Raw genomic sequence first — 71868 nt, forward strand, 5'->3', positions numbered from 1 at the left:
CTTTAACAAGACATATTTTAGAGCAAGATCTGTCTGACTGGTTTTCTCCACATACGTCTGTGCATTCATTGGTTACTTGTTGCTGAGGCTCATTTGTATTTTGCTCCCCGCCGTCCTCTGGAAGGGCGTCCGATTGAGGCACATCCGTTTTTACAGTCCATGGTGGCGGTCCAGGATGCATGGACGTGTGGTGTCTCTCACTTTTACATTCAGTACATTGAACTTTTGTCTTACAGTCCTTTGCCATGTGTGACGACGAAGAACAGCATTTGAAGCAAACATGGTTCTCCTTTAGGAACAGTTTGCGATCCTCAATGGACTTGTCTCGGAATACACGACACTTGTGCAGTGGATGCGGTTTCTTGTGGATAGGGCATAGCTTATCACAGTCATCATTTTTTGTTGGAGGCCGGCCAGTGTCAGTGGCTCCCTTTAGAGACACATTAGTTTTGTGCACGGCAACTTCCTTCTGTTTGTTTACCCAAAAGGTTTTCGGTGCTTTAGTAGTTGTGGCAGAGTGGGATATGAAGTTGAAGCTTGGATCACTACCAATGCTAGCCTCCTGTCTGATAAAATCCACAAAACAGGAAAATGGAGGATACGACACTTTCTTTTGACGCTTATAGGCTGCACCCACCGATGCCCACTTTTCCTGTAAACGAAAGGGGAGTTTTTGAACTATTGGATTAACCCCTCTTGCCGTGTCAAGGTAGGAAAGACCAGGTAAGTCGCCTTCATCCTTAGCCGACTGTAGCTCCATCAACAGATCACTTAATTTTGTGAGTTTGGGGTAATCTTTGTTTGTCATCCTTGGAAAAGTGTCAAGCCTTCTAAACAAAGCATCCTCTATGACCTCTGCTGAACCATAGGTCTGCTCAAGTCTACTCCATATCATTTCCAAGCCCGTGCCCGGGTTATTTATGTGTATTGCTCTTAATCGCTCGACATGTTCTGCGGGGTCTTTGCCTAACCACTTAAGCAAAAGATCCATCTCTTTGCAGGGTGAGAGGTTCAAACCTTCAGTGGCAGTGAGGAATGAACGCTTCCAGGCTCTGTAGTTCTCAGGTTTGTCATTGAATTGAAGCAATCCCGTAGCTACAATCTCACGACGAGCAAGGTATCTCACAAAGTCATTCACGTTTTGGCTATCACCACTGCGGTCCACTGATTTAGAATAGTATGGACTTAGGTGTGGCATTTGGTGATGTACAGGTGCGGCATTTTCATTTCCAAACCTGACCTCATTTGGTTTGAGCAGAAATGTATCGATATATGTGCGAGGTTGCTGTGAGGCAAGAGGACGAGCTGGTGGGTCAGTTTTGGTTGAAAGTGGAGCGATTGGTTTGGCATCATGGTTTAAAGCTGTATTTGCAATGTTAATGTTGTGCTCTTCCTCAGCTTGCTCTGGTGTGACATCCAATTGTTTCAGTCCATCCTCCATAACTTTAGCTTGATCATCCACATATTGTTTTGTACGCTCTACTGCTTCTAAAGAAGGTACTGATTTTAACTTTGCACTGAAGCTACGTCTTTCATCTTCTTCTCCACAAGCTGCTTCAAGAACTTGTGCTTCGGCAATAGCTGCAGCTGTCTCCATTTGACAGTGGAGTATTTCCATGGAAGCTTCTAACTTAGCTTTTTCTAACTTTAGATCCATTCCTTTCTCAGTGTATGCAAGGCGTGCTTTTGCCGCTTCTGCTTTTGCTCTGGCCTTTGCCGCAGCAGATCCTCTTGACATACCTGACCGCGTGGAAGTGTGGGTCCGTGTTGCGTGCGATGCTGATTTCTCTTCCATGGTAGAATTTGATGATTAGTCTCATTACTCAGATGGCTGTCCACTTGCTGCGTGGAATGGCGTTGTTTCCGTTTCCCAGCTTGAACTGCGTTATCTTGTCCGCCAGGAAGCCGTGGTTTTACTGTACTGCCCTCGCTATATGTGCTGTATATAACTAGACAGTCAGCTAAACTCCTTCTCGACATCAGGACTCTGAAGACCAATATGTGATGTCCACAGGTTTATTGATGTGGCAAGAAAAGTCAAAACTGTAACAAAAAACATAAAATACAATGAGCTGCTTGCTCACCCCACACAATGTCTCTGTCACAAGTTTTTATCTATTTATAATCATCAAAATCAATCTTAATCAAATAATAATGTACATACAAAGTTATGAAATCAAACAATCTATACACACCCACGATGCTTCCAAGGACATCTGATGTTGCAGATTACACTGGATGATTACACGAAAACAGCTCAGGGCCATGCTTCAATCTACTTCCTGATTTTGAGTCAGGTGACCTCCTCTGCCTAACATTTTCTTAAAGGGGCCACAACTGAAAATACTTAATTCAAAAATAATACAGTCAACAGTGCCCTCATGTGGACAAAACTAAAACAGAACACAAGTACTGGTACTGAAAAATACCAGTACTCAAACAGAAGTAAAAAAGTACTGTGTGCTAAAACTGCTAAAAGAAGTACAGTTACTTCAAAGGTATTGAAGTAACTGTAGTAACTGAGTACTGCCTGTGAAAGCTTTAAAACATAAAGATGGATCTAATGTTTGTATATGATGGATGTTTCCATGTGGATTGTAATGTAATAAAGAGTTCCCACCGCTGGAGCTGAGGAGCTGTGGACCAGAGGTTTCCAAAGTGGGACCCTCAAAACGGCCGCGAGAATCATCCACGACTTCACCTGAAAAAACAACAATAATGAAAATATCACATAAACATGTTCATGGTTCACACGTCTGTGTCAGTGAGGAAATGAAACATCTTTTCTCCAGAGTAAAACCAGAGCAGGATTCTCTCTGTTATGTTTGAGTGACAACCCCATGAACTGCTACCTTAACGTGGTGGGGTTGTTTGAGTGCCCGAATGATCCGAGGAGCTATGTTGTCTGGGGCTTTATGCCCCTGGTAGGGTCTCCCATGGCAAACAGGTCCGAGGTGACGGGTCAGACGAAGAGCAGTTCAGAAGACCCCAATGGACGTACGACATTCAAGGACCGTGACGTCGCCCGGCATGGCGCAGCCGGGGCCCCACCCTGGAGCCAGACCTGGGGTTGGGGCCCGAACGCGAGCGTCTGGTGGCCGGGTCTCTGCCCACGGGGCCCGGCCGGGCCCAGCCCGAAGGGACGACGTGGGCCCGCCCTCCTGTGGACCCACCACCCGCAGAGGGATCCGTAGGGGTCGGGTGCGGAGAGGACTGGGTGGCAGTCAGAGGCAGGTGCCTCGACGACCTGGTCCGCATGCACAGCTTCTGGCGTTCGGGACATGGAACGTCACCTCGCTGGGGGGGAAGGAGCCTGAGCTTGTGCGGGAGGTGGAGAGATACCGACTAGATATAGTCGGGCTCACCTCCACGCACAGTTTGGGTTCCGGATCCCAACTCCTGGAGAGAGGCTGGACTCTCCATTTTTCTGGAGTTGCCCGCGGGGAGAGGCGGCGGGCTGGGGTGGGTTTGCTCATATCCCCCCAGCTCAGCCGCCACGTGTTGGAGTTCACCCCGGTGGACGAGAGGGTCGCGTCCCTACGCCTTCGGGTCGGGGACAGGTCTCTCACCGTTGTTTCGGCCTACGGGCCCAACATCGGTGCAGAGTACCCGGCCTTCTTGGAGTCCCTGGGAGGGGTACTAGATAGTGCTCCGACTGGGGACTCCATTGTTCTGCTGGGGGACTTCAACGCCCACGTGGGTAACGACAGTGAGACCTGGGAGGGGGTGATTGGGAAGAACGGCCTCCCCGATCTGAACCCGAGTGGTGTTCTGTTATTGGACTTCTGTGCTAGTCACAGTTTGTCCATAACGAACACCATGTTCGAGCACAAGGGTGTCCATAAGTGCACGTGGCACCAGGACACCCTAGGCAGGAGGTCGATGATCGACTTTGTAGTTGTGTCGTCTGACCTCCGGCCGCGTGTCTCGGACACTCGGGTGAAGAGAGGGGCTGAGCTGTCAACCGATCACCACCTGGTGGTGAGCTGGATCCGCTGGCAGGGGAGGAAGCCGGTCAGACCTGGCAGGCCCAAGCGTGTTGTGAGGGTCTGCTGGGAACGTCTGGTGGATCCCTCTGTCAGTGGGGTCTTCAACTCCCACCTCCGGAAGAGCTTCTCCCAGATTCCGGGGGAGGCGGGGGACATGGAGTCAGAGTGGACTCTGTTCTCCTCCTCCATTGTCGATGCGGCTGCTCGTAGTTGTGGCCGTAAGGTCTCTGGTGCCTGTCGCGGCGGCAATCCCCGAACCCGGTGGTGGCGCCCGGAAGTAAGGGATGCCGTCAAGCTGAAGAAGGAGTCCTACCTGGCCTTGTTGGCTTGTGGGACTCCTGAGGCAGCTGAGAGGTACCGGCAGGCCAAGCGTGCTGCGGCTCGTGCGGTCGCGGAGGCTAAAACTCGGGTCTGGGAGGAGTTCGGGGAGGCCATGGAGGAAGACTATCGGTCGGCCTCGAAGAGATTCTGGCAAACCATCCGGCGCCTCAGGAGGGGGAAGCAGTGCTTCACCAACACTGTTTACAGTGCGGGTGGGGAGCTGCTGACCTCGACTGGGGATGTCGTCGGGCGGTGGAAGGAGTACTTCGAGGACCTCCTCAATCCCGTCGTCACGTCTTCCAATGAGGAAGCAGAGGCTGGGGACTCGGAGGTGGGCTCACCCATCACCGGGGCTGAAGTCACCAAGGTGGTGAGAAAGCTCCTTGGTGGCAAGGCTCCGGGGGTGGATGAGATTCGCCCTGAGTACCTTAAGTCTCTGGATGTTGTAGGACTGTCTTGGCTGACACGTCTCTGCAACATCGCGTGGCGGTCGGGGACAGTGCCCCTGGATTGGCAGACCGGGGTGGTGGTCCCTCTCTTTAAAAAGGGGGATCGGAGGGTGTGTTCCAATTACAGAGGAATCACCCTCCTTAGCCTCCCCGGTAAGGTCTATTCCGGGGTGCTGGAGAGGAGGATCCGGCCGATGGTTGAACCTCGGATTCAGGAGGAACAATGCGGTTTTCGTCCTGGTCGTGGCACACTGGACCAACTCTATACCCTTCATCGGGTACTCGAGGGTTCGTGGGAGTTCGCCCAACCAGTCCACATGTGTTTTGTGGATCTGGAGAAAGCGTTCGACCGCGTCCCTCGTGGTGCCCTGTGGGGGGTGCTCCGGGAGTATGGGGTCCGGGGCCCTCTGCTAAGGGCTGTCCGTTCCCTGTATGACCGCAGCAGGAGCTTGGTTCGCATTGCCGGCAGTAAGTCAGACCTGTTCCCGGTGCGTGTTGGTCTCCGCCAGGGCTGCCCTTTGTCACCGGTTCTGTTCATTACTTTTATGGACAGAATTTCTAGGCGCAGCCAGGGGCCGGAGGGTGTCCGGTTTGGGAGCCTCAGAGTCTCATCTCTGCTGTTTGCGGACGATGTTGTTCTGATGGCTTCAACGAACCGGGACCTTCAGCACGCTCTGGGGCGGTTTGCAGCCGAGTGTGTAGCGGCCGGGATGAGGATCAGCACCTCCAAATCCGAGGCCATGGTTCTCCACCGGAAAAAGGTGGTTTCCCCTCTTCGGGTCGGTGGGGAGTCCTTGCCTCAAGTGGAGGAGTTCAAGTATCTCGGGGTCTTGTTCACGAGTGAGGGACGGATGGAGCGTGAGATCGATAGACGGATCGGTGCGGCGTCAGCAGTGATGCGGTCGCTGTATCGGTCTGTCGTGGTGAAGAGGGAGCTGAGTCGGAGGGCAAAGCTCTCGATTTACCGATCGATCTACGTTCCCACCCTCACCTATGGTCATGAGATTTGGGTCATGACCGAAAGGACAAGATCGCGAATACAAGCGGCCGAAATGAGTTTCCTTCGCAGGGTGGCTGGGCGCACCCTCCGAGATCGGGTGAGGAGCTCAGTTACCCGGGAGGAGCTCGGAGTAGAGTCGCTGCTCCTTCACGTCGAAAGGAGCCAGCTGAGGTGGCTCGGGCATCTGTTTCGGATGCCTCCTGGTCGCCTCCCGCGGGAGGTGTTCCAGGCATGTCCTAGTGGGACAAGGCCTCGTGGAAGGCCCAGGACACGGTGGTGGGACTATGTCTCCGAGCTGGCCTGGTGTCGCCTCGGGGTCCCCCCAGAACAGCTGGAGGAGGTGTGTGTGGATCGGGAAGTTTGGGCATCTCTGCTGAGACTGCTGCCCCCGCGACCCGGCCCCGGATAAAGCGGAAGAAAATGGATGGATGGATGGATGTTTGAGTGAGCTCTCAGTCCTCCAGGCGTTTTCCTTTGCAGGAAGTTTCCACAGACAGTCATCTGGACTGGGTAGTTGTAGAACTCGTCCTGTGACTCATGTTGTGTTGGACTCACCTTTAGCCGCGCTGGAAAACAGAGACATGTTTTTACAAATGGAAACATTAGAACCTGATTTTGTCTCTTACGTCTGTATTTACCTGATCTGAGGGAGTTCTTCCATCAGCTGCTCCTGCTGCAAACAGAACACAGTCTGTGAAGAGTCATCAAAGTGAGGGTCATTTATGAATAAACTAACCCTGTATTGTTATATGGGGATATTCATCACTATGTCGGGGGGGCAGGTGTGAGACCAGACCAGCAGGGGGATCATTACAAACATTCTCCAAAGAATGTATTTCTCATAGCTTTGTTTTTGAACATTCAACATGAAACTGTAAAGAACATCATGTATGTTTCAGCTCTCCTCAGGAGAGTCACATGATGTGGTGATGTATCTGCTCAGCTGATTTAAACAGTTTGGTAAAGTCTTCCTGCAGAGGGCGCTGTCCACCTGCTTCTGTAAGCAGGAAACTGAAGGTATGAAAGAAACTCACAGCTCTGGTAAAAGAACATATGATCATCGTGATCAGAAGATCTAAGGAGACACTAAACCTAAGCTCTTCACTCTCCTCTGCTTTAAAACTTACATGACTGTGGATCTCAGGTTCATTCAACATAAAGCTGTGTGGGACATACCTTTAGGGGGAGGGGGGGAACTGGGAGAGCCGCCTGAGAAGAGAGATCACATAGAAGGGAATTAAGCTGCGGTCTGTTCCATGTTGATTCATCCCGTGCAGGAACATCCTTCTCTTCAGAGGAAGTGGGTCTGTATTTACAAAAACATCATTTTGAATTTGACACGTTAATATTTTTCTCTCGTCTGGTTTAATTCCATTAGATGCAGATTGTTTGAGGACAGTCTCATAGAGAGTTTGTGACGAGTCCATCAGTTCAAGAGTCCAACATAACCTTATGAGGACGTGGTGTTAGTCTCACTGTGGATTCAGAGGAATAAACCAAACAAAGATGAACGACCATCGTGGATCAAACAGGATGAAGGAGGAGGAGGAAACAGGATCAACAGCTGAAGCACTAAACACTGTTAATCAGAGGAGAGAGACGTTCTGCAGGATGTTCTGAATGATACATGGATATCTGAGAGAAGTTTAAACCAGAGTGTGATGCCTGAGTCAGAGATGATATGAGAACATCATCTCTCACTGACCCTTGTATAGACTGGAGCTGAGGTGAAGAGGGAGCCCTCACCTTTGGTCATCAGACCTGGGTAATAACATGTACAATGGGCTAGAATGAATAAGATAAGCCTTTATTGAGCTCACAATGTAGACATTCATTTCTTTTGCCTGTGTGAGTGGGTGGTGGTGGGAGGAGCCAATGGCACAGGCAGCCTCGCTTCCATCAGTCTGCCCCAAGGCTGGCTGTGGCTACAATAATCGCTCACTACCACAGAGTCTGGAGGAAATGAATCATGATGACAGTGCAGCGCTGTGAGAAACACAGGTTTGTAGAGCCACAAGTGTCAGCTGTTATTATCATTATTATGATGAAGTGATCCTTCATTTTCACACAACTGCACTCGTCTAAGAAGCTGCACATACATTAGTTACATCATTCTACACATGTACCTCCTGTCCAGTAAACACACAAAGGTTTATCTAACATACGTGTGTTGTTTTGGTTCATTGGTCAACCTGTTAAGCCCTAGCCGTTTTTGAGGACAAAAACACCCAAAATGACATCTCAAAGGTAAACCAAGAATGGCTCTTCAGTAATTCACTCCATATGCATGTTCTTGGTGTCTATGGACAGCTATGGACCTGAGGAATGCATTCCCAATGTTAAAATTATTGATTGTGTTACTATGACTGTGTAAATTAGGATTAATCTAGAGTAATTTGTACTTTTTTAACCTCCGCCTGATGTTTTATGATATATAACAATGGGTAACACCATGTTTACACAGATTCTATGCACACAAATGCCTTTGGTTATCTAAAGTAACTTGCTGACTACACCTCTACCAAATTTTATTTGAATTGGATGAATGGAAGGGCCTACACACTAGGTTTGAAATATGATTTTACCAGGCGAACCCTTCATTTGGCACAAAATGGCACATTTTGGCACAATGTGTGCCAAAGGTTTTTTTTTCCACTTTCAAAGTAAACTGGTTGAATATTTCTACTTATGAGCATTATCTGAGTCAATTGCCATCTAATGGTGCTTTTGGAAAGAATCATCAATTACCACCATTGTGCACAGTAGAAATTCATACACATGACATCAAACTAGATTAGTTTGTAACCAAATGAGTATTTTTACTATAAGAACTCTCACAAAATGCCATAAATGTCAAATAACAATAATCATAAACATCAATATTATATAAAACATCCATATAAAAGGTAATAATAACTGTCAAATATGTACAAATATATAAAAGGTTGATTCAAACTTAATAAAATAAAATCTCATATTATTTCACAGCACAGTACAATAATTGGAGAAACTATAGAACAATTGTATGTGCAAATTCAGTTGACAGATATATACAAAAAACATTCAATTGGATTCAAACAGCCATTAAATCAATATTTATGAGAAACTACAGACATAACACAACTCTTTTTACTAGTGATGGGCGAGTAAAGTCTTGTAACACAGCAAAAAAGTGCTGTAGCTAGTCTCTGAGCTGTTTCATTCTGTTTGAACAGTGATCTCTTGTGGACAAACGTTATTACTTCTTTATTTATTTATTTACTAACTTAATTACTTCTCATAAACACGACTGAAGCACCAACACGAGTAATTTTCTTTGTATTGTGGGTCTGTGCTTCACGGACTAATTTTGGCACTATTTGCTGTAGATGGCGCTCCTTTTGTTTCCCTCGCCTGATCAGCTCCACGCCTGCTTTTGTATCTGTTCAAAAGAAGGACCCTTGTGAAGAATAAGAAAATACAAAATGTATTCTGGCTCACAGTCAGAATAAGCCAATGGAAAATGGGGGAAATACAGCACATTTATCTATGACTAATGATTTACATAACTATACGGACAAGAAAACCTCCGTTGTTTAGCGCCTCGCCGCTAAAGACAGCTCAGTGAGACGCTCTGATCAATGACCCGCTTTGAGACACGATACGCAAATCACAGAATGAAGCAGTTTTCGAGACAGTCCCGTGACCAGGTGTTACTGAAAGAGAAGCAATCTGGAAGAGCGATACAAGCTCCAGTTTTTTTGGCCATCACTTTTTACCAAGTAAGTTTGTCAACATTGTCAACAAGGTCTAAAACACATTTGACAGAAAAAATATAAGTGCTCTTTCAAATAAAAGTGCCTATAGCAGGATCTTGCATAAACATGTACCCTTTACACAGTGAGATGTGTGGCAAGAATGGATTAGGGGACACGTTCTATTACAAAAAGGTTTATCCTTAATTTTTGCATGGACACGCCGATGCATTTTGAAAGTACAGAGTCTTTGTTTGCCCCCGCCAAAGACTCTGTACTTTCAAAACACATCGGCATGTCCATGTAATAATAAAGGACTTTTAAACTTTTTTGTAATACAAAGTGCCCCTAATCCGTTCTTGCCACACATCTCACTGTGTAAAGGGTACATGTTTATGCAAGATCCTGTTGTCCTGCTACATTAAAACACCATTTTGCTAACAGCATTTACATTTACAATATTTACATTTACAAGCCATGAAACTCCACAAAGCAGTTCCTTCCAGGAACAAAGCAGAGAGACACATCACAGCTGGAACAGTAAACGGGTGTCTTGATGTTTTGCACTTTGTATCCTGGCATCTGCTTTGCCTTCTCCTTCTCTTTAGCAGCACATACCACACACCTTCTCCGCTCAGATGAGCTGTCTCCTCTGAACATTGGCATGCATGTGCTGCGCAGGGTGGGGCGGGGTGCAGAGTCTGCAATGAGAGCTTTGGCTTGCGCTACCATCTCCGTCATGAGAGCTTCCCGGAACATCTTGTGGGTCATGAGGGATGGAGACTTGTTCACACGCTTGTACAGGATATAGCTGTTGACTACCGCTATGTCAATGAAATGATAAAGAAAAGTTTTGTACCACCTCATGGTCTTATTCAAGACGGAGTAGTATTGAATAAGGGCATCGGACAGGTCAACTCCTCCCATGTAGACGTTGTAATCCTTGATGGCATCAGGAATGTCCACAGCCGTCCTACGCCACTGCCCGTCTGCCCCTTTCACCCTTCTGAGAGCAGCATTCCCGCTGTAGGCGCTGTGAAAGGTACTGCACGTGTTTACGACCTTTGTGTCCATCCACCGCAAAAAGAGCAGGTTGTTTTTCCTGATCCAGCGCATGTCTCCTCTTTGTGGCCTGATTGGGAGATCATTCAGGGTTGTTTTGGGAAAGCCTTTCCTGTTGGTTCGAATGGTGCCACATGCTGCAGTGTGGTTCTGCGCAAGCTTGTGAAACAGAGGCACACTTGTGTAAAAGTTATCGACATAGAGTCGATAGCCTTTCCCCAGAAGCTCAAAGTTCAGCAAGTCCATCACAGATGACACACTGAGGCCCTCCTCCGCTTGCCTCTGGACCCTGCGCTCTTTGTCCTTTCCCTGGTAAACAAAAAAATTTGAAGTGTAGCCAGTTTCCGAATCCGCCAAAACAAATAACTTGTAGCCAAATTTGGTGGGCTTATCTTTCATATATTGCCGAAATCCAATACGGGCCTTGCTTGCAACCATACGCTCGTCAATTGTGATGTTTTGGTTCGGTTGAAAATGGGACTTGCAGGCATCAACAATCTCAGTGTAGAGGGGTTTAATTTTGAAGAGCCGATCATACTGGGGGGTTCCTTTTTTTTTCTCATTTTCTTCATCTTCAGCCAAATCAGAGAGATGAAGGGACCAAAAGATGTTTTCAAACCGGTCCCTGGTGATAAAAGAGCGAGGAAAGGGGAAGTTGTAGGGAAAGGTGGTTTTCCACATGTCAGACCTTTCGTGAGTGTGCACCAAACCAGAGTAAATGATAACAGCTAAAAACACAAAAAAAGTGTCCGGAGACAAGGGGGACCACTTATATTTTTTGCCGCTTGCCAGTCGCCTTGCTGCATTTTCATTAGTATTCTTCATGACAGTGCGCAGCACCCTGTCACTAAAGAACAACTTGAACAGGCTTAAAGGAGACCAGCTCACGGTGCCGTCAATTCTTGGGCCTGGAGGATGTTTGGGCTCAAAGGGTGGGCTTTCCGGTGCAACATCCGGGTCTTCTTTGGTGCGCCATGCCTCCCCTGCATCTTCAGCAGCCAAAACACGCCTTCTCGCTAGCCCTCCACAGCCTTGGGCATGGCCTCTTCCACGCCTTCGGGCACGGCCTCTTCCACGCCCCCCTCGTGTTATCCCAGGTTCAGGGGATGCAGGACTGGAGGAAGATGAAGTGGATGGTACCCTCTTCCGCTTAGGGGGTACATAGTCCTTATCATCTCCAACATCATCACTGTAAGAAAAATAATCACCATCAATATAAATGAATTACATCAACTTCTGATTTCAGACAAGATATGAGTATTAGATGAGTATTGCAACACAAATCAGCACACTAACCTCAGAAAGAGAGGAGACTCTGCACCACGGTGGGTAGATGGAGCTCCACCGTTCTCCTCTGCTTCACTATTCCCCTCTGCTTCATCTTTCCCCTCTGCTTCACCATTCTCCACTTGATCACTTTGGAAATAGGACAAAAAAAGGCAATTGTTACCCAGTAATTGATAATAAAACATGCTGCGTGAATTATTTAGTGTATGAAATAGAAAGCAGGGAAATGTAAGATCAAAATAAAAATGCAACATTTTATTGTAGTACTAGGATTCATTAGTGCATTTTCTAAACATTTTATTCCTTTGTTTTCATTTGTTTTTCCACAAACACTCTTGAAATACATCAATAGATACAAGTAACTGTGAGGATAAAATAAATCCATACACAATTATTGATGAGGGAAAAAAATGAATCATATTCTCCTCCAAAAAAAATGCTATTGATTTTGAATATATTCAATATTTGTAAAACGTCTTCAATAACTACTTTTTATCATAATGTCTATTGTTATTACTATTTTTATTATTACTGTAAACATATGTTGTCATTTGAGCGTCTTGAGGGTCTTCACGGAAAAGTACAAAGTTGCAGACACCACATTCTACATCAAATACTAGTAACAAGCTTGGCTAGAATTTTGAGTGAAAGACAATAATTATGCGTGTTATTTTATATTATACTATCTGAAAATACATAATGTACAATAATACTACTACTACTACTACTACTACTACTACTACTAATAATAATAATAATAGTAATATAACAACAAACGTAAATAAACTTACTTGTAAACAGGTACATGCAAGATGAACGCCTCATCTTTTGACCGCTCATCATCGTCATCCGAACTGTCCTCCGTATCAACCGAATCCTCCACTTCCACATCGGACCGCCTCTGAACCTCCGCTAAAATCTCCGCCATGTCCCTTTCAATGTTGTACATCTTCTTAGCCATGACTTCGAAGAAATAAAACTAAATATTTCGCGGAAACTCAACAACAAAATCTCGCAGCAGTCGCCAAACCGAGGGGGAGTACGTGCGCTCTGTTCACTGTTTCGCGCCGAAGAAGAGAGCTCACGGAAGCGGAAACAGGGCGCAGTGTTTACGCGTTCCCTTTGCAACACCGGGGTGTTGTAGTTTTTAGAGTAATTGTTATCATTAGATTCAGTGACTTCTCCCCTTTCACAGGACTACAAACTTAGCTGTACGTGGATTTCAATGGCAACGCAAACAACGTCTTTTCGTACAAAACCAAAGGTTTTCAAAACGCTCTTTTGCGAACAACGGGGTATAAAAATGGCCTGTACAGATAAATATGTGCATAAAGATTAACATTATGGTTTGTTTTGTGTGCATTAGGGTGTACACTTTGCTTAAATTGAAAAAAATGACTTCGTGATAAGTTTTTAAGACGTACTCCACAGAGGTTTATGATGCAGTACCTATTTTGGTCCCACAGGTGGGACCGTCGGGCTTAAGGGGTTAAGGATGTTTTGGGTTGGTTTCCTTTGTTTCCACCTGAGAGGTGTTTGGGGAGGGGCCGCCCAAACATTTCCTCCATTTATGCTTTTGTGGTGATGTCGCTGATGACGTCATCAACACAACATCAGCCTGTGTCATTTTGAAATGTATGTGTTTGTGGAAATGTGTGTCTTCTTGTTTGCAGTTTTCTAAATATAATATGTTCTTAGCTTAAAGTGAAGTAACAGGTGATTCTTTGCTATCTCCTTTGACCTCTTGTTGACCTGACTTGGCCTTGTCCTGCTGACCTGAGTGACCATGAAATAAAGTTAAATCACAGTTGTCCACTTGTTGTATGCATGGCATCTGTGTTAGGACATCTATGTTGGTGTTCTGGTAAAGGATGTTCTGTTTTAGACCAAATAAGGCAGCTTCTGTGGTATATAAGCTGGCTGCTTTGTTAAACCTGCAGACTCTCCTGCGACTGTCACGCTGTCATCTTGTGCTAATAAAGGCTCTAAGAACTACTTTGCTTTTAGCATTTTCGTTAGCCACAACATCCACATGTTTAAATACATTTTGTCTTCTGACGTTTCCTTCAAAACCCACTTTTTGGCCACTCACCGCTACATCACAATCATTAAGTCTGATTTGATTTACAATACTTTAGGCCAGCAGGGGGCGCTCTTCCTCCTGATGTAACTCATGACCAAAGAGGCAGGAAATAACTCAGGTTAGTAACAGCTGTTTATCAGTAACAAACACATGATGAGAGAGTCGGGCCACAGCCAGAATCAGAACAAGGTGAGGAGAAAATAAAAACCAGAGGAGAACTCACTGAGGGATATACCGGCCTGCAGACAAGGAGGATTTAGGCTGAGGCTGCTCCCACAGATCTGGAGGAATGACCAGCTCATGGGAGGTACGAGACATAGGTGCATACCACTTGACGTCACCTTTAAGCCTGCAGAGACAAAGGAACACAGTGTGAAACCCTTGGTTCTCTGAGTCTGAGTGACGTTCCTCAGACCTCGCCCTCACACCTACAGATCAAAGGAATCCAAACTTCTGTCATTGTGGCGTTAAAGGCAAAAGCGAGTGAAGGGACACAGATCTAAGCAGAGAAACATTCTTCAGCAGGTTTGAAATGCACGGACCTGACTGTAACTGTGTAAAAACATTAAACTTATCGTAAAAAGTACCAACTCTGGGCCACTGGACCAAGAAGCCTGAGGCCTGATTAAAACTGCTTTGCTGTGTCTGTAATAAATGCACCACACTGATGATTTAAAGCAGTGTTTTTCAACCTTTTTTGAGCCAAGGCATATTTTTTTCATTGAAAAAATCACGAGGCACACCATCAGCAGAAAATATTAAAAAACGTAACCCTGTAGCCAATATTCAGTCGTTCACATCAAAGTGTCTTGAATAGGAACACTGTATAGTTTCGCGAGCCACCGTGCCACAGTCACTGCCACATCCATGCATCTCTAATTCTCTTGTCTCAAAGAAATTAGCGACCTGAAATAGAGTATTTATTACATGGTTACTCTACTCTAGACAGCACAGACACTCGAAAACGGTACATTATTTGCGGATAATAATGAAGTGGTTTAAAAAAAAAAAACAACTAGGTGAAATTGGATAGTTTTCCAAGGCACACCAGAGAATTTCTTACGACACACTAGTGTGCCACGGCACAGTGGTTGAAAAACACTGATTAAAAGAGCTGCTCCATAACCAGCTCCTGGTCACCGTCAGTGCAACACTGGTGTATCTGTTCCCCTGAAGCCGAGGACTCGCTCCAAAGCCCTGACTTCAGCCTCTGTCACTTTCATTCACAGAAATATTCACTTTAATCAGAGCTGGATCGACCTTTAATCGGCCGCCTCACTTCCATCAGTCTGCCCCATTGATTTGATTTGGATATACATTAGACCAGCAGGGGGCGCTCTTCCTCCTGATGTAACTCATGACCAAAGAGCAGGAAATAACTCAGGTTAGTAACAGCTGTTTATCAGTAACAAACGCATGATGAGAGAGTCGGGCCACAGCCAGAATCAGAACAAGGTGAGGAGGAAATAAAAACCAGAGGAGAACTCACTGAGGGACATACGGGTCTGCAGACGAGGAGGATGAAGACTGAAGCCGCTCACACGGACCTGAGGAGAGCCTCCGCTCGAGAGAGACGCCATCTTGGATCCTGATCCTGAAGAGACAAAAGGAACACAGTGAAACACTTGGTCCTCCTGTGTCTGCGTTGGTTTCCTCTGGTTTACCCGACCACTAAAAACATGTACAATAGGTGAAAATGAATGAGAGTGTGTTTGCCTGTGTGAGTGAGCGGTGGGAGAGGCTGATGGCACAGATTGGCAGCCTCGCTTCCATCAGACCGCGGTTGTGGCTACGACAGCTTGATTTGATTTTCAACACTTTAGGCCAGCAGGGGGCGCACTTCCTCCTGATGTAACCCGTGACCAAAGACACAGGAAACAAGTGAGAGACAAAGCTCGACGAGGTGTCGCGGAGGCGAGAACCGTCCCACGGTTATTCTGATAACGGACGCCTGGTCGTGCATCGTCCGCATATAACAGGGTCCCGCCCACTCACACTGTTCATTCAGGAGTTACTTCACCTGAAACCAGTTCCAGCTCAATTGTTGATCGTTACTATGGAAACAGCTGCAGTGGAGGGATGCAGAACGTTTTAACCGTTTTTTAACAGTACATTATCACTTTTTAATGGACACATTCCAGCCAATCAGATTCCAGTATTCCCCCAGATCCTGGAATAACAAAGGTTAAACAAAGACATGATGATGAGAGAGTTTGGCCACAGCCAGAATCAGTTACCGAATCAGAAGTTTGGTAACGGTCCGGGCTGAGGCTGAGGCTCCTCCCACACACTGGCCCTCATTTATCAACATTGTGTACAAAAACAGCGTATGTGTAGGTGTATTTGCGATATACGCCAGAGTGCGCGTGGCATTTGTGAACCCGTGCTTTACGCTCAGATCTCTCCGTACGCAGAAGCATCTGATGGTAAAGGCCATGGAGAAATCCCAGGGTCATTTGAATGAAACGCCCCAAAATATTCATAATCAGGAGGCCTCACCCACGGGTTTTACGGCACATTTCTTTAACCAGGAAATGATAAACAGTTGTTTTTAACATTTACAAAATAAAAAGAGAGGGGAAAAGGAAATAGGTTAATAATAAAATGTGTTTATTAAATAAACTGTAGGCCTAAATATAAAGAGATATACAATTAGACCACATTAAAAGAAAATATTGTGTGGTAAAAAGAAGAAAGTGTGGCTATAACGCTGCAGAGACTCTGGACCATGATCTGAACCAGTGAAAAGCAGCTCCGGGGACTCAGCGCTGGAGCCGAGGGCAGGACTACACGTCTCTCAGCCTGATCAGAGCTTTAAGGCCTATTCATACTCCACAAGACGCAAGAACTTTGTTCTTGTTCTTGAGGCAAAAAGAACAAGAACAAAGTTCGTCTGGGCTCTGACATTTCATTCTCCACAAGACGTGTTTCTGCCGAATTGCCACGCCCCCTTTTTCCGCATCCAAAACAAACAAGAATGACCGAAATAAAACAAGCTATTTGACTTCAAACTATTATAAAATGTATCAGTCACGATAGTGCAAACATTTTGAAGATTGACTTCATGTCTAGCCACGTCTCCCGCTGGTTTATTATGTTAGAAAACGTTAACGTTAACGTTGAAAGCTTACCTCCGTGTCACTCGGTAAAACCATGTTGTTTGACGTCTGTGTAGCTCTCAGTAGAGGCGTTGTCCATCCAAGAACCTTCACTGAACATGTTGGTGACGTTTCCCGGTGTTTGATGAAAGGGTCTATGATGTACAAGCCTGGTATTCCTCCGTCCACGAGCCTGAACCACTTTTTTCTCTATCACTCGCCTCTTTTACGCAGGCAGCGCCAGGCTCTTCTGTTTCCTCTTCGTCCTCGCCCAAAACATCCGTGTGTTTCTCTCCAGGACTTTGTTGCCATGTGCGTGTCCTTGTCCTTCAGCGAAGTATTTTACTGCCGCGAGGGGGGCCACAAAACTATCCATGTTGTCTCCGTTTTCCGCACCGGTGTTAGGACGTAAACATTGGATTCTCGCTTCCCGCTTCCGCCAAAATAACCCCGCCCACCAAAATCCAGCCAATCACAGCCAGAGTTCTCGCAGCCTTGCCGAAAAAAGTTCTGCTGGGCCAAAGTGTCAGCCAGACCTGCCGAACAGGAGCTGCGAGAACAAAATGACGTCATTTTGTTCTCGCAGCCCTGGGTGCGAGAACAAAGTTCTCGCGTCTTGTGGAGTATGAATAGGCCTTTACTCCGGGAGGAAACAGGTGCCGGAGACCCGACAGCCGACCGGAGTCTAACCAACCCGTCCGGACCGAAGACAGCCCTACGGGACGAGCTTCGATCAGCCCCTGAGGAGAGAGGATCTGTTTGACACCCAGGCTACAGCGCCACGGAATACGGTCCACAGACTTGACGCTAAAACCAGCCAGAACACGGAGCAGGCCTCGCACAGACCCAGGTGAGTCCTGGTCTCCCGGTGTCCCGGTACACGGCAGGGGAAGCCATCCACACGCAGCAGCGGTCTTTTGTGACAAAAGACAATATTTTTTTTTAAACACCATGAGCGTCTCTATGGCTGCAGTCCAGGTTCTAGTGTCTCCCGAGGCTGGAGGAGCAGGTCGATGCAGCTCAACACTGAATCAAGTCTGTCCATAAACATTAACGCTGTGCCTTGTTTCATGTTTAAATCATCAATGTGGATTATATGGATGTGGCAACGCAATTCATGCTGTTTAAACTGTTTTCCAGCGATGTTTAGTGTTTAGTTAAAATTAGGGTTGGGCGATGTTCCCTTAATTGGCCGTTGACGATGTTTACAGTGAACCATCGTGATGGACGATGATATCTTCCATTTCTCATAATAAGCATTTTTTTTAAAGACATTTACATAGCCTATATATGCTGCATATTACTATTTATGTTAGGAAAAAGTGAGATTGCAGGATAAATGGATCTAAACTAAACATTAACTGAACAGAGTCACTTTTGCAACAGAAATGTGTTAAAACTTGTGCGTTAAAGTCTGAGAGGAGAACGACTCATTCAGAGCGTGAACTCCTCAGTACCATGGCTCTTCTCACACTAATACGAATGTAAATCGGAGATTATTATTTGCAGTTGCTCAATTTTAACGTAATGTTTAAGAAACAGTGGGTGAACGGGACAATATGCACACGTTTGTGTCGTAGCTACGTTTTTGAAGCTGCTCCACGCGCCGCCAGGTTCGTCTGCTCGTAACCTCGTACCTCCTGCACCGCCTCTTTCTCTCCTCTCTCCCTCCTCTCTCAGTCCTTCGTGAGAATAATCTAAACCCATGGGCGCTCAGCTAGCTCCGATGTGAGAGCCATCTAGTCATTTTAAAACGGTTTAAGTTTCCTATATTTAGACGTGGAATCCTAAAGCCAGCTCTGCTTCACACTGAACTGTACGTTTGGAGGGTCTGATAATTGTGTAAATTGTGTAAAATTGACGGTGAAACAGAACATGTCTGACCTGATGCGTCTGAGGTCTGGTCCTGTTAGAAAGACTCTCAGCTCTTTGACTCCCCGTGACGTCACGTTGTTGTCCCGTAGATCCAGTTCCTCCAGACTCTTATTAAACTTCCGAGCAGAGATCAGATACTCACAGCAGAGGTCCGACAAACCACACGACTTTAGGCTGAGTGTGAAGAAACACAGAGGAACAGAGTTCATCTAAAACAATCAAATCCTCATCATACAATCCTCCAGTAGATTCTGGTGGTTGGTTCAGGATGTTCCTCACACAGATCTGACACAGATTTATAGAAACGACAGCTGAGGTTTGACATATGGGCTGTAAACACTTGGTATCGTGAGTAACCAGACTGAGAGAGACTGATCCATGTGTTTGTCTCCAGCAGCACATCCAGAACCAGGAAGTACCACCATATTAGTCCAGTGCTCTGGTCTGTGCACTGTCGCTCCGAGAACACGTGTGAACCATCTGTCCCAGAGTCAGGACTAAACACGCTGAGGCTCAGATCTGGATCAGCAGCACTTTTTACCCGTGAATATGAGACTGAAAGGATTTCATTGACTCTTTGCTTTTGTTGTAGAGTCCACTCTGTCCTTGTGCTCTTGGACTTAAATGCTGCATTTGATACAGTGGATCATGGCATTCTTTTATCACGCCTTGAGCTGTCTGTGGGACTCAAAGGCACTGTTCTGAAATGGTTTGATTCATATTTGAAAGATAGAAGTTTTTCAGTTAATGTTGGCTCATGCTTCTCATCTGTGTCACCTATTCATTGTGGAGTGCCTCAAGGGTCCATTTTAGGCCCTTTGTTATTCTCTCTGTATCTTCTACCCCTTGGTCTGATTTTAGAGAAACACAAAGTTAATTATCATTTTTATGCTGACGATCTGCAGATCTATATGCCACTTAAGTCTAGCTCATTGAATCATTGATCATTGAATCCTTTGTTGGATTGCATTCAAGAAGTTAAAATATGGATGGAGGCCAACTTTTTAAGTCTAAACAAAGATAAGACAGAAATTGTAATACTTGGAAATTCTTCTAATGTTCTTGACACTTGTGACAGCGCCATTGGCCCACTCGCTTCCTTCTGTCACCCTTTTGCAAGGAATCTCGGTGTGTTTGTAGACAATGAATTTAAATTTGAGAAACATATAAATCATGTTGTCAAATCAAGCTTTTTCCATCTTAAAACTCTAAGCAAGGTAAAAAACTATCCACCTGCCTGTGACTTTGAGAAAGCCATTCATGCTTTTATAACTTCGCGACTTGATTATTGTAATTCTGTGTACGCTGGTCTTGGTCAGCGCTCAATCCGTCGCCTCCAGGGGGCGCTAAACGCAGCCGCTCGTCTCCTTACAGGGACCAGAAAGAGACAGCACATCACCCCTGTGTTAGCTGCTCTACACTGGCTCTCTGTGTGTTATAGGATAAGGTTTAAGCTTTTACTTGTTGTCTTTAAATGTCTCCACGGCGCTGCTCCTCTGTATTTGTCTGAGCTTCTGGTACGTCACGCCCCTGCTCGGGCTCTGAGATCTGCTGATCTGCTGCTTTTAGAGGTTCCTCGCTACAGGTATGTGACCAAACGGGACAGGGCTTTCTCTGTTGCAGCTCCAAAACTGTGGAATGACCTGCCTCTCCACATCAGAGCTGCACAGACACTTGACCAATTTAAATCTTTGCTTAAGACACACTTTTATGCAAAAGCTTTTAACACTGTCTAGCGCATATCTGGCCAAATCTAAGCTGTTAGTGCTTTGCTGTTTTGTATATGTTTGTATATATTGTGTTTTGTTTTTTATTATTATATTTCTATTTGTTTCTGTACTGTAGGCCTTTTGTGAAGCACTTTGGTCAACAGCAGTTGTTTTAAATGTGCTATATAAATAAATTTGATTTGATTTGATTTGATTTAGTTACTTCATTTTCATGCTGATGTTTGATGGACTGATTTGATCTGTTTCTTACGATTTGATGAAACTGAAGAACTTTGAATGACCTTGTGCAAATAAACTTGTACTAATGATAATCCTGATCAAATAATAATAACCCGCCCTCACTCACTGACCTTTCAGAGCCGTCTGTGGGTCAGATCTGCTCTTCAGTTCTAAATGTGTTGGTGCAGAGTTGTGTCATGAGAGTGACTGACCTCAGACTCTTCAGGCGGCAGCGTTTGCTCCGTAGAGAGTCACATAAATACATCACTCCATCATCCGTCAGTGGGTTTTCACTCAGGTCCAAGACTCTGAGGCTGGAGGGTTTGGACTCCAGGGCGAGGCCCAGGACAGAGCCGGCCCGTTCTGTCAGACCACAGCCCTTCAGTCTGAGAAAACAAAACACAAGTGTCAGATGCCCTCCCGTCCTCCTGTAGTAACTGAGACGGGGCAGCTCATACTCTGTGTTAGGATGAAATAAACAATATAAAATACAAACGTTACGTTACGTTACATTACATTACATTATATTATGTATGTACTGTTTAAGCAGTGCTTTCAGACTCAGAGATTATCATCAAACACCAACTGATCCTTTTGCTCCACTGTCAAAGACAGTTTGTTTCACTTTTAAAACATGTTCTATCAGAGGGACAATGTTTATTATGACACATATAAAAGAGACAATATGAGCAGGAGTTATTTGGACGTTTCTGAAAGTGAATGATTTGATCATAAAAACGTTCTGACCTTAAAACCTCCAGAACACAGTGTGGGCTTCTCAGTCCCTCAGAAAGGAAACACACTCCTCCATCCTGGATCCAGTTTCCACTGAGGTCGAGCTCTTCCAGCACAGACAGTCTAAATTTCAGCGCTGAAGACACTTCTATACAGTGAGTCCGAGTCAGGCCACTCTCTGAAAGACTGAAGAAACAAACACAGTTTAGGATCCAGACACTTTGGGCCTGTAGAGCTGCAGGTCTCAATCACTTTGGTAAAGTAAAATAAGATTATCAGTGTTTAATAGTGTGTTCAAATGAAGCTAAAATACTCTCAGAGTCAAACTTTTTACTGAAATCATTAAACTAACTTTCCTTTAAAATTAATCTTGAAATCGGACTCAGTGTCTCTTTGTTTTTAATCTAAAGTACAAGCACCTCCTGCTCAGTGGGGTCCCCGTGTTAATTTCCTGTGCGAGGTTATGTACCATCGCGAGAGTCTGCGAGATTCTGGTTACTGTTTTGCCCGGCAATGAACATGGCGCTGGAATAAAAACTTTCTGTGGAACCACGTAGTGTCTTTGGCTATTTACATGGTAGCAGAGGATGGTTTCCAACTACAGAGTACCGCCGAAGCTTGACGAAGCCAGGCCATACGAGTGCTGGAAAAATGAAGTTAGTATTTGGAGACTTGTTACGGACTTGGATAAGAAGAAGCAGGCACTCGCGGTCGCGCTGGGGCTCGAGGGGCGAGCCAGAGAGACCGCTTTGGAAATACCCGCGGACGATCTGAACAAAGACGATGGTATGGAAACCTTGCTAGCTAAACTGGACGCGGTATTCTTAAGAGAAGAAAAAGACCGCGCTTATGAAGCATATTCTCATTTTGACTCGATTTCCAAAGACAGTGCGGTGTCCATGGCGGACTACATAATAGACTTTGAGCAGAGATACAACCGCATGAAGAAGTACAACATGACCCTGCCTGACGCTGTGTTAGCGTTTAAACTCCTGGACACGGCTTGTCTCGAAGAGAAGAGTCGGCAGCTAGCACTTACAGCGTGCGCGGATTTGACATTCACATCCATGAAGTCGGCATTGAAGCGGATTTTCGGAGGAAAAACCAGCGGAGCAAGCGGCGGGAGCGAGACTCAAGATACGGCGTTTTTCACGGAGCAGAGGCTACCAGGCAAATTCAGACGGAACAACGGCCCGCTACAGAGCGGACAGCGGCAGCCACAGCAGGGCACAAACCCTCTTGACAAATATGGTAAGCGAACAAAATGCGCCATTTGTCAAAGCATGTACCATTGGGCCAAAGACTGTCCTCATCGGAGAAATGAAGTAAAGCTAACAGAAGATGAGAATGTTGAAGAATGTAACATTACACTGTTTACAAAAGTTGTGACGGACTCTGAGATCTTCCTAACTGAATCGCTGGGATCAGCTATCATTGACACTGCATGCACACGCACTGTGTGTGGTGAGAAGTGGCTGGATAGTTACATGAAAGACCTGAGCCAAAGCCAAATAAACAAACTGCTGCAAACAGAATCTTCAAGCTGCAGACCTTTCAGATTTGGTGATGGTCAGGTGGTACTCTCCAACAGAAAAGTGAAGCTTCCCGCTAAGATCGGGCCAACAAAATGCCACATTGAAACTGAAGTTGTTCCTGCTGAGATTCCTTTACTGTTAAGCAAAATGTCTCTAAAGAGGGCAGGAACTGTTTTAGATATGGAGAATGACAGAGTTGTCATGTTCAAGCAACCGGTGCCTCTTGAGCTCACTAGTTCGGGACACTATTGTGTGGACATTAGAGATGGTACTACTGAAGCGGACACCAATGAAAGTGAAGTCCTTGTCGTCACAGCAGAGATGTCTATAAAAGAGAAGCGTAAAGTTCTCCTGAAGCTTCACAAGCAGTTTGGCCACGCCTCCGCAGACCGGCTGCAGAGGCTCATCCATAGCTCTGGAAATACTGACAAAGACTGTCCAGTCATTCTGCAAGAGATCATCCGTGACTGTGAGGTATGTCAAAGATATAGCAAGACCAAGCCCAGGCCTGCTGTCGGTTTACCCTTAGCCTCAGAGTACAATGAGACAGTGGCAATGGATCTACATGAGCTGGAACCTGGCATATGGTACCTCCACATCATCGACCACTTCACACGTTTCAGCGCTGGAAACATTGTGAGAACAAAGAAAGCCTCGGAGATCGTCAACTCCTTCATCCACTCGTGGATAAGTGTCCATGGTGCCCCCAAACGGATAACGGTGGAGAGTTCAACAATGAAGAGATGAGAGAAATGGCAGAAAAATTCAACATTGAGACGAAGACTACAGCGGGATACAGTCCGTGGAGCAACGGGCTGCTGGAGAGACACATCATGACACTGACTGAGATCCTCCTGAAGGTAAAAAAGGAAAACGGGTGTGGCTGGCAGACTGCTTTATGGCCAAAAACAGTATGATCAATGTGCATGGTTATAGTCCACACCAGCTCGTGTTTGGTCACAGTCCTAATCTTCCCTCCGTTTTGGTTAATAAACTGCCCGCTCTCGGGGGCACTTCTATGACTACTAGAGTAGGACAGCACCTAGCAGCATTACATGCATCCAGAAGAGCTTTCACAGAGGTGGAATGCTCAGAAAGAATAAAAAGAGCTTTAAGAAAGCAGCTCAGGCCTACAGATGACAAATATGAGACAGGAGACAGAGTGTACTACAAACGAGCAGACACTACAGAGTGGAAAGGCCCTGCTGTAGTTATAGGTCAGGATGGCTCTGTGGTGTTTGTCAGACATGGTGGGATTCTTGTCAGAGTGCACCAGTCCAGGCTGAATAAAGTTAATGCACAGGATGAGGATAAACCTGTACAACCTGATATTATTGAAGATGGTAAAGAAAATGAAAACATAATACAAAATAATATGTCAGATGATGAACTGAGTGTGAATGGAGAAGTGCAAATACCTGAAAATGCAGAAACAGAAGACGTGAGACAAACTAATGAGACAGAGAGTGATGCTACTAATACAGTGGGTTCCACTGGTGTGAAACTGAGAACAGGTCAGACAGTGACATTCACAAACAGAGATGATGGTACTCAGCACACTGCCAGAGTTTTAGGCAGAGCAGGAAAAGCAAAAGGACAATATAAAAACTGGTACAATGTGCAGTATCTTGAACCAAATGGCAGCGAGGGTCAAACAGAAGCTTTAGACATGTCACATGTTGATGATCTTCTCACTGAATGTGAAAGCACTGATGCTGATGTACTCATTACCAAAGACATCTCATTTGATGCTGCTAAACAGCAAGAGATTGAAAACTGGCAAAATAATGTTTACGAAGAGGTCACAGACAAAGGTCAAAAATGTATTTCTACTAGATGGGTCTGTACGTTGAAAGAAACTTCTAATGGCATTGTTCCCAAAGCTCGCCTTGTGGCGAGAGGTTTTGAAGAAGTCAATATTCATGAATTACAAAAAGATTCTCCCACATGTGCATCAGAGTAGAGCCCTGCACTCCCGCGGGAGTCCCGCGGGACTCGCGGGACCCAACGCAAAACAGTGCGGCGCGGGACACATTTTTAAAGCTCATTGCGGGCACGGGAGGGGGGCGGGACGGCAGAGTGCGGGAGCGGGCGGGTGGGACGATAAACTGCTGTCCCGCAAACTCAATAATGTTTCATTTCATTTCATTTGTTCATTCTATTTTGATAACGAGAGCATTAGTACCGCAGAATCACTGTGTTCATGCTCAAAATTGATACAGTTATAGGCTCCAGTCACTGCGTAACACGGACAAACACAGACTGGATCTATCAAGTCAAACACATAACAAACGCACGCGCAATGAGTTAGTGCAACATGGCATTCAGCTAGAGTTTACTCCACAGAATAAGCATAAAAAACACTACACTCACTGTGCACTCGATCTTCTGGGGATCCGTCGAAGAACTTGCTGCTCTTCACGTCTTTATCCAATGATTCTCTCTCGTCGTGTCTCATTAGCGCCATTTGGAAAAACGTCTTTTGCATAGTCCACAAAAACAGGCCTGTCTTCACCTGCCCCGCGCCCATCACCGCTTGTTTTACATGTCAAAAGTTGTAAATAAGCCTTATTATCCATGGTGTGGCTACTGTAACCACGTGTTGTTGTTGTTGTTGTTGTGCGAGGCAGCGTGAGAGATGCATTCAGGGACCGTAAGAAGTGCGCACTTTTGCCGCCGCTCCTCAGGTGCTGAAGTTGTTCCGCCGGCTTTTCCTCCTCCTGCGGTCGTTCCTCCTGATGTTTGGGAGCCAGCTCCTGCCACCCCTATTGCCCCCCCGCTGGAGAACCCCACTGTTATATATTTGTCCACATTTTCCTCACGTTTGTGGATAAAAGGGACAGTAAGAAGTGCGCCTTTCCCGCACTTCTCACGGTCCCTGAATGCATCTTCCACGCTGCCTCCACTGACCAAAACAACAGCGCGTGGCTACAGTAGCTACACTATGGATAAGTTAAGGCTTATTTACAACTTTTGACATGTGTAACAAGCGGCGATGGGCGCGGGGCAGGTGAAGACAGGCCTGTTTTGTGGATTATAAAGTTTTTCCAACTGGAGCTGAGGACTGACCCAGAAGATGGAGTGCACAGTGAGTGTAGTGTTTTTATGTTTATTCTGTGGAGTAAAGTCGGCCCTTAATGTGCGGCTATTGCACGGACTTATCTGACATGAAGCGCGTGCGTTTGTTGACGTGTTTGTCTTGATAGATTCTGTGTTTGATGCTACACAGTGACAGGAGCATAGTTTGGGGTTGAACTGGTGTGACTGTCCCATACACCGTGAAAAACCTATGTTATACACAAGGCTATATGGACAGGCCTGAGCTGGTCTATTTGCTTTTTGTGTAACCCGATTTGGCAAGAGCCCAATGAGTCAGGGGAGAGCAGGGCGGAGCAAGACGTCCCTGCTGTGCCCCGTGTGCGCGGCCCGAGGTCTGTCCACACGTCTTCCTGCACTGGTCATGACTCCTGCAGTGCAAACGTCCCCATTTTGCGTATTGCGGGATTTTTGCGGGCGGGAGCGGGACAAAACAACACAGATGCGGGCGGGAGCGGGAATAAAAATTACAATCCTTTGCGGGATGCGTGCGGGAGCGGTACTGCACCATGCGGGGGCGGGCGGGAGCAGGACTGAAAAATCGGTACCGCGCAGACCTCTACATCAGAGTCACTCAGGCTGCTGTTAGCTGTAATCTGTCAAAACAAATGGAAAATTCACTCTATGGATATTAAGTCTGCCTTTTTGCAGGGTATGGAGATCTCAAGAGACATTTACATTCGTCCCCCACCTGAAGCGGGCGTGGACACTTCTTTGTGGAAACTAAAGAAAGAGGAGCAGACGCATCCCTCTACTGGTACAACAAGGTCAAAGAACTCATGTTGCACACTGGTGGTAAAATGTCACGGGTTGATCCTGCAGTGTTTTATTGGCAGAATGAGCAGTCTGAGGTGATAGGACTACTGGCATGCCATGTGGATGATTTTCTTGGGGCAGGTTCAGAGCGCTTTGTAGCTAATGTCATCCCTGTACTGAAATCTGCATTTCACGTGGGTCGTGAAGAGCATGACAGTTTTTCATACGTAGGAATGGACATTGCAACTGTGGGTGGTGTAGTACAGGTGCATCAGCACAGTTATATTGAAAATCTACAACCAGTTCAATTACAGGCAGCACGTGCAGTACAGAGGGAGGCTCAACTAACTGAGAAAGAAAAAGAACAGCTCAGGTCCAAAATAGGAATATGAAGTGAACAAAGTGATCCGTAAACTTAAGTCAGAGAAGGTCACACTTAAGTTTCAACACTTGGGCAACAGTGATGATTTGAGTTTGGTGGTTTTCAGTGATGCTTCACTGGGCAATCTTCCCGACGGAGGTACACAGGGAGGGGCTTTAATCGCCCTTATGGGAAAAACAGGACAGTTCTCTCCTCTGTTTTGGCAGTCCAAGAAAATCAGACGTGTGGTAAGAAGCACGCTGGCAGGAGAAACCCTTGCCATGTCAGATGGTATTGACAATGCAATGTTCTTGGCTATGCTCTACTCGGAGCTTACCACTGGTAAAGCTGATCTTAACGCTCTCCCCCTAATTTCTGTTACTGATAACCATTCCTTGTTTGACGCTCTTAAGTCTACAAAACAGGTCACAGAGAAGAGACTCAGATTAGAAATAAGCGGTGTCAAAGAGCTTCTACATACTAACAAAATCAAAGAGGTGCGTTGGTGAGAAGCCAAGTCACAACTTGCTGACTGTTTGACGAAGAAAGGTGCTTCCTCACTTATGCTTCTTAAAAGCGCTGTGTGAGGGTGTATGGCATTTGTAATATCTGGACCGTTAAGCATTTATCTTGGTGGAGTTTTTTTTATTATTCTAAAAGCTCACTAAAAAAATATATTACTGTGTTCTGAGAAGTATTTGCATTTTTGGTGACAATGTTTAATATGTCAAAGTCACCTGTTTATTGTTTTTATTTTTATTTAAAGAGAGAGGGAGATTGTTAACTTCCTGTGCGAGGTTATGTACCATCGCGAGAGTCTGCGAGATTCTGGTTACTGTTTTTGCCCGGCAATGAACATGGCGCTGGAATAAAGACTTTCTGTGGAAACACGTCGTGTCTTTGGCTATTTACACCCGAGCCCCTGGTTGGGAAACACTGCATCAAGAGTCTCGCCAAAGGAGACGTACAGCTCTGAGACACAGAGGGCTTAGACTTCCCTCTCCCCAGACTCTTCCTCCAGAGGAAACAGAGAAACTCAAAGCCTCATGACATCGATGTGTAAACTCACAGGCTGAGCTCGACTTCAGATAAAGAGCTTTGCAAACTCTCATTGGTTTCCATTTATTCAAACACAGTCTCTCAAAAACACTCTCAAAGTGTGAAATCTAAAAGTGCTAAAGTCTCTCAGATGTGGTTTCAGATTGTAAAATCTAATGAACATGTTCTCATACTCACAGAGCCTTCCTGCAGTTCTTCACCGCTGGGATCAGTCTCCATCTGCCCTGGCGAGTCGTGTTGCACTTGTTCAGGTCCAGTTCCTCCAGGACCTGCTTTAACATCTGCAGCATGTAGGCCAGAGCCGAGCACTGGAGCTCAGACAGAGGCTGTGACGGGTCTCCTGACCTGAGGAGGTCCTGGATCTGCTGCTGCACAGACTGGTCCTTCAGCTCCACCAGGCAGTGGAAGATGCTGATGCTTCTGTCGACAGAGACTCTCTCTGAGTTCATCTCTTTAAGGTTTTCAATGACTTTGGTGATTTCTGATTGGTCCACTGGACTCAGCAGAGCTCCTAAAGGTCTGTGGTTGGACTCCAGACTGAGGCCATGAAGGAACCGCACAAACAGGTCGTTTGGACTCTTCAGGGTTTTAATAAAAGCAAGTTTGAGAAGCTTGTTAGGTCTTTGTGGGATGCTCCCTGCACCAACATTAAGAAACTCCTTGAGCTCATCCGTGTTGTTCCTGAAACAGTGGTGAACATAAACCGCAGCCATAAACTCCTGCAGGCTCAGGTGGAAGAAGCTGTAGACCGGTTTGTCAAAGACACTTTCTCGTTTGATGATCTCAGAGAAGAACGAGGCCTCGCTCAGGTCCAGACCCACCTGCTCCAGGTCTTCTTGGTAGAACATGATGTTTCCTTTCTGCAGTTGTTCAAAGGCCAGTCTGCCCAGCTTCAGGAGCCGCTCACAGTCGGCTCTGCTCAGCTCTCGTCCTGACGTATCACTCTGCTTTGTCTTTCTGCTGAGGGTCTTCACCAACAGGAAGTGAGCGTACAGCTCTGTGAGCGTCTGGGGCAGAGGTTCACTCTGACGGGCTTTCAACACTGTGTCTGTGATGGAGCTGAAGAGCGGGATCTGACACATGTTGTAGAGGCTGCGGGAGGTTGTGAGGAAGGACATGTTTAAGTAAGATGACATATTTCTTGTCCTGAAGAACTGCTTCTTCTGATCATCAGTGAAGAACCCTCGCAGCTCCGTGAGCCTGTCCACGCTCTGCGCTGGGATCTGATTGGCCGCTGCAGGTCTGGAGGTGATCCATATTTGGGCGTGAAGAAGCAGGTCTCCTCTGATGAGGTTGACCAGCAGCACACTGACCTCTGACCTCTGTGTGACCTCAGAGACGACCTCACAGCTGAAGTCCAGAGGCAGGCGGCTCTCGTCGAGGCCGTCACAGATGATCAGGACTTTACTGTGGCTCAGAGCGTGAGGAAGGAGCTCCTGCAGCTCTGGATGGAACGCTTGGATCAGCTCCATCAGACTGTAGCGCCCCCTGGTGGTGAGCAGGTTCATCTCTCTGGAGGACAGCGGCACCACCAGCTGCAGCTCCTGGTTCTCTAAGCCCCGGGCCCAGTCCAGACAGAACCTCAGGACTGAGAAGGTCTTCCCCGCTCCGGCCCCGCCCAGAGTCAGCACCACCCTGAGGGGCGCCCCCTGCTGGCATTCAGAGGGCAGTGGTTTAAAGATGTTGCTGCAGCTGATCCTCCTCATCTTGGAATCTGCCTCCATCTGAATGACCTCATGTTGGACCACAGTGAAGTACCACTCAGTGAAGTGCGGCTCAGTGAAGAACCGCTTGGGGAAGTACGGCTCAGTGAAGCTCCACTTGAGGTCAACTTCAAACACTGCTGTTTCACACTTTGTCTTAAGACTGTCTTTGTATTTGTATATGACTAAAGCCTCTTGTGGATCTGGAAAAAAATGAAAATAAAAACTAAAAAGTGAAAAAACATTAATTTAATGTAGTGGTGGGGCGTTAACGGCGTTAACGTGCTGCGTTAACGCGAGACTCTTATCGCGCGATAAAAAAAATATCGCCGTTAATCAATTCTCAAAGCTGGGTTGGGAGCTGGGTCTATACTGTAAGCAATAATGACTTTCACCGTGATATTTTATGCAGGGCTTAAAGTATTCCGGCCTGAGGCCTCTGGCGCAAGCACAGTGTATCAGACTGCAAATTATTTGTCCGGTTTTTCTGCGCATTTGTGAAAAAGTCGCGTTTCCCGCACTTCTTACGGTCCATGAATGCATCTCACACGCAGCCTCGCTGTTACGTGATTCCTCTGAAACCAAAACAACTGCCACGCGGAGGCTGGAGCTACTTTTGTTATGGATTAAGTTTTGCCAAATGGACGCTATGACCAGACGAGTGAGAATCGGATACAGAGGCGAAGAGCAGCAGGTTCTACGACTGATCCACAGTGAGTTTATTTACTTATTCTGTGAGGACAGTCGCATCGGCACGGGGTCGCATCATCCACGCTAAAATAATAAATAAGCACTAAAAGCCCCGCACGAGAGCGCGTTGTCGGACCTGCCCCGCTCCTCCTTCTGCAGCCGTGTGCGCGTTGAGACAGGTGTGCACGGTGAGACAGGTGTGCACGGTGAGACAGGTGTGCACGGTGAGACAGGTGTGCGCGGTGAGACAGGTGTGCGCGGTGAGACAGGTGCGCGCGGTGAGACAGGTGGTGAGACAGGTGGTGAGACAGGTGGTGAGACAGGTGGTGAGACAGGTGGTGAGACAGGTGGTGAGACAAGTGCGGTGAGACAAGTGCGGTGAGACAGGTGGTGAGACAAGTGCGGTGAGACAAGTGCGGTGAGACAGGTGGTGAGACAGGTGGTGAGACAGGTGGTGAGACAGGTGGTGAGACAGGTGGTGAGACAGGTGGTGAGACAAGTGCGGTGAGACAAGTGCGGTGAGACAGGTGGTGAGACAAGTGCGGTGAGACAAGTGCGGTGAGACAGGTGGTGAGACAGGTGGTGAGACAGGTGGTGAGACAGGTGGTGAGACAGGTGGTGAGACAGGTGGTGAGACAGGTGGTGAGACAGGTGGTGAGACAAGTGCGGTGAGACAAGTGCGGTGAGACAGGTGGTGAGACAAGTGCGGTGAGACAAGTGCGGTGAGACAGGTGGTGAGACAGGTGGTGAGACAGGTGGTGAGACAGGTGGTGAGACAGGTGGTGAGACAGGTGGTGAGACAAGTGCGGGCGGTGAGACAGGTGCGCGCGGTGAGACAGGTGTGCACAGGTGCGCACGGTGAGACAAGTGTGCGCGGTGAGACAGGTGCGCGCGGTGAGACAGGTGCGCGCGGTGAGACAGGTGCGCGCGGTGAGACAAGTGCGCGCGGTGAGACATGTGTGCACGGTGAGACAGGTGGTGAGACAGGTGTGTGCGGTGAGTGCGCGCGGTGAGACAGGTGCGCGCGGTGAGACAGGTGCGGGCGGTGAGACAGGTGCGCTCGGTGAGACAGGTGCGGGCGGTGAGACAGGTGTGCACGGTGAGACAGGTGCGCGCGGTGAGACAAGTGCGCGCGGTGAGACAGGTGCGCGCGGTGAGACAGGTGCGCGCGGTGAGACAGGTGCGCGCGGTGAGACAGGTGCGGGCGGTGAGACAGGTGCGCTCGGTGAGACAGGTGCGGGCGGTGAGACAGGTGCACGCGGTGAGACAGGTTAGCGCGGTGAGACAGGTGCACGCGGTGAGACAGGTTAGCGCGGTGAGACAGGTGCACGCGGTGAGACAGGTTAGCGCGGTGAGACAGGTGCGCGCGGTGAGACAGGTGTGCGCGGTGAGACAGGTGCGCGCGGTGAGACAGGTGCGCGCGGTGAGACAGGTGGTGAGACAGGTGTGCGCGGTGAGACAGGTGCGGGCGGTGAGACAGGTGTGCGCGGTGAGACAGGTGCGCGCGGTGAGACAGGTGCGCTCGGTGAGACAGGTGGTGAGACAGGTGCGCGCGGTGAGACAGGTGGTGAGACAGGTGCGGGCGGTGAGACAGGTGGTGAGACAGGTGCGCTCGGTGAGACAGGTGGTGAGACAGGTGCGCTCGGTGAGACAGGTGGTGAGACAGGTGCGGGCGGTGAGACAGGTGTGCGCGGTGAGACAGGTGCGCGCGGTGAGACAGGTGGTGAGACAGGTGCGCTCGGTGAGACAGGTGGTGAGACAGGTGCGCTCGGTGAGACAGGTGGTGAGACAGGTGCGGGCGGTGAGACAGGTGTGCGCGGTGAGACAGGTGCGCGCGGTGAGACAGGTGCGCTCGGTGAGACAGGTGGTGAGACAGGTGCGCGCGGTGAGACAGGTGGTGAGACAGGTGTGTGCGGTGAGACAGGTGCGGGCGGTGAGACAGGTGCGGGCGGTGAGACAGGTGCGCGCGGTGAGACAGGTGCGCGCGGTGAGACAGGTGGTGAGACAGGTGTGTGCGGTGAGACAGGTGCGGGCGGTGAGACAGGTGCGCGCGGTGAGACAGGTGCGCGCGGTGAGACAGGTGCGCGCGGTGAGACAGGTGCGCGCGGTGAGACAGGTGCGGGCGGTGAGACAGGTGCGCGCGGTGAGACAGGTGCGGGCGGTGAGACAGGTGTGCACGGTGAGACAGGTGGTGAGACAGGTGTGTGCGGTGAGACAAGTGTGTGCGGTGAGACAGGTGTGCGCGGTGAGACAGGTGCGGGCGGTGAGACAGGTGTGCGCGGTGAGACAGGTGTGCGCGGTGAGACAGGTGTGCGCGGTGAGACAGGTGCGGGCGGTGAGACAGGTGTGTGCGGTGAGACAGGTGCGCGCGGTGACACAGGTGCGCGCGGTGAGACAGGTGGTGAGACAGGTGCGGGCGGTGAGACAGGTGCGGGCGGTGAGACAGGTGCGCGCGGTGAGACAGGTGCGCGCGGTGAGACAGGTGGTGAGACAGGTGTGTGCGGTGAGACAGGTGCGGGCGGTGAGACAGGTGCGCGCGGTGAGACAGGTGCGCGCGGTGAGACAGGTGCGCGCGGTGAGACAGGTGCGGGCGGTGAGACAGGTGTGTGCGGTGAGACAGGTGCGCTCGGTGAGACAGGTGCGCGCGGTGAGACAGGTGCGGGCGGTGAGACAGGTGCGCTCGGTGAGACAGGTGCGCGCGGTGAGACAGGTGTGCACGGTGAGACAGGTGCGGGCGGTGAGACAAGTGCGCGCGGTGAGACATGTGTGCGCGGTGAGACAGGTGCGGGCGGTGAGACAGGTGCGCGCGGTGAGACAAGTGTGTGCGGTGAGACAGGTGTGCGCGGTGAGACATGTGTGCGCGGTGAGACAGGTGTGGGCGGTGAGACAGGTGCGCGCGGTGAGACAGGTGCGGGCGGTGAGACAGGTGCGCTCGGTGAGACAGGTGCGCGCGGTGAGACAAGTGTGTGCGGTGAGACAGGTGTGCGCGGTGAGACAGGTGTGTGCGGTGAGACAGGTGCGCTCGGTGAGACAGGTGCGCGCGGTGAGACAGGTGCGGGCGGTGAGACAGGTGCGCTCGGTGAGACAGGTGCGCGCGGTGAGACAGGTGTGCACGGTGAGACAGGTGCGGGCGGTGAGACAAGTGCGCGCGGTGAGACATGTGTGCGCGGTGAGACAGGTGCGGGCGGTGAGACAGGTGCGCGCGGTGAGACAAGTGTGTGCGGTGAGACAGGTGTGCGCGGTGAGACAAGTGTGTGCGGTGAGACAGGTGCGGGCGGTGAGACAGGTGTGCGCGGTGAGACAGGTGTGCGCGGTGAGACAGGTGCGGGCGGTGAGACAGGTGTGCGCGGTGAGACAGGTGTGCGCGGTGAGACAGGTGCGGGCGGTGAGACAGGTGTGCGCGGTGAGACATGTGTGCGCGGTGAGACAGGTGCGGGCGGTGAGACAGGTGTGCGCGGTGAGACAGGTGTGCGCGGTGAGACAGGTGCGCGCGGTGAGACAGGTGTGCGCGGTGAGACAGGTGCGCGCGGTGAGACAAGTGCGCGCGGTGAGACATGTGAGTGCGGTGAGACAGGTGCGCGCGGTGAGACAGGTGTGCGCGGTGAGACAGGTGTGCGCGGTGAGACAGGTGCGGGCGGTGAGACAGGTGTGCGCGGTGAGACATGTGTGCGCGGTGAGACAGGTGCGGGCGGTGAGACAGGTGTGCGCGGTGAGACAGGTGTGCGCGGTGAGACAGGTGTGCGCGGTGAGACAGGTGCGGGCGGTGAGACAGGTGCGCGCGGTGAGAAAGGTGCGGGCGGTGAGACAGGTGCGGGCGGTGAGACAGGTGCGGGCGGTGAGACAGGTGTGCGCGGTGAGACAGGTGCGGGTGGTGAGACAGGTGTGTGCGGTGAGACAAGTGTGTGCGGTGAGACAGGTGCGCGCGGTGAGACAAGTGTGTGCGGTGAGACAGGTGCGCGCGGTGAGACAGGTGCGCGCGGTGAGACAGGTGTGCACGGTGAGACAGGTGTGCACGGTGAGACAGGTGCGGGCGGTGAGACAGGTGTGCGCGGTGAGACAGGTGCGGGCGGTGAGACAGGTGTGCACGGTGAGACAGGTGCGCGCGGTGAGACAGGTGCGGGCGGTGAGACAGGTGTGCACGGTGAGACAGGTGCGCGCGGTGAGACAGGTGTGCACGGTGAGACAGGTGTGCACGGTGAGACAGGTGCGGGCGGTGAGACAGGTGTGCGCGGTGAGACAGGTGCGGGCGGTGAGACAGGTGTGCACGGTGAGACAGGTGCGCGCGGTGAGACAGGTGTGCGCGGTGAGACAGGTGCGGGCGGTGAGACAGGTGTGCGCGGTGAGACAGGTGTGCACGGTGAGACAGGTGCGGGCGGTGAGACAGGTGCGCGCGGTGAGACAGGTGTGCACGGTGAGACAGGTGCGGGCGGTGAGACAGGTGTGCGCGGTGAGACAGGTGTGCACGGTGAGACAGGTGCGGGCGGTGAGACAGGTGCGCGCGGTGAGACAGGTGTGCACGGTGAGACAGGTGCGGGCGGTGAGACAGGTGCGCGCGGTGAGACAGGTGTGCACGGTGAGACATGTGTGCACGGTGAGACAGGTGCGGGCGGTGAGACAGGTGCGCGCGGTGAGACAGGTGCGCGCGGTGAGACAGGTGCGGGCGGTGAGACAAGTGCGCGCGGTGAGACATGTGTGCGCGGTGAGACAGGTGCGGGCGGTGAGACAGGTGCGCGCGGTGAGACAAGTGTGTGCGGTGAGACAGGTGTGCGCGGTGAGACATGTGTGCGCGGTGAGACATGTGTGCGCGGTGAGACAGGTGTGTGCGGTGAGACAGGTGTGCGCGGTGAGACAGGTGCGGGCGGTGAGACATGTGTGCGCGGTGAGACAGGTGCGGGCGGTGAGACAGGTGCGCGCGGTGAGACAAGTGTGTGCGGTGAGACAGGTGTGCGCGGTGAGACAAGTGCGCGCGGTGAGACAGGTGCGGGCGGTGAGACATGTGTGCGCGGTGAGACAGGTGCGGGCGGTGAGACAGGTGCGCGCGGTGAGACAAGTGTGTGCGGTGAGACAGGTGTGCGCGGTGAGACAGGTGCGGGTGGTGAGACAGGTGTGTGCGGTGAGACAAGTGTGTGCGGTGAGACAAGTGTGCGCGGTGAGACAGGTGCGGGCGGTGAGACAGGTGTGCGCGGTGAGACAGGTGTGCGCGGTGAGACAGGTGTGCGCGGTGAGACAGGTGTGCGCGGTGAGACAGGTGCGGGCGGTGAGACAGGTGTGCGCGGTGAGACAGGTGTGCACGGTGAGACAGGTGCGCGCGGTGAGACAGGTGTGCACGGTGAGACAGGTGTGCACGGTGAGACAGGTGCGGGCGGTGAGACAGGTGCGGGCGGTGAGACAGGTGTGCACGGTGAGACAGGTGCGGGCGGTGAGACAGGTGTGCACGGTGAGACAGGTGTGCGCGGTGAGACAGGTGTGCGCGGTGAGACAGGTGTGCGCGGTGAGACAGGTGCGGGCGGTGAGACAGGTGTGCACGGTGAGACAGGTGCGCGCGGTGAGACAGGTGAGTGCGGTGAGACAGGTGCGGGCGGTGAGACAGGTGTGCGCGGTGAGACAGGTGCGGGCGGTGAGACAGGTGCGGGCGGTGAGACAGGTGCGCGCGGTGAGACAGGTGTGCACGGTGAGACAGGTGCGGGCGGTGAGACAGGTGCGCGCGGTGAGACAGGTGTGCACGGTGAGACATGTGTGCACGGTGAGACAGGTGCGGGCGGTGAGACAGGTGCGCGCGGTGAGACAGGTGCGGGCGGTGAGACAGGTGCGCGCGGTGAGACAGGTGCGGGCGGTGAGACAGGTGCGCGCGGTTAGACAGGTGCGGGCGGTGAGACAGGTGTGCACGGTGAGACAGGTGCGGGCGGTGAGACAGGTGTGCGCGGTTAGACAGGTGCGGGCGGTGAGACAGGTGTGCACGGTTAGACAGGTGCGGGCGGTGAGACAGGTGTGCACGGTGAGACAGGTGTGTGCGGTGAGACAGGTGTGTGCGGTGAGACAGGTGCGGGCGGTGAGACAGGTGTGCGCGGTGAGACAGGTGTGCACGGTGAGACAGGTGTGTGCGGTGAGACAGGTGTGCACGGTGAGACAGGTGCGGGCGGTGAGACAGGTGTGCGCGGTGAGACAGGTGTGTGCGGTGAGACAGGTGCGGGCGGTGAGACAGGTGTGCACGGTGAGACAGGTGCGTGCGGTGAGACAGGTGTGCACGGTGAGACAGGTGCGGGCGGTGAGACAGGTGCGGGCGGTGAGACAGGTGTGCACGGTGAGACAGGTGCGCGCGGTGAGACAGGTGTGCGCGGTGAGACAGGTGTGTGCGGTGAGACAGGTGCGGGCGGTGAGACAGGTGTGCACGGTGAGACAGGTGCGTGCGGTGAGACAGGTGTGCACGGTGAGACAGGTGCGGGCGGTGAGACAGGTGCGGGCGGTGAGACAGGTGTGCACGGTGAGACAGGTGCGCGCGGTGAGACAGGTGCGGGCGGTGAGACAGGTGTGCACGGTGAGACATGTGTGCACGGTGAGACAGGTGCGGGCGGTGAGACAGGTGCGGGCGGTGAGACAGGTGCGGGCGGTGAGACAAGTGCGCGCGGTGAGACAGGTGTGCACGGTGAGACAGGTGCGGGCGGTGAGACAGGTGTGCGCGGTTAGACAGGTGCGGGCGGTGAGACAGGTGTGTGCGGTGAGACAGGTGCGGGCGGTGAGACAAGTGTGTGCGGTGAGACAGGTGCGGGCGGTGAGACAGGTGTGCACGGTGAGACAGGTGCGGGCGGTGAGACAGGTGCGGGCGGTGAGACAGGTGTGCACGGTGAGACATGTGTGCACGGTGAGACAGGTGCGGGCGGTGAGACAGGTGCGGGCGGTGAGACAGGTGCGGGCGGTGAGACAGGTGTGCACGGTGAGACATGTGTGCACGGTGAGACAAGTGTGTGCGGTGAGACAGGTGCGGGCGGTGAGACAGGTGTGCACGGTGAGACAGGTGCGGGCGGTGAGACAGGTGCGGGCGGTGAGACAGGTGTGCACGGTGAGACAGGTGCGGGCGGTGAGACAGGTGCGGGCGGTGAGACAGGTGTGCACGGTGAGACATGTGTGCACGGTGAGACAAGTGTGTGCGGTGAGACAGGTGCGGGCGGTGAGACAGGTGTGCACGGTGAGACAGGTGCGGGCGGTGAGACAGGTGCGGGCGGTGAGACAGGTGTGCACGGTGAGACAGGTGCGGGCGGTGAGACAGGTGCGGGCGGTGAGACAGGTGTGCACGGTGAGACAAGTGTGTGCGGTGAGACAGGTGCGGGCGGTGAGACAGGTGTGCACGGTGAGACAGGTGCGGGCGGTGAGACAGGTGCGGGCGGTGAGACAGGTGTGCACGGTGAGACATGTGTGCACGGTGAGACAGGTGCGGGCGGTGAGACAGGTGCGGGCGGTGAGACAGGTGCGGGCGGTGAGACAGGTGCGGGCGGTGAGACAAGTGCGGGTGGTGAGACAGGTGTGCACGGTGAGACAGGTGCGGGCGGTGAGACAGGTGCGGGCGGTGAGACAGGTGTGCACGGTGAGACAGGTGCGGGCGGTGAGACAGGTGCGGGCGGTGAGACAGGTGTGCACGGTGAGACAGGTGCGGGCGGTGAGACAGGTGCGCGCGGTGAGACAGGTGCGGGCGGTGAGACAGGTGTGCACGGTGAGACAGGTGCGGGCGGTGAGACAGGTGCGCGCGGTGAGACAGGTGTGCACGGTGAGACATGTGCGGGCGGTGAGACAGGTGCGGGCGGTGAGACAGGTGTGCACGGTGAGACAGGTGCGGGCGGTGAGACAGGTGCGGGCGGTGAGACAGGTGTGCACGGTGAGACAGGTGCGGGCGGTGAGACAGGTGCGGGCGGTGAGACAGGTGTGCACGGTGAGACATGTGTGCACGGTGAGACAAGTGTGTGCGGTGAGACAGGTGCGGGCGGTGAGACAGGTGTGCACGGTGAGACAGGTGCGGGCGGTGAGACAGGTGCGGGCGGTGAGACAGGTGTGCACGGTGAGACAGGTGCGGGCGGTGAGACAGGTGCGGGCGGTGAGACAGGTGTGCACGGTGAGACAAGTGTGTGCGGTGAGACAGGTGCGGGCGGTGAGACAAGTGTGTGCGGTGAGACAGGTGCGGGCGGTGAGACAGGTGCGCGCGGTGAGACAGGTGCGGGCGGTGAGACAGGTGCGGGCGGTGAGACAGGTGTGCACGGTGAGACATGTGTGCACGGTGAGACAGGTGCGGGCGGTGAGACAGGTGCGGGCGGTGAGACAGGTGCGGGCGGTGAGACAGGTGCGGGCGGTGAGACAGGTGCGGGTGGTGAGACAGGTGCGCGCGGTGAGACAGGTGTGCACGGTGAGACAGGTGCGGGCGGTGAGACAGGTGCGGGCGGTGAGACAGGTGTGCACGGTGAGACAGGTGCGGGCGGTGAGACAGGTGCGGGCGGTGAGACAGGTGCGGGCGGTGAGACAGGTGTGCACGGTGAGACAGGTGCGGGCGGTGAGACAGGTGCGCGCGGTGAGACAGGTGTGCACGGTGAGACAGGTGCGGGCGGTGAGACAGGTGCGGGCGGTGAGACAGGTGCGGGCGGTGAGACAGGTGTGCACGGTGAGACAGGTGCGGGCGGTGAGACAGGTGCGGGCGGTGAGACAGGTGCGGGCGGTGAGACAGGTGCGCGCGGTGAGACAGGTGTGCACGGTGAGACAGGTGCGTGCGGTGAGACAGGTGTGCACGGTGAGACAGGTGCGCGCGGTGAGACAGGTGCGCACGGTGAGACAGGTGTGCACGGTGAGACAGGTGCGGGCGGTGAGACAGGTGTGCACGGTGAGACATGTGTGCACGGTGAGACAGGTGCGGGCGGTGAGACAGGTGTGCACGGTGAGACATGTGTGTACGGTGAGACATGTGTGCGCGGTGAGACAGGTGTGCGCGGTGAGACAGGTGCGCGCGGTGAGACAGGTGTGCGCGGTGAGACAGGTGCGCGCGGTGAGACAGGTGAGTGCGGTGAGACAGGTGTGCGGTGAGACAGGTGTGCACGGTGAGACAGGTGTGGGCGGTGAGACAGGTGCGGGCGGTGAGACAGGTGTGCGGTGAGACAGGTGTGCACGGTGAGACAGGTGTGGGCGGTGAGACAGGTGTGCGCGGTGAGACAGGTGTGCGCGGTGAGACAGGTGCGCGCGGTGAGACAGGTGCGCGCGGTGAGACAGGTGCGCGCGGTGAGACAGGTGCGCGCGGTGAGACAGGTGCGCGCGGTGAGACAGGTGCGCGCGGTGAGACAGGACAGGTGTGCGCGGTGAGACAGGTGTGCGCGGTGAGACAGGTGTGCGCGGTGAGACAGGTTGTGCGCGGTGAGACAGGTGTGCGCGGTGAGACAGGTGTGCGCGGTGAGACAGGTGCGCGCGGTGAGACAGGTGCGCGCGGTGAGACAGGTGCGCGCGGTGAGACAGGTGCGCGCGGTGAGACAGGTGTGCGCGGTGAGACAGGTGTGCGCGGTGAGACATGTGTGCGCGGTGAGACAGGTGCGCGCGGTGAGACAGGTGCGCGCGGTGAGACAGGTGCGCGCGGTGAGACAGGTGCGCGCGGTGAGACAGGTGCGCGCGGTGAGACAGGTGTGCGCGGTGAGACAGGTGCGCGCGGTGAGACAGGTGTGCGCGGTGAGACAGGTGCGCGCGGTGAGACATGTGTGCGCGGTGAGACAGGTGTGCGCGGTGAGACAGGTGCGCGCGGTGAGACAGGTGTGCGCGGTGAGACAGGTGCGCGCGGTGAGACAGGTGCGGGCGGTGAGACAGGTGTGCGCGGTGAGACAGGTGCGCGCGGTGAGACATGTGTGCGCGGTGAGACAGGTGTGCGCGGTGAGACAGGTGCGCGCGGTGAGACAGGTGTGCGCGGTGAGACAGGTGCGCGCGGTGAGACAGGTGCGCGCGGTGAGACAGGTGCGGGCGGTGAGACAGGTGCGGGCGGTGAGACAGGTTTGCGCGGTGAGACAGGTGCGGGTGGTGAGACAGGTGCGGGTGGTGAGACAGGTGCGGGCGGTGAGACAGGTGCGGGTGGTGAGACAGGTGCGCGCGGTGAGACAGGTTTGCGCGGTGAGACAGGTGCGCGCGGTGAGACAGGTGCGCGCGGTGAGACAGGTGCGGGTGGTGAGACAGGTGCGCGCGGTGAGACAGGTGCGGGCGGTGAGACAGGTTTGCGCGGTGAGACAGGTGCGGGTGGTGAGACAGGTGCGCGCGGTGAGACAGGTGCGGGCGGTGAGACAGGTGCGGGTGGTGAGACAGGTGCGCGCGGTGAGACAGGTGCGGGCGGTGAGACAGGTTTGCGCGGTGAGACAGGTGCGGGTGGTGAGACAGGTGCGCGCGGTGAGACAGGTGCGGGTGGTGAGACAGGTGCGCGCGGTGAGACAGGTGCGGGCGGTGAGACAGGTTTGCGCGGTGAGACAGGTGCGGGTGGTGAGACAGGTTTGCGCGGTGAGACAGGTGCGGGCGGTGAGACAGGTTTGCGCGGTGAGACAGGTGCGGGTGGTGAGACAGGTGCGGGTGGTGAGACAGGTGCGGGCGGTGAAACAGGTGCGGGCGGTGAGACAGGTGCGGGCGGTGAGACAGGTGCGGGCGGTGAGACAGGTGCGGGCGGTGAGACAGGTGCGGGCGGGAGAGGGTGTGAGGGAGGAGGTGGGCAGGGAGAGGGTGTGAGGGAGGAGGTGGGCAGGGAGAGGGTGTGAGGGAGGAGGTGGGCAGGGAGAGGGTGTGAGGGAGGAGGTGGGCAGGGAGAGGGTGTGAGGGAGGAGGTGGGCAGGGAGAGGGTGTGAGGGAGGAGGTGGGCAGGGAGAGGGTGTGAGGGAGGAGGTGGGCAGGGAGAGGGGGTGTGAGGGAGGAGGTGGGCAGGGAGGGGGCGTGAGGGAGGAGGGCGCCCGGGTGCTGCATTCTAATGTCGCCATTTAAGTTGGTTAAAAAAAAATCAACACATCGCTTTAATTGGCAGGGCTTATATCAAACAAAATCAACTTTTTGGAGCTTTTAGCCATGTTGTTGTGCTAATTCCTAATAAAAAACACCCCAGAGTGTTTTGTGGCTTCATTCACAGTTCAATCCTCCTGAATCCTGCTGCTCCGCCCTCTGCTGGTGAACCAATGAGTTGTGACGCTCAAGTGTCAAACAGGGAGAGCCCGACGCCTGTAATGTAATGCCTTAGGCCTGATTTAGTTTATAAAATAAAAGAAAAAAAAAATATTTAAAAAATAAAAAAAATTAAAGGAAGCGCTTCCAGGTCAGTGCTGAAAACAACCCCCACCCCCCCCCCCCCCCCCACCCTCATTGACATTAATGTGTGTGTTCAGTGCTCTCTGGCGCCCTCTGTAAACATGATCTGATATGACGCTAAAAGTTACTTTGCTTTATCACCACTGCATGCAGATGTTATGGCTGCAGCTTTGTTCTTTCTTTTGTGGATTCGCTTTAGATAAAAAGTGTGAAAAGTCTCAGTTTTAAACAGGGGCGGACTGGCCATATGTCCATTCTGGAAGAGCACAGAAGGGCCACTGGCTCTAGGGCCACCGAGCTTTACCCAAATCTAAAAGCATCAAAATAGCGACCAAAAAGAGGATGAAAACAAAATAAATGTGCCGGAAAAGCAACAAAAAAAAGTGACAAAAACACGCCAACAAAGCAACGAAAAGGCCACAACAACGTGACAAAACCATAACAAAAAAATGTGACAAAAACACAACAAAAAGTAATGAAGAAACAACAAAACTATGACAAAAAATGCGGCGACTTGACAAACTTTGTAGGTCTCAGCTTTCAAATGAAGTGTTACATTGTTGCTCTCCAGCCGAGAAGCTTTTAGATTTGGGTAAAGCCGAACGGGGGAAAATGCGCTCCGTTAAGGCGGGTGGTAAGTGCACATTAACGCTAATTTGGGCCAGGCTGGTCAGAGTCCAGGGCTGTTTTTTCAGTCCCAGTCCGCCCCTGGTTTTAAACCAGACGACGACATCGTTGATCCGCTCTGTCCAGTCAGAGATCACAGAGGTCACAGAGGTCAGAGGTCACAGAGGTCACAGAGGTCAGAGGTCACAGAGGTCACAGAGGTCAGAGGTCACAGAGGTCACAGAGATCATGTGACCTTTGTTCTGATGGACAGACGTCTATAGAAGCTGCAGAGCCCACAGTGGAGGCAGAGCTTTGGTTATTGTGCTCCTCAGAGGATTTGTGAAGTAAAACTACTCAAATGGAGATCTGTCTGATAAATGTTCAGTTCTGACCTGTGTAGCTTTAATTATGACAAACTAAAAATCATCCTGACGGCCACAGATTTCACAGGGAAACACTCTCCTCCAAATATTACGAGTATTAGTAAATTCTAAAGTTACCCCAGTCTGAGGCGCCTCCAGGCTCTTTGTGTTTTAACTTCTCTCTGCGTTTTGATGGTCCATATCCCAGGTCGTCCTCAGGGAGGAGCCTCTTCTGAGGTTCTTTTCTTCTGATCTCCTCAGCCTCAGCTTCTCCGCTCGGTTTCCCCTCACAGTCACTCATGTTGGAAGGATCCGACTGTAGAAAGAAAACATCAGTCACACATGAACAGGTTCAGGTTCACTTTGATTCAGAAACAACACAGTCTGTGTCACTGACGTGTCTCAGTTCATTTACTTTATTCTTTTAACTTCAGACCGATGTCTTAGAGGAAAACAGATTCATTTGTGTGAACTGAGTGTGAGTGAGTGGCACAGATTGGCAGCCTCACTCCTGTCAGTCTGTCCTAAAATGTGTAGCTCAGCCCTGGATCTCACAGATCCAGATCCATCACAGCCAGAGGAAGTCGAGTTTCTTTATCCATCTATTGTGTCGTAATTTGCTCATAATTCTTCCATGTATCCCGTGGTAACGATCACATTACTGCCTGGCAATGGTCAGTGTTGGGGAGAATACTTTGAAATTGTATCTAGTTACTGAATACTTGCCATAAAGGGTATTTTGTAACATATTCTGTTACTTTGTCCAATCAGAGTATTGCACTTTGCCTAAATTAGTCACTAAACAGTGTCTGCTTAAACTAACACCACCCAAACATTGATCATATTTTTCATTGGCCATAACATTAACCATTCAGGGAGGAATAAGTAAGTACAGCGCCTGAATCTCACTGAACTGCAGCAGTTTTGTAAAGAGGAATGATCCGAGATTCCTCCTGATCGTTGTGAGCGTCTGATCTACAGAAAAGCAGTTACTGCTGCAAAAGAAGCATCAGCAGATGTTTAATACAGGGGTTCACTTACTTATTCACACTGTCGTGAATGTGAAGGTTTTTCTGAAAAATATCGTGATAAACTTGTGAATTAATTGTACTTTTTCTCACCACTGTATAAAAACGCTGTGATTAAAACTGTGCAGCGACACTTGTTAGACGTCTGGCACTAACGAGGAAACGCCACAGGCCCACAATGAGGTGGAGCTGAACCTTCCCCCGGCTGGTCTGACGTTTTCTCTCTTATTGTGGAGCCAGTTTAGTTGTGAATGAAATATGTCATGTTTTTCTGTTTGTCTATGGCTGCAAATGTAACTTCAGACCTCCCTCCCTGTCAGCTCTGTGGACAGTTTGTGTCAGGAGGTGAGGAGGACAGGAGATAGTTTGAACCTGCGAACTGGCATTCTGGAGTCTGAGGACTGGACGGTCTGTGATCTTGGCCCGTCTGCTGAGGGATCCTTCGGCCCTGGGTCTCTATAGCCTGTCCGTCCATGGGAGTGGATCTCTCCTTCTGTGGTTCTCCCCAAGGTTTCTCTTTTCTCCTGCCGGGTTTTTGAGTTTTTCCTCGCCGTACTGGAGAGTCTAAGGACAGGGGACACCCACGCCGCTCGTCGCTACCTTTGGACATTATATTTGACTGGATTCACCTGAACTTTTAATTGTCATATTTATTGCTGTGTTTTATTGCCTTGATGTTTGTTGCAGCTGTGAGGCCACTTCTGTTGTGATATTGGGCTATAAAAAACCATTAAACTTGAAACTTGAAACTTGGATCTCTGCCAGTGCTTTGTGGGCTTTTGTTTGAGTTAAAACCTCCTCCAACTACTGGCCACCACACTTATTATGATTATGAAACTGAATTTAATGATTAATTAAATGTTTTCCTCTGATTCTAGAAAAGTAACTTAATTCTAAATATCCTCAGATAAAAGAGTCTCATTGAGATTGTCTTAAGTGTCAGTCTCTGTTCACTCCTTTATTCCTTTAGTTTTCTCAGAAAGGCTGTGCTGTTTGTAAGTTCTTACCTGATAGAACAAGAGGACAGGAGAAGAGGTCAGCAGCTCCGACTCCTCTGCACCTGTGGACACAAGTGTGGTCTTTATCTGCAGAACTAATGTGAACAAAAGACTCTTATGGACGTACAACACCCAAGGGCCGAGACGTCGCCCGGCATGGCGCCGCCGGGGCCCCACCCTGGAGCCAGGCCTGGGGCTTGAACGAGAGCGTCTGGTGGTCGGGCCTCTGCCCACGGGGCCCGGCCGGGCACAGCCTGAAGGGACGACGTGGGCCCGCCCTCCTGTGGACCCACCACCCGCAGAGGGATCCGTAGGGGTCGGGTGCAGAGAGGACTGGGTGGCAGTCAGAGGCAGGTGCCTCGACGACCTGGTCCGCATGCACAGCTTCTGGCGTTCGGGACATGGAACGTCATCTCACTGGGGGGGCGGAGCCTGAGCTTGTGCGGGAGGTTGTGCTGGGGGGGAGGAGCCTGAGCTTGTGCGGGAGGTTGAGAGATACCGACTAGATATAGTCGGGCTCACCTCCACGCACAGCTTGGGTTCCGGATCCCAACTCCTGGAGAGAGGCTGGACTCTCCATGTTTCTGGAGTTGCCCGCGGGGAGAGGCGGCGGGCTGGGGTGGGTTTGCTCATATCCCCCCAGCTCAGCTGTCACGTGTTGGAGTTCACCCCGGTGGACGAGAGGGTCGCGTCCCTACGCCTTCGGGTCGGGGACAGGTCTCTCACCGTTGTCTCGGCCTACGGGCCCAACATCGGTGCAGAGTACCCGGCCTTCTTGGAGTCCCTGGGAGGGGTACTAGATAGTGCTCCGACTGGGGACTCCATTGTTCTGCTGGGGGACTTCAACGCCCACGTGGGTAACGACAGTGAGACCTGGGAGGGGAGTGATTGGGAGGAACGGCCTCCCCGATTTGAACCCGAGTGGTGTTCTGTTATTGGACTTCTGTGCTAGTCACAGTTTGTCCATAACGAACACCATGTTCGAGCACAAGGGTGTCCATAAGTGCACGTGGCACCAGGACACCCTAGGCAGGAGGTCGATGATCGACTTTGTAGTTGTGTCGTCTGACCTCCGGCCGCGTGTCTCGGACACTCGGGTGAAGAGAGGGGCGGAGCTGTCAACTGATCACCACCTGGTGGTGAGCTGGATCCGCTGGCAGGGGAGGAAGCCGGTCAGACCTGGCAGGCCCAAGCGTGTTGTGAGGGTCTGTGGAACGTCTGGTGGATCCCTCTGTCAGTGGGGTCTTCAACTCCCACCTCCGGAACAGCTGGAGGGTGTGTGTGGATCCGGAACTCTGAGCATCTCTGCTGAGACGCTGCCCCCGTGACCCGGCCCCGGATAAAGAGGAAGAAAATGGATGGATGGATAATGTGAACATATTTCTAGTCAGATTTGCTCCGAAACCAAACTCAGGCTCATTTCCTGTGTGCGTCACTCTGAAAACGCATCTAGAGACAAAAAGAAGCAGACACGTAATAAAAGAAGTTATTAACCATCAGTCAGATGTCGTACCTAAACACAAAGTACCTCAGTTACAATATAATAACGACATGACCTCAGAAAAGGTACAAATATAATGATTTCATTCACGTAGAGGCAGGAAACGTTAGATAGTCCGTTACTCTTCGTTTAAGCTCCGAACACGAGTAAAACAGAACAGACCAAACTTTATCTACTTTCTTTAAAACACACGTCAGTCAAAACAAACATCATTGTTTGTGTGTTTCAAAAGTCGTCTTCATGCCTCTGCTGTGATTGACGACCGTCTCCATGGAGACTCAAGGGAAAGGGGCGGAGTTAAATGGCTCAGGAGCAGAAACTCCAGCACGTCCTCTTCAAACACAACACGAGAGATGGTCAGGAATTCTCTGCTTCTCCACTGGAGTCATTTCATACTGAAACATTCAGCCATTTTCCAAAGCGTCTGTTTTAAAAAGCATGAGTTGATTGAATTAATTAGATTCATCGCCCAGCCCGACATCCTCCAAAAACTAATCTGCGTGGTTTTGTAAAGGTTTCTCTGAGTCCTGCAGGCGACCAGGCTCCATGAGGGAAGATCCAGTGCCCCAGACAAGAAGATCCATAATCTGGTCATAATCCGCCTCAAAATCTTTGTTTCCAATAAAGTCCAAGTGTTATATTGTCCAGGAACAGCCCAAACACAAGCCTCACATCTAACACGCTGCTGTGAGTGTTTTAAAGGGGGGGTAGAGTGTTTTAACTGCCGTGTATGGAAAGCGAAACTGAAACTTATCACTTACGAGCGCATGGCCTGAACTGCTGCTATTTTATTTTTTTACTGTAGTGCACAACGGTTTTGTTTTCTATTTTGCTTTGTGAGCTTTTGTTATAAAGCAGTTTTGAAAAATTTGAAATCATTGCCTATTTTATTCTGAGACCATAAATACTGCCAAAGGATGAACATTTGGTTATTTTATCAAAAACAACTTTTTTTATATTGTACTTTTATTTTGCATATCACAAATTCTGAAGTTACCCGAGTCTGAAGCGCCTCCAGGCTCTTTGTGTTTTAACTTCTCTCTGTGTTTTGATGGTCCATATCCCAGGTCGTCCTCAGGGAGGAGCCTCTTCTGAGGTTCTTTTCTTCTGGTCTCCTCAGCCTCAGCTTCTCCGCTCGGTTTCCCCTCACAGTCACTCATGTTGGAACGATCCGACTGTAGAAAGAAAGAAAACATCAGTCACACATGAACAGGACCAAAGCAGCTCACACTCCATTTAAATACTTTGATTCAAAAACAACACAGTCTGTGTTACTGACGAGCAACAGCTCGCTGAACCAGGCTGTTGTAATGATCAAAACACGGCTCAAACAGGAAGAAACTCCGCAACGAGAGGCGAAGGCAGGACGGAGGCGAACGAGGCCAAAGGACACGGCTCGGCCCCCCAACGATTTAAGGTAGTCACACTATTTTAAAAGCAGAATAAAACTCCAGCACAGTCACACTGTTTCATCCGTACTTTAAGGTTTCTCACATTCATCCTTTCATTGCTCACAACAAATACATTTATGAACCATGCAAATTTACACATTAATCCCTGCTATAGCAATACTATGACAAAAGTAATTAAAATGTTTCTCTTGTTTAGGAAACTCCTCTGGTTGAGATCCCGGCAAAGAAATGAATCACCTGAGCTTCAGCAGAACATTTCGAGATGCTGTCTCCAGTCAGGACCTACTTCACCTGAATAAGAATAAAAGACACTATGAAGCTGCTCTCGCTCCTCATGGACATAAGGACAGGCGTCTCTTTATGAGAGTCACATGTTGCTGCTTTTGGGACAAACTGTAAGAAATTAAGAATAAATAAATGCTATTTCTAGCAGAAAAATCCTTTGTTTAAAGGAAAATGCCACCGTTTTTACATCCTGAGATATGTTCTTACCTAACCTTAGCTGAGTTAATATATCCCCGTCTGGTCTTTGTCCGTGCGCTCACACATACGCAGCCTCTCCCACATGTCATATAGCTCCAAAAAAGCTCACGATCGAAGCTACCAAGCTCTTCCACGTGTTCCCTATTTAAATAAAGTTACGTGAAGTGTTTACATGCGAAGTATATTTACACAGAAAAGTAACATGTTGATTTTATAAGCAGATAAAAAGGGGGACTATATTGTGAGGAGGACAGCGTCCGCGCAGTAACTCCTAAAGGTTATTGACGGAAGTGAGCGGGGGGAAGAGCGCACGGACAAAGACCAGACGGGGATATATTAACTCGTCTAAGGTTAGGTAAGAACATATCTCAGTATGTAAAAACGGTGGCCTATTCCTTTAAAACAGTTTTTCATTATCCGATTAATCGATTAATCGATGTAAATAATCGATAGATTAATCGATTACTGAAATAATCGATAGTTGCAGCCCTAATTAAGAGTTTAGCGTCACCGCAAAAGCTAATCATCTCTGTAGCAATTCGTGACAACAAAATGTTTTATTTCAATCCAAAAAGAAGACGACATGTTGAAGAAAAGGCAAAGGTACAAGGCTGTGACATCATTCACTTCCTGACTTTAGAAACTCCGTTTCCCAAGAACCATTGCCACATCGCACCCGCGAGAGTTTCTTTTACTTTGCAGACAAAAGTTCTATATTATTTCACTGTTAAACAATCTGAATCCTGCTAATGGAATAAAAAGGAGGGTGGTTCGTTTACTTTGATCGTTGGGAACATTTTTTTGATCCATCTGACGTTTTTCTTACTGTCAGTGTTAGAAATGGATAAAACGTCCACTCTCTGCCTGCATTATGTTTGAATACTTTATTTATATGCAGCCCTTGTTTACTCAAAGTAATTAGCTGAGTGGGCTCAGGGTTCGTTTTTACAGTGTCCTCACGTACTCTATTACTTTAAACCGGGGTTGGCAAGTTTCCATCACAGACGCCGAATTTCATCATTGTTAAAACTCCAAGGGCTGAACCTCACCAGTGTCGCCTAAAGTTAAGAACCATTTTCTGCAAATGCCAATGTTTTACATCAGTGGTTCTAAAGTGGTCCGGCTTCAAGACCCACCATGACCTTAATCACAAGCTGCGACCCAAATAAAACTGTCATTTGTCATAAATCATTGGCCATAAAATATTGTATTTACCACACGTTGTTATTGAACAAACCGTAGATTTGCTTTTAAGACTGAAATTATGATCAAAACAACCCTATAATATTAATTTTAACAGACTCCAGTGCGTTTCCGTTTAGTTTCAGATGGAAAATATTGAAAAAAGTCCTGACTTACCAGTTTTTACATTATATATATATTATATTTACATTATATATGACCAAGTGGGATGTTTTGCAAGAACATTTTAAAAAATATCAACACTATTTCTCGCATTTTGAGTTAGGGCTGATTATTGAAAAAATAATGATCACGATTATTTTTGTCATATTGAAATCACGATTATTCAAACGATTATTTATTAATTAATCAAAACTCTATGATGATATTTTATACTTTCTGCACAGTCATAAAAGTACAAATGATTAAGTTTGCCTTGATTAAAGAGAGGTCCCTGTTTCACACCTGCCCCCTGCTGGCCAGCCCTCACACCTGCGCAAGTAAACTGAGCAGTGCGCCTGATGACATCATCACACAGCGCCGTTTGTTTTTATGTCAGACAAAGGCATGAGCCACGGCACGTGAAAAGCGAAGGGATCAGGGCCTTCAGCGGCCTGAAATAAAGCAAGTCTGCTTTGCAAAAAAAAATATGAAAAAAAAAAAAAAAAATAGAAAAAAATATATAGTATTTGATCCCTTATTTGCATAAAAATATTTCTCAAAATCATATTGAGGGCCAGAGGTTCTGTGCTGGAGGGCCGGATTTGGCCCCCGGGCCTGACGTTGCCAACCCCTGTGTTAAACTAACTCCTCTATAATTTGGATAATTGGAATACTTTAAATTAGCACTAAAAACTAAACGGGCTTAAATTACTGACCTAAAAGTAAATTAACACCAAACACAAGGTAAAGTATAAAACGATATCAACAATTCAATTACAAAAAAAATAAAGAAGCAGGTATACAATGGCTAATAACCCAGTCCTAAGCCGGCACAACACAACCTACGCTGCAGGCCTGTATCGCTGCTTGGGAACGTGGAGACCAAAAACAAAAAATGGTCGCTTCACTCAGAGAGCATAAACAAACAATAGAGAGTACCTTGTGTAACGTGCTAATCCACTAGATTGGTCCAGGTAAGGGGTCGTCCTCCACACCCGATCCTCGGCCACTTGTTTTGGTTTCCCACGTTGCCAGAGGTACTCTGAGCGACTCGGGCACTCAGAGTGACTATCTGGGGTCCGTACTTTGTTGTCCAGTCCGGTCAGTTCACACTAAACGACTTTTATGCCCGATTTTGCTCTGAATTCTCAGTCGTGCCGAGTCTAATAGAGTCGCATCTAGTCGAAGGCGGTCACACAAGAGTCGGGTGGTGTAGTGTGGGGGGGTCGTGTAGTGTGGGGGGGTCATGTAGTGTGGGGGGGGTCGTGTAGTGTGTGTGTGTGTGTGGGGGGGGGGGGGGGGGTCGTGTAGTGTGTGGGGGTCTTGTAGTGTGGGGGGGTCACGACTGGACGTTCGAATCGTGTAGTGTGGGCGGCACAAAGACGTGACTAGACTCCAGTCGAAGGAAATCAAAACATGTTTGATTTTTTTAGCCCGATTTTGGACGCACGGGAGAAACGTGGGTGATTTTACCGACACAAATGTGAATGACAGAGTGATATAAAGACAGAAAAACACCGCCGCGCCTCTTTTTTTCACTTCTCTGTTAAACCAGCGGCACAAACGACTCATTTCATGGCCACAGCCCCACACACGAAACAGCACAACTTTATATCACCAAAAGTTCACGACAACCACCTTTTCCAGCTACATTTCAACCACGAACAGAGTTTAGCGGCTCTTACTGAGTTTGGAGACGAACTGTTTAGCTTCACCTCGGCGGTAACGGCGGCTAGCCTCCCCGCTTTCTCCTCCGTCTCCTCCGCTGTCTCCTCCGCGGTCTCCTCCATCCTGAGGTCGACGCCAGTCTCCTTTTCTTATTAAATCCACTGAAATACGTCCCGCTTCTTCCTGTCGCCAACTTTTATCTCCATTTGACAGAACTATAGCCCAGTTGAAGCTTCGTAGTAGCAGTAAGCTAGCGCTGTGGTGTTGTGACATTGTTGACACCGTTGACCAATCTGGACCCGCACACGTTTTCCCGCGCTAACAAACACAGGCCTGTCTTTGCGGATTTGGGGTCAGTTTTGGAAGCCGTAGAGGCGACAGACTGTTATAAAACATCAGCTGTTTGTCAGAATCGTGTCGTGTGTCGCTCTTACGATTCTCAGTCGTTAACGATCCTCTGTTAGCTTCTTTGTCCCACGAGCTTAGCCAAACGGCAGCCTCAGTAGTGTAGGGAACGGGCTGGATTAGCCTCGCTAATACCAAGTAGTAACTGATAAAAACACTGCTACGAAGCTTCGCGCTGAAGCTACACAGAGTCCTACTTTTAAATTACTTCAACCAAAACAAAGAAACAGTGGTTTAATTTAATAAAACCACGGCACAACTTACTACGAAAAACCAGCTTCTCTGATAACGGTTGCGTCTCTGTCCTGACCGAACCAGATCTAACCAGTTTCTCTCACGTTGCTTCACGAGCACGAACTCATGTCACATTCACAGACTCTCACTCGGTGGGAAAATACACTTTTACATAAACAAGAAAAATAAATGAAACACTACAGTGTAATGACATGTTTTTAACAATGTAAATGCCTTTTTATGACATTACCTTGAACTTGCCGTTTAACTAAATTAACCCATGAAATAGAGTTCGGGAATGTGACGTCATATCGCTAAGCATTATGGGATTAGCAGCAATTGTAAATTAATGGAGATTTTAAAAATTAAAATACTGGAGTTATTGTTCACATTAAAACACTTGGACACCACAGTGAGTTGACTCAGCAGTAACGGAGCTGTTCCACGGCTATTTTCTCCACTTTTTATACTGTTTTTATCCAGTGTCAGTCTATGGAAAATGTATGCTAACAGCTGCAAAGATGGCGGATCTCCATGGCAACTGTGGATTTTCCCGAACTCTATACATGAACTATCTAACTATTTTTAATCTTTAACTGCTACGTACGTTTTACTATATATATATATACACGACTCCACCAATCAAAAGCCTCGTAGTAGATCATGGGACTCCCGAGCATCCTGGGTAATGTAGTTCTAGGACGAAGGCTCGCAGTTAAACTGTGTTTTTTCGTAAACTAGATGGATCTCATACGTGTTTTTTTCACCTGTGTCTGACTCTGCGGTCGCTTTAGAACCACAGAGCTGGATTCAGCCCGAGCTGACGTAGTTACGGAGTTAAAGACTTTATTCCAAATCAATGCGGAGTTTTACTTCCGGACCGGAGAGGAGGCGCGACTGTGGAGCTTTATTCCTGTAGTTTCTCAGAAAGGCTGTTTGTAAGTTCTTACCTGATGCGAGGTCAGAAGAAGAGGTCAGAAGAAGAGGTCAGAAGAAGAGGTCAGAAGAAGAGGTCAGAAGAAGAGGTCAGAAGAAGAGGTCAGAAGAAGAGGTCAGAAGAAGAGGTCAGCAGCTCCGACTCCTCCTGAGGACACGCGTGTGCTGTTTATCTAGAAGAAGAAGAAAAAAGTGTGCTGTTTATCTGCGTCACTCTCTTATAAAAGTTAGAGACGACAGAAGCAGGCAGGTAATAAAGAAGTTTTTAACCATCAGTCAGATGTCTTACCTAAACACAAAGTACGTCAGTTACAATATAATAACGACATGACCTCAGGAAAGGTACAAATGTAATGATTTCATTGAGGCAGGAAACGTTAGATGGTCCGTTACTCTTATTAACGTTTAAGCTCCGAACAAAAAGCAACTAAAAGAACTAAAAGCAACTTAATCTCCTTTCTTTAAAACACACGTCATTCTCTAAACAGTGACGATTAAACCAGTATAATATTATTCAGACTTTAATTCCTCCGCTTACCTCTGCGCGAGACGTGGATGAAAAAAGTCCAGTATTTGCGGAAGCGGCTCAACTTTTGTCAAAACTAAAGAGTCAGAGCGGCCTCTGCTGGCGGAGACGGGAACTGCAACACTCAAACATTATCATTTCTACTACTACTGCTACTATTACTACGGCCCCCAGGACTGTTCGGGTGTAGGGAGACACCCCCAACATTTTTTTTATTCTTATTTAACTTTTAATTCACCGCTAGTGTTTGTTTTGGTTGTGTACATGCTAATTTGCGCCACAAGATGGCAGTAGCGGCCCGTGCGTAGGAGACTGACGTCCCCGGTCTCGCGCAGAGTTGGCTCAGTTCTGCGTGTTCAGGTGAAGTCACGAAAGGCAGAGCCGTCTGAAAATTATATTTTTGTCTGTTCACAGAATAAAAGACCAAATGTTACACCCCAGCCTTTGTGTCAGTCTTCACGGGGGTAACACTACTACTACTACTACTACTACTACTACTACTACTACTACTACTACTACTACTACTACTACTACTACTACTACTACTACTGTAACGTTTTTTGTTGCATTGTCGCAGCGTTTTTTATTACATTTTTGATGCTTTTTTTTTTGTCATTTATCACTGTCGTTCGGCTGCATTTTCTTCACCTTTTGTCCCTTTTCTGTGGCTTTTTTGTAGGATTTTCGTTACGTTTTCATTTCGTCATCTTTCTGTCGCTTTGATGTTGCTTTTTCATCACTCTTTACTTTTGCCGCATTTTTTGTCACTTTTTTGTTGCGCTTCATCCTCCCTGTTTTGACACTTTGTTCAAGAAGCTTTTAGATTTGGGTAAAGCTGAACTGGAGAAAATGCTCTCGGTTCAGGCGGGAGTTAAGAAGTTAACCTCTTGACTCCCGCCTGAACCGAGAGCATTTTCTCCAGTTCAGCTTTACCCAAATCCTGTAGGCCAGTGCAACGCCTCATTTGAAAGCTAAGATCTACAAAACTCATCTAAATGGATCTTTTTTCCTCACGTCATCAGATTATTTTCCATCTTTTTTGGGGGGGGTTTCAACTCATTTTGTAGCTTTTTTGTCATTTTTTTAAATCAATTTTTTGTCATTTTTTGTCACATTTTATTTTTTTTTTATCAATTTTTTGTCACATTTTTGTCACATTTTTTTTGTGTTTTTTGTCTCATTTTTTGTCTTTTTTTGTCACATTTTTTGTCATTTTTTGTCTTTTTTGTCACATTTTTTTTTTCTTTTTTGTCACATTTTTTGTCTTTTTTTGTCACATTTTTTTGTTTTTTGTCTCATTTTGTCACATTTTTTGTCACATTTTTTGTCTTTTGTCACTTTTTTTTTGTCTTTTTTGTCACATTTTTTTTGTCTTTTTTTGTCTTTTTTTGTCACATTTTTTGTCTTTTTTTGTCACATTTTTTGTCATTTTTTTGTCACATTTTTTGTCTTTTTTAATCAATTTTTTGTCATTTTTTTGTTACATTTTTGTCAAATTTTTTGTCTTTTTTTAATAATTTTTTTGTCACATTTTTTGTCACATTTTTGTCTTTTTTTGTCACATTTTTGTCACATTTTTTGTCTTTTTTTAATCCATTTTTTGTCATTTCTTGTCACTTCTTCTGCTGCGATTCCATTACTGTGTATTGGGAAAAGCTACAAGCAGCACTCGGAGCCGCTCTTCTATGGCAACCGTCACATTATGTTCCTTTTTACATCGCTCTGCCTCGTCTTCTTCCTTAGAATCGACGTCAAATTGAAAACAAAAGCGAATGTACCTTGAAAAGTCTGTTTGAGCGTCGGTTACGCACGAGCTTACTTTGATAGATCAACGTGCACACGCCTCACACCAAAACCATAAATAAACCACACGTGCCTCAAGTGCCACAACACCAGGTCTGATCTGAGTTTTAAGGAGACGTTTCCATCGTGTGTCAGTCTTTACCTCCTGATGATGCTCCTGTAGCCACAGCTCAGTCCACATTTCACAGGGCGCAGAGCAACTTTTTTTTCTCCAATTCAGCCGCTCCAAGAATCCTGCAGCTGTGGCGCAAATGTTCCAATACGCTACAGTTTTCTTCCTGCATAATAGGGGTGTAACGGTTCACGGGGATGTATTGAACCGTTTCGGTTAACCTCTTAACTCCCGCCTGAACCAGTTCAGCTTTACTCAAATCCTGTAGGCCAGTGTAACGCCTCATTTGAAAGCTAAGACCTACAAAACTCATCTAAATGGATCTTTTTTCCTCACGTCATCAGATTATTTTCCATCTTTTTTGGGGGGGTTTTCAACTCATTTTGTAGCTTTTTTGTCATTTTTTTAAATACATTTTTTGTCATTTTTTGTCACATTTTTTTTTTTTTAATCAATTTTTTGTCACATTTTTGTCACATTTTTTGTGTTTTTTTGTCACATTTTTTTTGTGTTTTTTGTCTCATTTTTTGTCTTTTTTTGTCACATTTTTTGTCATTTTTTGTCTTTTTTGTCCAATTTTTTGTCACATTTTTGTCACATTTTTTGTGTTTTTTTTTCACATTTTTTGTGTGTTTTTTGTCACATTTTTTGTCTTTTTTTGTCACGTTTTTTTTGTGTTTTTTGTCTCATTTTGTCACATTTTTTGTCATTTTTTGTCACATTTTTTCTCTTTTGTCACTTTTTTTGTCTTTTTTGTCACATTTTTTTTGTCTTTTTTTGTCACATTTTTTGTCACATTTATTGTCACATTTTTTGTCTTTTTTAATCAATTTTTTGTCATTTTTTGTCACATTTTTGTCTTTTTTTAATCAATTTTTTGAGGGAGCAATTTTTTTATTTTTTTTCAATTCAGCCGCTCCAAGAATCCTGCAGCTGTGGCGCAAATGTTCCAATACGCTACAGTTTTCTTCCTGCATAATAGGGGTGTAACGGTTCACGGGGATGTATTGACCCGTTTCGGTTCGGCCTGTTCGGTTCGGTCCTCTTACGTACGGTTCCGGTGGATTATTTTGATTAAATAATGTAAATGTATTATTAGCGTCATTGTTGTGTTTAACTAAAGAACCCCAAAGCAGAGATGGAAGCAGGAGGCAAGTTTAACAGTTTATTTTACAAACTGTTGGTTGCAGGCATTGGAGGCAGGGAGCTGGTCCACGAGGAGCAGGTCACCGGGAACGAGACACCAGGAGAATCTGAACAGATGAGGACACAGCAGGTAAGTATTTTCCAGGCAAGTAAAAACACAAAGTGCTTCCAAAACAAGGAGCTCAGTAACGCTACCGAACAGGACGGAATGATCTGGCAGTGAGACATCCAGGCCTTCATACTGTGGTTGATCAGGTAGTGACGTGCAGGTGTCCAGTCTGCAGCACCAGGAGGAGTCAGCCACGCCCCCTGCCACACACTGCTCTGCTGCAAAAAGAAAACAAGAGGGGAGAGGGGGACAGCACACAGACCACATCATGAGTACATCATAGAGTACATGGATGAGTAGCCGAGAGAAACGGCATCATGGCAACAGCGAAAGAGAAGCCAGAGCTGGAAGACCCTCCGCATCACTACAGTCTCCTGTTTGTCTTTCCGGTTAAAACTCATGACGGGACAGACGAGTGGATAAATCCAAAGTTGTTGCCGACATTGTTCCACGGAGATCGGGTTTGCAGCAGCAACACATCAAACATGTTTACGCACTTAAAGCAGTACTAAGTAACTCTTCCCCCTAGAGGCCATAAGCGCAACTGCAGGTGTCGTAGCAAGTTACGATTGTTTTACTTATTACTTGTCTTGGAGAATAAATACTACGCTGACAGGAAAGGTGAAGGGAGAGAGGGTTACTGTGCATCCAATTATACAATGGAAACATTTTTTTCACTCAAACTTGGCTGTAAATACTGTTTAAAGTGACGTTAGCCCACAGTTAGCTTTGCCCGTTAGCATGTTAGCTTCTTCTTCGTGATTCCATTAGTGTGTATTGCTTTCTCCGGACCGGCAGTCAAGTTGCAAACATGTTTTTCTGGCCAGAGACACCAGGGGGAGATGAAAGACCCTCCAATCCTCCCATGATGTAGAGCAAGTGGACTCATTCAAATATTTGGGAACAATTTTGGACAATTCTTTCACATTTAACGAACATGTTGACTGCGTTTACAAGAAAGCTCAGCAAAGGCTTTTCCTGCTGCGTCAGCTGAGAGGTTTTGAAGTTAGTGACCACATCTTATCAAGGGTTTATCAGTGTTTAATTGAGAGCGTACTGATATTTAACATAGTCTCTTGGTTCGGTTGTTTAACTGTCAAAAACAAAGCTAAACTTGGCAGAGTTGTTAAACAGGGCAGTAAAATAACAGGCCAAGAACAAACCAGTTTATCTCAGCATTATAGTAAAGCAGTCGTGTCTGTATTAAGATCACACATGACGATAGCCACCCATTGTCCCGTCACTTTGAGCTCCTTCCATCAGGGCAGAGATACAGACTTCCTTGTGCTAAGAAAAATGTGTACAGGAATTCCTTTGTTCCCTTTGCCATCAAGGAGCTGAATAAGTTGTAAATACTAATGTCGTTGAGTCAGTCTGTTCCTTTTCGTAATGTAGTGAACCTGCTGCTGCTGTGTCTGCAGTGAACCGATTTTATAATGAACTGATTTTAAATGTATTGGAATGTATGAGTGGAATGTATGAGCGAGCCCAAAGACAAATTTCTGCCATCATTGTGCATGGTGGACAATAAAGTTTTTCTATTCTATTCTATTCATAAACACTTGTATCACCCCCACAGGGACCACGGGGAGGGTTTATTAAGGTAAACACGTGACTTAGTGCTGCTTTAAACTGGCATCATCCGAATGTGAAAACCACGTCTACTGAAGAAAAGCAGCCTCGTGCAAACACCGCTAACGTCGGCATCAAACAACCCCTGTCCAGGAGTTCGGATCAGGCGAAAGCATCACATGGTACAGGTGTTTTCATCGCTACGGATTTACACCATGTTCAGCTGTTGAAGCTTTAAGTATTTGATTAAAAGTCTTGAGTCGCTACAATATCCCGTCACGTCCGCACTTCAGCCTAAAGTTACACCAGCACTTCATGAAAAAGCTCAAACTGATGTGAACAAGCTCTGAATGCTCGACTGTATCACTTACAGTATTTACATTGTTATTTTAAATGTTACAACATGTGTATTTCATTATAAGAGTGCAATTTATTTAAAACATCACCCGAATGAGTCGCTTTTATTTACTTTATGCAAGAATTCTATTGTGTATTGGCAGCTTTTCAAAAGAAACATTTTGTCAGTTCTTATTTATTTTTACCGAAACTAACCGAACCGAGCCCAACGTTAGCGTAACGTTACAGCCCTACTGCATAACTCTGTAACTCCTCCACAGCCGATGTTTCTGATCAGTTAAACCCTGTACTTTTGGTAACTTCGTCCCGCCCGCTCAGCTTGGATCTGCAGCAGCGGAGGGACACTTTTATTTCTTTAATTTATTAAATGTAAGTTACTAAAATTCGAGGACATAGTCGACTATAATATCCTCCAGGTTTTGTATGAAGCAAATAGAAAAATATTGCCAGGGAACATCCAAGAAATGTTTGAGAAAAGAGAAAGTCAGTATAATCTGAAAGGAACGTCTTTAACAAACCCAGGTTCGATTCTAAAGCAAAGGAACAAACTGTTACAGTGACAGGAATCAGTTTATGGAATAAACTCCAGAAAGAAGTGAAACAGTCAGAAACTCTCCTGGAGTTTAAAAAACACATAAAAGCCACAATGTTAAAAAAGAATAATGTGGGATATTTGATTTGAACAAACATGAATACGACGGTTTGTTTCTTTTTTTTGACCTTTTGTAAACATTCAAGAATAAGAAGGTTCTGTATTTTATATATTGAAAACTGAATATAAAATACAAAAAGATCTGTTAATACTGTAAATATATATATATAAGGACAACAGTGTGAAGTAACAAGAGGGTCAGATATTATGAGACTTGTTCTTCTCCTCTGCTCCGGTTCATTCATTCTGTGTTGGTGGTTTTATTGTGTTTGCATAACATCACTTTGAATGAAATAAATAAATGAATGAAAATGAAAAAAATGAAACATTGCGCTGCATCAGCAAGTCGCACGTGTACAGGAGACGCAAACTTCCCTAACCCTGGACTACGGGAAGGATTTATCAAGGTAAGTAAGTTACTCAGTGCTGCTTTAAGAATGAAGAATGTTTAGACGCTTCTCTGACAGTGGACGATCCGTGATGTCTGTGTTTCTCTGGGATTATGCAGCAGCAGAGACAAAGTGACTGGATCTGTGGAAAGAGTTAGAGACATTTGTGCTGTGTTTAACGTAGGCTTAGTGGCCATTTGAAAAGTTTTGTTTTAGTTTGTTATGGACAAATAGCCACTACAGACTGAAGACGAGCCAGTACCTCTGAAGTCCACAAACTTTCCTCTTTAATGGACGGCCTGTCCCACGTTAAGCAGTGGCTCAGTGAGAACAGTCTCCAGTTGAATTCAGAGAAAACTGAGACACTCATTGCTGCCCCGACAGTGTCACCCCAGGTATTAAACAACACCTGGGAGACCTGAGTGTGTCAGTCAAGACCAGTTTAGGAAACCTTGGCTGTTTCTCAATTGCGAGGATGCGTCCTCCGTTTGGCCTCTTCGTTGACGTCCTCGGTGGCGGCTCCTCCAGAGCGTCCTCTCTCTCTCCGCCGCCTTTGAGCTCAGATGGAACGGCCTCCGGAGCAGCTGCGTCAGGTCACGTGTCCATCTATGCTCATTAAAACAACAACAGAGGCCAGGAAACTGTTTATGTGGAACAAAACTTGTTTAAAGCGAGTTCAAACTAATAAAGTTTTGCGAGAAAAGAAAAAAGAAACTATGCTGCAGTGCATCATGGGTAATTTCAGCTCCACTGCTGTATCCTTCGTAAATGAGCCAAACGGAGGAGTGGAGCTGCGAGGGGGCGAGTGGTCCAGGTGAAAAGGAACCACTTGGCGGCGCCGTGATGACGCGAATGACGTCAGAAGTGGTTGAGACGCCGAGGATCCTGGACATTGGGAAACGGCCCTTGTGTTGTGGTCCAGCCACTCCTTCCTTCCTTCTCCCCCTCCCCTTGTGTGTTTCCCTTGTTTGTCAGTTCCTGGGCGGTTCCTTCCTCAGTTACCTGCTGTGCTTCCCACCTGTGTCTCATCATGCAATCAAAGACCTCCACTCCATTGCCAGATTGTTCCGTCACTCACGCGGCGATCCCCTCTCAGGCTGTTTCTTACTGTTGTCGTACCTTTTTTGGGATTTTTGAGACTAACCTGCCCTTTTTCCGTGTCCTGTTTAGTTTTTGGAGCCGGTCCTGTATCATCACCATCGCCATCCGTCCTCTGCCTTTGCATCTGTCTGGATTCCTCACCAACCACCTGCTTCCCCTCCGCTGCCGCCCAGGATCCCCCCTTCCACTTACCTGCCTTGCCGTCCCACAAATAAAAGATCCTTTCACTTCTGCATTTTGGGTCTTGTTCACGACACCTTGGAGTTACGTTTGATGAAGACATGTCTCTAGAGCAGCATTCGGGAAAATTATTAAAGAACTGTTTCTTTCATTGGCGCAATATCGCCAAGCTGGGACAGTTGGTCTCACAAAAAGAGCTGGAGACGATTATTCATGCTTTTGTGTCGTCGTGGTTGAACTATTACAACAGCCTGTTCACCTGCCTAAATAAACAGGAGCTGACCCGCCTACAGTATGTTCCAAACTCTGCAGAGGCTCCTGACCCGCACCTACAGGAGAGCCCACATTGCTCCTGTGCTGAAGTCTTCCAGGTGCCTCCACAGTTAACTTTAAAATTCTGGTTCTGACTTTCAGGCTTCACGGACAGGCTCCAGTTTACATCACTGACCAGATCCAGCGCTTACTTCAGCTCAAAACCTGCTCATGGTTCCTCGGACCCTTTACAAAACCCGAGGAGGCGGGTCCTTCAAAGCCGCCCCGTCTCTGGAATGAACTTCCTCTGTCACTGCGTTCCCTCGATTCTGTGGAGACTTTTATAAAGCAACTGAAGACTCATCTGTTTATAAAGGCTTTCGAGCTGCTTCTTTGAACACATATTTTTTACTGTCTTTTACTGTTTGTTTTAGTTGCTGTCACTGTAAAGCACTTTGTGACCTCTGTCTGTGAAAAGCGCTATATAAATACAGATTACTTACTCACTTACAATACAGCAACAAGTACAAGAAACATTCAAATAAAAAAAAATGTATTTCATTCACAGATCACAGTAATGTTATTGGAGTTTAGCAGATAAAGCCCCGCCTGGTCTTTCAGGATGTGAGTAAAGTACATGATGGCTCTGCTGTTCCAACACTGAGGACCTGAAGTAACACAATTCAAAAGTATTTTATGAATGAACTGGTTACTTGAGTGCGTTTCCTTTGGGGTCGTTCCAAGGTTCTCTCGTCTCACTGCACGACCTGAGATCTTCCCTGAGTGAAAAGGTGGTGCCGTTCCTAAAGCTGCTCCTGATCCTGTGACTGGAACAGCTCATACGTTAATGCCCGGGACGTGACCTGTGTCTGGATCCCGAGCTTCAGTTAAACTTTGGTCCTGAGTCGGCCTCGCAGCTCTGAAGACGGATCGAGGCGACAGAATCCTCGTATCAGGACTGAAGCGGCTCTTTGGCCTTTCTTCACGGCCGTGTCCAGCACAAACCGGGCCTTTTCTGCTCGAGGTTTCTCCCTGGCAGACTCCGCCTCCCCCGGGTTCAGCACCTCCTCCTGCTGCAGGAGGTCCAGCAGCTGGTGCAGGACCGGCTCCGACACCTTTTCGATGAAGTCGATGCGGACGGAGCGCAGCAGCGACCGGGGGTCAGCGTGAGGAGGGGGGGGGGAGTCGCCTCTGCTCAGCGACGGCTCTGGGAGACCAAGCACAAACAAGCGGCATTCATGTCAACAGAAAGAAGAAAACATGTACAATAGAGCACAGGAGGAGACCCCGTGCTCCACATCATGCAGTGTTAAATAGACTTAATAGAGCAATGTTAACTGTGGTGCTTTAAAATAATGAACTACTGGGAGGAAAAAGTGAGTTCACCGTTTCTGCCTGAATGTGATCTGATCTTTATTAGAACCTTAAAGGGGGGGGTGTTATGCAAAATGGACTTTTTCAAGCTTTCCATCATGTTATTCTGTCACTCCTTCATTAAAAACATGGCCGAAGTGTTGCCTTGGCACATTCACGTATTTCTGAGTAATCTGTAAAAACTCTGATGGCGGCCATTTTAGGGATAGGTTTGCCTGAGTCCTCCTTATGTCACGTTGTCCTGGCCCTGAGGAAACCAAACAGCCCCAAACCCTGATGCTCCTGCTCCAGACTCCACAGCGAGGAGAGGGTTTAGATGTCGGTGCTGTCCTCTTTTACAGGGGGTGTACTTACTTGTTCCTCCCTGTCCTGTGAATGTTTACATGTTACGGCCAACAAAAATATGATCAAATATAAAAAATTGGGTGGCATTAGTTCAAGCAGACACGGTTTATTCATTCTTAAGATTTTGATTAAGATCAGACCACATTTAGTGACTAATTTAGGCAGAAATGTGAGAAACGTTTAACTCCCTTTTTCCTCCCGCTGTAAATAGAGCCACAGTCTGTTTTCTCCATATTGTCTTCTTTTTGTCTTTCAGTTATTCCTTTCTTTCAGGCAGTGGCAGAGGAATACAAGGCAGACAATTAGGGAGGCACCGATACCACTTTTTCTAAAACCGATACGAGTACTTGGATTTAAGTACTTGCCGATACCGAATACTGATACGAGTACAAGGCATTTTCTTCAACATTCTTACTTTTTTCACAGCAGATTGGTTTGTATTAGTTAATTTACTCATGTACATTTCCTTAAGTAAAGTCGGCGACACATTTAAGAGCAGTTATATTAGAATTGTGCTGATGACATTTATTATTTATTTTCATTCAGTAAAATTTTTTATTTTTATGTCTCTGTCCATCATAGACAGAAAAGTCCATGTCCTAAAGCTCCCAATGCCTGAGCTTTATTCATTTATGTGTTTTTATTTAACAATAGTATTGAGATGTTTCTTAAATGGTCTCTTTTCGTCTTTACTTCAGCTCCTGTAGATTTTCTCGTGTGTTTGTAGTAACTTAGCGAGAAGCTACAGAGGACTTTTTAGTCGCTGGGTTAGTTTTTCAGATGAATAAACCCCTGGGCTTAAAACGGCGTCAGAATGGACAAAACTGTTAGCCGCGAGTTAGCATCGTTAGCCTGTATGTTGTAAACACTGCAGACGCTGCAGCGAGTTAGCATCGTTAGCCTGTATGTTGTAAACACTGCAGACGCTGCAGCTCTAACAACATTAAGCTCTGGTTAAATCCAGCTCAGACTCTGGTTTAGAGAGCGCAGTCTGTAATAAAGTCAGCTCTATGTGGATTATTGTGTTTACACTAAACTATTCTACAGTTTGTTGCTTCTTCTCTCCTCAGCTGAGAGCTGATGGTATCGGTTTCTGGTATCGGGACCTCATGAATGAGTACGAGTATGAGTACAAGCCTGTGGTATCGGCCCGATACCCGATACTGGTATCGGTGCATCCCTACAGACAATAATCCACATAGTTATGTCATGTAGTACAAAGGACTATATAGAACATGTAGATATGAAGATCAATTCTGCCTAAACGGGAGCGGGAAGAAGAAACGTGTCTAATCCCACCACACGTTTGGCTAAAGCTTCTTCCAGCAGCGGCGGCTCGGGGGGGTTTCTGCACATGTTCCTCCCGTGCGTTACATTTCTTTCAGTTCTTTAACGATACTTGGTTTTCGATGCCGATACTTGAACGATCCAGACCCAGAAAACGATAATGTGTGGAAGAGCTGCACCTTCACAACATCGGGTTCATCTCCAAATGTCAGGAAATGGGGGGAAAATGGGGGATATTTTTGAGAAAAACTTGGGAGAATTCTTTGGCAAAATGAAAGATTAACTATGTAAGAAAAAAAATGGCGGAAATAGAGGAAATATTTGTTGTAAAAATGAACCGAATGAGGGGGAATAACTGGAGAATGAGGAAAAATTGGGGCAAAAAAAAGCTGAAACCACCAATTCACTTCCTTTAATCCTGGACCGACAGCATCAAAAGTTGAATCTAAACACATGAGATTATTTGTTTCATGTTTCCGATACTGGTAGAACCTTAACCTTTGTCCTGATGCTGAGCTGGAATCGTTAAACGGTGCCCGGCCCTAATCCTGACGGCCTGTGGGTGATAATGAAGTGGACTGACCGGGCAGATCCAGCTCGTGGCTCCACACCTCCTCAGACCTGCCCTCCTCCCTCACCCTGATGGACACTCGGCTGCTCTCTGGGGGCAGGCGCAGCTGGAACAGCGGGGGATAGTTGGGCTCATTATCCATGTCGAACAGCGCCCTCTGGAGGACAGCAGCAGACACATCAGCATCAGGACGAACAGAATGAACTCCTGAATGAGTGTGATCGGACCTCAGGCTGGACGATCTCGGCGCTGGGGCAGGTCACACTGTAGTGTTGGTCCACGACCAGCTGACACCGGGACGGGGCGTCGATGAACTCGGTGGTGCTTCGCTGCTTCGTCTCCACCTGGAACACGGCAACAGTTTGTTTCCTTTGGCAGAATCTCCTAAAGCAGTGGTTCTAGACTGGTGGGTCGAGACACAAACGTGGGTCACAGAACTATTTTCAGTGGGTCTGTTCGAATCCGTGTTCAGTCTGAAATCTGTGGCTCAAAAACACATGTGATAGAATATATGAGGAAGTACAGTTTTATTTGGGTCACGGCTCGTCATCCTGGGCTAATGGAAGGTCCACGACGGTCGCCCCTCAGCATCCGTTTGGCCCCGACGCTAATTCAAACCCGCCCTTAACCCCTTAACACCTGAATGTATATCCAATTATATAAAAAAAGAATATTATTATTATGTTTTTGCTTTTAAGCTGATGCTAAATTAAGTGGAGTTTGCTAATTTTTATGTCGCACATAGTACAGATATAGTTTTAGGTATGTTGCAAATCGGCAACAACAGGCATGAATGTCATTTTTGGTATGTTGTAAATTGACAACAACAGGCAAAAGTTGTAAATGTATTAAAGTGACAAAATTTGTTTGTTCTGAATGATTTCAGATGTAAATGCACTGTAAGATACACTGAGCACTTGTGTATCAGGTTAGGATATTAGAACAGTAAACAGAGCTAACGCTTTTCACTAAATGCTTGTAAAGTGTTGATTTTGAGCAGCTGATGTCGTCCTGCAGCAGCAGCAGCACTGGTAACAGGAAGGGCATCAGGATGTTCAGTAACATCTTCATCACTGCTGTTCCTGTCATCAGTGCCTTCCCTGCTGCTGCTGCTGCTTCATCACCTGATGTAGGGAGGAGAAAAAAAAGCACTTTATAAAAGGTGCAGACAATTTATCTACAAAATATCTACAGTTTTTATGACTAATTATTAGATTTTGCTCCCTTTCCTGAGGTTTCATAATACATTGTACATCAGATACCTCTATTTACCATTACTTATTTGCAAATTATATTAGAATTGCACATTATTTTCGGACGTGGAATTCTTGTTTGTGGTCCAGTAGGTCCACCTTGTGGTCGCTTTGCAAACAACACCAACGGTTTCATTTTGTTCTGTGTAAAAAGAGGGATAACTTTTTTATTTATATCCTTGTATGTTATTGTTACAATGATTATAGAATTTCACTAAAATGGCATGTTCTAAAAAACGTTTAGCACTGTAATAAATCTAAAAACTACTAAAATGCGGTCACTGTGGCCACCAGATGGAGCTACTGCAGTTTTCCTTTATGGCCTGATGTTGCCGATTTACAACGTACTGAAATCTTCAAATAACAAAAAAAAAAATCCATCACACGAAGTTCATTCCAATCAATAATCTACAGATGGAAACGAGGAGCTGCTACATCATTTTATTTTACCACAATTTACATTTGAAGATTTCATCAAAGTTGCTGCCTCGATTTGCAGAAATGCTATTTCCGCTAAATAGCTGCCATGACCCGCTTGTGGTTCCTTCTCTGACCGGTCCTACGAGAAACGAGTGCTTGGAAAAGGTTCCTCGGTACGGCCTGGATGTGCAAACAGGTATCAAGGGAAAACAGGCCTTATTTTAGCCACAGTCTGGCAAGAACAGGAATGTCGTCAAAATGTACCAATTGGCGTTAAGGGGTTAAAGCAGTGATGGCATTTATGGCTCTTTGAAGGGAGCCGTTCATTCGAGAGCCGTTCACTTTAAAGAGCCGTTCAAAAGACTGGCTCTTTCGAACGATTTTTAAAAAAATAATAAAGTAAATAATAATAACAGAGGTGAGTTTTTAATCACAAAATACAATCACACGACCGGATTAAGCGAGAAAAAGCTACGTGAATCCATTGTTCCTTGATGTAAAGCACTTTGGGTAATAAGACTATATAAACTTTAGACTTTTTACAATCACCATTAACTCTTAATAAAGTTGGATTGGATTATAGATAGTTTTGAACCAAGCACGTTCTCCAGTTTGGTTTCACCCAAATCTAAAAGCTACTTGAACAAAGTGTCAAAATAGAAACAAAATAGTGACAAAAATATGACAAAACGCCACGAAAGAACAACAGAAAAGTTATGAAAACGCACCAAAAAAAAGCGAAGACAAAAAGTGAGACAATGTAGGGCTGTGCAATCACTCAAAACTCGCTTTTGATTATTACACTAAGCAGGGGGCAGGTGTGAAACAGAGACCTCTCCTTAATTGAGGCAAACTTTAAATCATTTGTTCTATCAAAAGGAACAGGCCACCGTTTAGACGAGTTGATGTGTACCTGTCTGGTCTTTGCGTGTGCCCCCAGTCACGCAAAACGACCAAAGATGTTGCTAACGTTTGGCCACTCCCAGTGTGTTCCTATGGCTCCAAACGGGGGTGAAGTTGGAAGCGACCGAGCTCTTCCACGGACACCAGACAGGTACGGATCAACTCGTCTAAACTCAGGTAAGAACATATCTCCGTATGAACCGCCTATAAAGCCTTAAAATGCTTCAGTATAAGACAACTATTGTTTGGTCAAATCTGACCCAGTGAAAACAATAGCAAACTAGGGCTGCTCGATTATTGAAAAAATAATAATCACGATTATTTTTGTCATAATTGAAATCACGATTATTCAAATGATTATTTGTTGCTTTTAAAAAAATCCAGCCAAAAAGTGACAAAAATCCATCAAAAAAAAGACAAAAATCCATCAAAAAAGTGACAACAATCCATCAAAAAAAATGACAAAAATCCATAAAAAAAAAAGACAAAAATCCATCAAAAAAAGACAAAAATCCATCAAAAAAAGACAAAAATCCAGTAAAAAAAAGACAAAAATCCAGTAAAAAAAGACAAAAATCCAGCAAAAAAAGACAAAAATCCAGTAAAAAAAAGACAAAAATCCAGTTAAAAAAAAGACAAAAATCCAGCAAAAAAAGACAAAAATCCAGCAAAAAAAATGACAAAAATCCAGTAAAAAAAATGACAAAAATCCAGCAAAAAAAGACAAAAATCCAGTAAAAAAAGTGACAAAAATCCAGCAAAAATCCAGTAAAAAAGTGACAAAAATCCATCATAAAAATTACTAAAATCCAGCAAAAAAGTGACAAAAATTAAAAACATTGAAAAAAAAAGAAAAAAAAATTGGAATTTTTTTGTTGATTTTTTGATTTTTTATTTTTCTTCGATTTTTTTCGATTGTGCTAATTTTGTAATCGTTTACTGTTGTAATCGAAATCGTAATCGAATTTCGATTAATTGCACAGCCCTATAGCAAACTGTAGAACATGTGCTCGGTGCAGGTGGGGGTTAAGAGGTTAAACCCGCAGAAACGATCTACAATCTCACGATCTCACATTTTTTCCGTTTCAACAATAATCCGACACTCCTTTATTTACACAAAGTGCCCACGCCCAAAACTAAGAGGAAACCCTTCACAAGTCCGCGTGGCTGGACAAGTGTGCAGATTTTCAGAGAGAATCCGACGCTTCAGACTCAGAGAAACACAAAACCAGCAAAGTTCTTAAAGCTGAAACTTAAACATGAGAGAAAGTCTGGTAAACATGAATAACTGTGCTCGGATACGCTAAGCTAGTGGAGTTAGCCCCGACAGACAGCGCGTCCTGAACCGAGGCTTTCCAAAGGTGATACCCGGCCTGGGGTGCACTGACCTGGGGGGGAACATCGTGGCGGGGGCGGCGGGCAGAGCTGGAGACGGAGGGCGGAGGACTGGAGCTCTCACAGCGGGAGACGAGCAGCTGAAGCTTCGGCTGCTCCAGCGGAAAACCAGCACTTCCGTGTTGACGCTTCGCTCTGACCACGTGACGGGGTCCTGTGCTGTGATTGGTGTTTGACACGCTGACAACTTTTTGGTCACGTTTTGCTCACTACGCCGACGTAAGAAAAGGTGTGTTTTTTATTTTTTATTTATTTATTTTTTATTATTATTATTTCTTTCTTATGTTATTTTTTTTTGTTTAACCCCGGGCATAAATGTGTATAACATTAAAATAACTGTTCAATAAAAAAAATAAAAAAAATAATAATAAAATAAATAAAAATAATAATAATAAAAATAAATAAAAAAATAAAATAAAATAAAACAAGAAAAAAAAGAAAAAAAAAATAGAAAAATTAAAAAAGAAAAAAAGAAAAAGAATAAAAGAAAAGAAAAGGGAAAAACGTGAAAAATTGGGGGAAAAGTGGAAACATTTGAGGGGGAAAACGTGGAACAAATGGGAAAAGGAAGATAGATTTTTTTGTGTTTTCATCACTTTTTTGTTGCTCTTTTGTGGGTTTTTGGTCACTTTTTTGTGTCTCTCTTTTTGGCTATTGTGTTCAATTATTGTGGGTCACTTTTTTATCATCATGCTTTCTTTTCTCTCTATTTTGACACTTTTTTCAGGTTTTTTGATTTGGGTAAAATGAGAAAATGGGCTTGGTTCAGGTGGGGATGAAGAGGTTTAACTTGCTATGAACTAACGGCTAAAGCGGCGGAGGCTAAAGCGGCGGAGGCTAAAGCGGCGGCGGCTAAAGCGGCGGAGGCTAAAGCGGCGGAGGCTAAAGCGGCGGAGGCTAAAGCGGCGGAAGCTAAAGCGGCGGAGGCTAAAGCGGCGGAAGCTAAAGCGGCGGAGGCTAAAGCGGCGGAGGCTAAAGCGGCGGAAGCTAAAGCGGCGGAGGCTAAAGCGGCGGAGGCTAAAGCGGCGGAGGCTAAAGCGGCGGAAGCTAAAGCGGCGGAGGCTAAAGCGGCGGAGGCTAAAGCGGCGGAGGCTAAAGCGGCGGAAGCTAAAGCGGCGGAGGCTAAAGCGGCGGAGGCTAAAGCGGCGGAGGCTAAAGCGACGGAGGCTAAAGCGACGGAGGCTAAAGCGGCGGAGGCTAAAGCGGCGGCGGCTAAAGCGGCGGAGGCTAAAGCGGAGGCTAAACATTTCAAAATGAGGTTGCAACAGGGGCGGACTGGGACTGAAAAACGGCCCTGGACTCTGGACCGAGTGCATTTTCTCCAGTTTGGCTTTACCCCAATCCAAAAACTTCAGGAAAAAAGGTGTGGAAATAGCAACAAAGCTGAAACGAAAACAATGATGGAAATGTGACAAAAAAGTGAGAAAACATTGATTAAAAAAAATTACAAAAATGAGATAAAAATGTGACAAAAAAATTACTAAAATTTGACAAAAAATGGACAAAAATGTGATAAAAATTGGACAAAAAAATGACCAAAATGCAACAAAAAAATTACACAAATTTGACAAAAAGTGACGAAAAAATGTGACCAAAATGTGATAAAAAATGGCCGAAAAACTTTCTCCAGTTTGGCTTTACCCTAATTAAAAAGATTCTTGGGGAAAAAAGCACCAAAACAGCCACAAAAAATGAGAAGAAAACAAGGATGTAAACGCAACAACAATGTGACAAAAATTCAACAAAAAGTGACAAAAATTCAACAAAAAGTGACAAAAATTTAACAAAAAAGTGACAAAAATTCAACAAAAATTCAACAAAAATTCAACAAAATTTTTACAAAAATTTTACAAAAATGGAAAAAAAAGAAAGAAAATAAAAACATACAAAAGGTGACACAACACAGCCACAATGCGAGGAAAAGGATCAGTTTTGTGGGTCTTAGCTTTCAAATGAGGAGTTCCACAGGCCTATATAACAGCCAAAGAGGACAGAATGCATTTGGTTCAGGCGGGTGGTGAGAGGTTAAAGGCACACTGCGTAACATTTTGGACTGTCCTGTTCCCATCAGCACAAAACACGGACCAATGACCAGCTCGACACAGAAAACGGTGTTTTTATTAAAGGAAGGATCTCGACTTTAGTCACATCTCCATGGAAACGAGCTGGAGCTTTAAGTGTCCAAATAAAACAAAACAACCTGTGCTGGAGTGGAAGTGTTTATGAATCACTGACCATGTTTGTAATGAGTTATAATGATCAGATCAACCATTATTATTCATAATCTGCAGTAAGTACGTGATACGTTCATAATAAAGTCATAATAATAACAGATAATCAAAGATGTTTTACGTGAGGGGGAGGCAGGTTTGTGTCATGGAGGGTCCATGTTCTTCATTACCAAAACACCCAGGGCCCAAACTCACAATGTCGCCCAAAGTAAAGCACCTTTTTCTACAAACATGTTGTGACGGTTTTCAGGGTCTCTGAACTACAGGGGAGGAAGTAGCAAAAGTCCTTCTTCCCCCATTCTGTCTTCACACGGTGAGACTCGAGAGTGTCCTGAGACTTCAGCGGGTCAGCGTCTGACCTGACATTTAGAAGATTAGACAAATAATCAGGAAGGAACCAAGAAGAGCTTTGTAAATAAACAGCAGAACAGTGATGCCGTCCCACTTCAGCACAAAGATCACAGAGGTGGGTCCTATAACCGTCTCCAGTGGTGAATCTAACGGCTGGATGGAAAACTGCATCAGAGGCTTCAACACATGCAGTGGAATGATATATATGACATCACCGTAATCCAAAACAGGAAGTAACGTCGCCTGGATCAACAGTTGTCTCTTGTTAGGAGGGAAACAGTTTTTGTTTCTGTAGAAAAAAGGCAGCTTTGCTTTAAGAAAGTATTGATTTTTCAGGCAGTGGTGGAAGTGGAGATTTGTATCTGTTTTCCTCCCTTTACATCTTAGTTTTCATGTCAGATATAAAAATGATGATGTTTATTTTATGATGTTTTGTCTGCGAGGCGGAGGTAACCAGGAAGTAGAAAGGCCGTCTTTCCCGCGGGTTTTCA

At 47.7% G+C, this 71868-nt stretch overlaps 2 protein-coding genes across 2 annotated transcripts in view; both read right to left on the minus strand.

The window, feature by feature from the left end:
• Positions 1-14144: 14144 nt before the first annotated feature.
• On the minus strand, positions 14145-43340 carry LOC306977852 (protein NLRC3-like; the record flags this gene model as incomplete). The annotated part of the gene is made up of 8 exons (XM_079576291.1): positions 14145-14274; positions 15415-15519; positions 18908-19072; positions 21060-21233; positions 21595-21768; positions 28567-29623; positions 29738-30295; positions 43178-43340. The coding sequence occupies 8 exons, from the start codon at positions 43338-43340 to the stop codon at positions 14145-14147; spliced, it is 2526 nt and encodes an 841-aa protein (XP_079432417.1).
• Positions 43341-62115: 18775 nt separating this feature from the next.
• The window catches only part of LOC306977853 (caspase recruitment domain-containing protein 8-like), a gene marked incomplete at its 5' end in the record, with an annotated part of 17511 nt that continues 7758 nt past the window's right edge, over positions 62116-71868 (minus strand). Inside the window, 3 exons of the mRNA XM_079576292.1 lie at positions 62116-62454; positions 64837-64981; positions 65052-65168. Coding sequence (XP_079432418.1) covers positions 62135-62454; positions 64837-64981; positions 65052-65168 — 582 coding nt within the window. The 3' untranslated portion in view covers positions 62116-62134. The remainder of the gene's footprint in view (positions 62455-64836; positions 64982-65051; positions 65169-71868) is intronic.

This window comes from Gobius niger (assembly GCF_951799975.1).
Source record: "Gobius niger genome assembly, chromosome: 18".
NCBI lineage: Eukaryota > Metazoa > Chordata > Actinopteri > Gobiiformes > Gobiidae > Gobius > Gobius niger.